The sequence below is a fragment of the Nomascus leucogenys genome, chromosome 3 (genome assembly GCF_006542625.1).
Source record: "Nomascus leucogenys isolate Asia chromosome 3, Asia_NLE_v1, whole genome shotgun sequence".
Lineage (NCBI taxonomy): Eukaryota > Metazoa > Chordata > Mammalia > Primates > Hylobatidae > Nomascus > Nomascus leucogenys.
The window spans coordinates 103,060,901-103,129,602 of NC_044383.1; the positions used below are offsets into that span (position 1 = coordinate 103,060,901).

The 68,702-nt window shown below is 36.3% G+C and overlaps 1 protein-coding gene across 3 annotated transcripts; it reads left to right on the forward strand.

Moving 5' to 3' along the window:
* The first annotated feature begins 4,632 nt into the window (after positions 1-4,632).
* Positions 4,633-60,349, forward strand: KPNA5 (karyopherin subunit alpha 5). Of its 3 annotated transcripts, XM_030809609.1 has the most exons (15): positions 4,633-5,276; positions 5,385-5,490; positions 13,257-13,390; positions 16,014-16,115; positions 16,238-16,337; positions 22,677-22,771; positions 25,994-26,125; positions 29,056-29,144; positions 41,111-41,210; positions 46,914-47,077; positions 49,097-49,175; positions 50,572-50,697; positions 51,332-51,459; positions 54,357-54,535; positions 56,894-57,081. In XM_030809609.1, the coding sequence occupies exons 2-15, from the start codon at positions 5,418-5,420 to the stop codon at positions 57,079-57,081; spliced, it is 1,689 nt and encodes a 562-aa protein (XP_030665469.1). In that variant the 5' UTR covers positions 4,633-5,276; positions 5,385-5,417. The 3 variants fall into 3 exon arrangements, with proteins under 3 accessions (XP_030665469.1, XP_030665468.1, XP_030665470.1); XM_030809608.1 differs by having other exon boundaries at positions 4,633-5,490; positions 56,894-60,349; XM_030809610.1 differs by lacking the exon at positions 5,385-5,490.
* Positions 60,350-68,702: the final 8,353 nt, after the last annotated feature.

Sequence of the window (68,702 nt, forward strand, 5' to 3'; positions counted from 1 at the left end):
TTATAGGTTGCTTAGAGGAGGAAGACTAAATAAGGAGAATGAGAAAGAGGAGGCATGAAGCTGAAAGAAGGCCATTCACTTCTTTGTCTTTGGAAAACTGAAAACATATGTGTGGTGGGACCTTTGCTACACTGCCCAAATTCTTGTTCAGGACTAAAGGATTTTCTTGCCCCACTGATGAGGGCTCTAGGCCAAGTTCCACTTCAGAAACTGCACTCTGGTCAAAGGGAGCTGCTGCCTCACCCAAGATTAACCCTCCTCTCTGGATTTGATTCAGTGATATCCAAAGACTTCTTGATTCAGTGATAGAAACATGAGCCTCTAGCCTCAACAGTGACAATTCTGAAGGGCCACCCCAGCTTCTGCACTTCCTGTAAGATTGTCTGAAGTCTCTGTTGCTAATAATGCAGCATAATTTATCTCTCTGTAAAATCCTGCCTCCTCACTCCTGACTGTTATTATTCCCAAAGAGCACTCTGTAATAAATATCAGGTGGCAAATCTTGAATCTCAGTCTGTTTCCCTGTGTTCCGTGAAAGGGCTGTATATGCAAAGCAACCCCCAAATGCTGAAGGAGCCAAGAACCCAAAAAGGCAGAAAAATTGAGTTAATTGGTCTTGGGTGATTTATTAGGGGAACTTACAGACAGAAGCATGGTCTTGCGTGGCCACAAGACAGGTAGATCTCCATACCACTAAACCCAGGGCTAACCCTCTAAACCCAGGGCTTATATCTTAGGGAAAATATATGTACTCTGGAAGGAATGTTTGGGTGGCTACAGGTGTCACAGCCTGTGATTTCTGTAACAGCATCAAGGGTTGTTTTGGAGGAAATTTACGGTGAATAGGTGTTCCTACTTAAAGAGTAATACATCAACTAGACATTTTGGGAGCATTCCTGGACTTGGGGTTAGTCAGAAGTTACATGGCAGATTAGCATTTCAAATAAAGTCACTCTGTCCCCACACCCTGGATCAGACCTATCAATAGCAGCAAGGATACATGCTGTTGTGTGGAATGACTTGTGCTACAGAAGTGAGGGAAATTTAACAATAATTTACAACTTCAACAATTAGGATGGTCATGTGTCCCAGTTTGCCCAGGACGGTCATCCCAAAAAAGTTATTAACAGTATCCCATTCCGCTATCAAAAATGTCCTGGTTCACACAAATTATATGATCCTGCTACTAATAACTTTGAGTCTCAATCTAGTTCTCATTAAGATAAACTACTTAGGTACGAATCACAGCTACTTCTTACTAGCCCTGTGACAGTGGAAAGTTTACTTACACATTCATCTGTGCCTCAGTGTCCCCTATCTCATGTCATCATTGTAAAGTTAAGTATATCAAATTTTAATTTTGCAGTGATCAACAGGATCTCAGAAGTATGTTCTTACTTTGATAACTTACCTGCTTCCTTATTCCATTTGGGCTGCCATAACAAAAATACCAAAAATCGATTGACTTACAAACAGTAAACATTTACAGACAGTCCCCGACTTATGATGGTTTGACCTATGACATTCCAACTTTACAGTGGTGCAAAAGTGATACACATTAATAATAAACCATACTTCAAATTTTGAATTTTGATTTAAAAATTCTTTATATCTTTATTCTAACATAGGCTTTGTGTTACACGACTTTGCCCAATTGTAGGCTAAGTGTTATGACTATGTTTACGGTAGTCTAGGATAAGCTATAATGCTCAATAGGTTAGGTGTATTAAATGCATTTTTGACTTACAATATTTTCAACTTACTGATGGGTTTATTGGGAAATAACCCCATTGTAAGTTGAGGATCATCTGTATTCCTCACAGTTTTGCAGGCCAGAAGTCCAAGATCAAGGCTCAGACAGATTTAGTGTCTGATGATAGCCGGTTTCCTCATAGACAGTACCTCTACCCTCACATAGTGGATAGGCAAGGCATTTCCTTTGACCTTGTTTTACAAGAGCACTAATCCCATCATCAGAACTCCATCCCCATGATGTAATCACCTCCCAAAGGCCCCACTTCTTAGTGCCATCACTTTGAGGGTTGGGTTTCAACACATGAATTTGAGAGGGACAAACATATTCAGGCCATAGCATCAGCTTAAGTAAAAAGAAATCGTTGAGCCAATGGGTTAGAACCCTTTCTTTTCCATCATGGTTTGTGGAGGAGGTAAGCTAATAGGGCAATAAGCTGTCTACTGTTGAGGCAGCAGCTTTTGGGATAAAAGGACCACTGGGAATTGGATTTTATTTTGATAGACAGATTGGGAAAGATGCCATAGAAGGTCAGTTCTTGGTAGGAAGTTGCTGTGGTTGGCATTGCATACAACTAATGAAGTCAGCATCTTGATACCAATCCTGTTCCTCCAGTTCTTTCCTAGATATGAAAAGCTGGGACCTAGACCCTGCTGAGCAGTGGTCTAAAGGACACAATTACCATCTCTTCTGCCATATCTATCCAGAGGGAAGGCATGTCCAGATAGCAGGAATCTTCTTCAGGAGTATAGAAACAAGTGCAGACCATCTAAATGAGAACAAGCAAAGCCAAATTTATTTGGAGCTTACAATAGCAAGGGAGTCAGCCACCATCACTTGCATTTGTCAGAGACTCAACGGCAGGCAGAGGAGTGGGAAAGCTTTATAGTGGAAAAAAGGGAAAGTTTCAGGTATGCCAATTCAAGGCTGTTGGCATGGAGAAGCTGCAGGTGGGCTAATTAAAAGCAGGGCATCCTATGTAATTATTAAGGGGTGGGTAGATATTTGGCTCTCTGTAGCTGGCCTTGAGGTGGAAGCCCAGACAAAAATTAGAGAAGCTGTCAGTTATTAATCACGTCCTGGCCATTTGGGGTAGATTCCTGCAAGGGTTATTGCTTGGCTTCCTGGACTGGTTGCTACATATAGTAACCTGATTTCTTGGACTGGTTACTGGACATAGTAGGTTGCCTTCCTGGACTGGTTGTTGAAGGTTGTAGGTTAGTGTTCTATTTGTATATATTCTCTGGCCATTGTCTATTTGAATTCAGTCTCCCAGGACGGAGGAGTAGGGAGGAAATAAGAAAGGGATAGGGTGGCCAGGTGATTAAGGCAAATAAACTCCTATCAATACTCCAATAGTCCTATTGTCAGAGGCGTTTGAACCAGAGTGACTCCAACTTGAACAGGTGCTGGGTAAAATGAGGCTGTGACCTACTGAGCTGCATTCCCAGGAGGTTAGGCATTCTTAGTCACAGAAGATTGGAGGTCCACACAAGATACAAGTCACAAAGACCCTGCTGATAAACAGGATGTGGTAAAGAAGACAGGCAAAACCCACCAAAACCAAGATGAAGACAAAAGTGACCTCTGGTCATCCTCACTTCTCATTATACATGAATTATAATGCATTATCATGCTAAAAGACACTCCCACCAGCACCATGACAGTTTACAAATGCCATGGCAACATCCAGAAGTCATACAGTCTAAAAGAGGGTAGAACCCTAAGTTCCAAAAATTGCCTGCCCCCTTCCTTGAAAACTCATGAAAAATCCACCCCTTGTTTAACATATAATTAAGAAATAACTGGCCGGGAGCGGTGGCTCACGCCTGTAATCCCAGCACTTTGGGAGGCCAAGCCAGGAGGATCACGAGGTCAGTAGATCCAGACCATCCTGGCTAACACGGTGAAACCCTGCCTCTACTAAAAATACAAAAAATTTCCAGCTACCCGGGAGGCTGAGGCAGGAGAATGGCGTGAACCCGGGAGGCAGAGCTTGCTGTGAGCCGAGATCGCACCACTGCACTCCAGCCTGGGCGACAGAGTGAGACTCCGTTTCAAAAAAAAAAAAAAAACTATATACTCAGTTCAGCAGCCCAAGCCACTGCTCTGCCTATGGAGTGGCCATTCTTTTGTTTCTTTACTTCTCTAATAAACTTGTTTTCACTTCACTATATGGACTCATGATTGGCAACGCTTTCCGGTAACACTGCCCAGGTTTCCTTTGTCAAGCATGCCTTTCTCAGCCCTACATACCCACAGTTAAATAATCCCTTCTCTCCTGTTTATTTTTCAACTATTGAAAATAGCAAACATCTTAAAACAATTTGTCTTCATGTTTTTCCTCTTAAAAAATTGCAAACGTCTTCTGGGCAGGATTCATGTATTGTTTATCTTATTTATTCTCTTCCTAGCATTGCATCTGGAACACAGTCTGTTTTCAATACCGTTTGTTGAACTCCAGGGTAGATTACAGGGCTGTGTATTATAATCTACAGTACTTTAACTGAAGTTACTTGTTTATTGGTGATACATTGTTGTCAAAAATACACACATGTGGCTGGGTGTGGTGGCTCATGCCTGTAATCCCAACACTTTGGGAGGCCGAGGCAGGTGGATCAGGAGGTCAAGAGATCAAGACCATCCTGGCCAACACGGTGACACCTGGTCTGTACTAAAAATACAAAAATTAGCTGGGCATGGTGGCGCATGCCTGTAGTCCCAGCTACTTGGGAGGCTGAGGCAGGAGAATCGCTTGAACCTGGGAGGCGGAGGTTGCAGTGAGCCGAGATCGCGTCACTGCACTCCAGCTTGGTGACAGCGCGAGACTCCGTTTCAAAAGAAAAAACAAAAAAAACAAAACAAAAAACCTCAAAAAACCACAGATGTTATAGAATATAAAATTATAAATCACAAATTACAAAGCTTGAAATACAACGAGCAGAGCATATAAAAGAAAATGAAGCTGAAGAAAACGTGAGCTTCTCTGTACACTCAAGAAGGCTGCGATTTTTACCATCTTTTTTGCACTGTTGTAGCCCCAGTAATGTATCTAAAATGGTACTTGACACAGTTTATATCATTAAGAATGTATGCATGCACGCACGCACGCGTGAAGAATGAATGAAAGGAGGTCGTCCCTTTGCACACTCGGAGGTCTACGGGCCGCAGAGTACCTACAGCATGGCCACCGCAAGCGCAACTAAAATCCAGGGGTTGTCGCAGGCACAGGCTCCTCCTTCGGTGGGTGGGGCGGAGGCGCGCACTTTCTCTACGCCCCACTGCTAGGATGTGCGGCCACCACTCCTCCTCCTCCGCCGCCGCCGCCGCGTCGAGTGCAAGGGCTTCTGGGAGCCGAGCCTCGGGGTCTCGGAGAAGGGGCGCAGGTGGCCGCCATCTTGGATTGAGAACTGGGTCGCTACGCTTCACGCCAGGGGCGGAGTGGCGGCCCTTCTGTTACCCGCCACACACGTCGCCGCTGGGGACTGGGAAATCAGGGCATCGGAGAGTGCCACATTAATGGGTAAGTTGGAGTGAACACGGGCTAGGTTGGGGGAGCCTCGGGTTTGGTCCCTTTGGGAACTACTAGTTCCGGGGGCCACGGTTTTTATTTACCCCTTACTTTGCGAAGGTCTCTGGAAGCTGGCGGTGCCGGGTGTTTCTCATGTTTTCCCCAGGGCGACAGCGGTCGCGGGGGCGTGGCAGCCGGACCTTTCCCTTGCGGACGCGAAGGCGTGGTGAGTTCAGATTCTTTCAGCAGGTCCTCAGAAGGAGTGGTGGGCAGCTGGTCTCATCTTCGCCGCCCCGCCTCACCGTTTTCCGGTAGTTCTTTTCAGTTAATGGAATTGCTAAACGTTGCCACTCACACCTGGTAGCCAGCAGCTGTGTCCAGCAGCTTATGGAAATTCCACAGTGTCCAAAGAAGAGACAGGTACCATCCCGAGGGCCTTCTAGCCTCGCCCTCTCCATCTGCCAGCCGCCCCTCCTCCACCTGCGTGCAGGTGCCTCTAGTGCTCATTCCCGACGACAAGGCAAGCCTGGGTTCCACGCTTCTAATAGTCGGGCAGCTCCGTTCTAAGATGAAAACTTAGGTTTTCATCGATAGTGCATAGGAGATGGAAGTATTTGAAAGCTGTGAAATGACAGTGATACGTCTAAAGAATATGACATTGGCGGCGGGCGCGGTGGCTCACTCCTGTAATCTCAGCACTTTGGGAGGCCGACGCGGGTGGATCACGAGGTCAGGAGATCGAGACCATCCTGGCTAACACGGTGAAACCTCGTCTCTACCAAAAATACAAAAAATACAAAAAAAATACAAAATAATAAATAAAAAAAATACCAAAAATACAAAAAAAAATTAGCCTGGCATAGTCGTGGGCGCCTGTGGTCCCAGCTACTCGGGAGGCTGAAGCAGGAGAATGGTGTGAACCCGGGCGGCGGAGCTTGCAGTGAGCCGAGAGCGCGCCATTGCACTCCAGCCTGGGCGACAGAGGGAGACTCTGTCTCAAAAAACAAAAAACAAACAAACAAAAGAATATGACACTGGCATTTACTTTTGAGCTTTTTAGACACGTTTTTTAAAAAAGACAAAAACACTAATGATTTATCTCACAATTACAACACCCAATAATGACTCATATTCTGTAGGAAAGTGGCTTTCTTGGTAGGTCAGGAACAACTCTGTCCCTCCAACCTAAGTACTGCTTGTTTGGTTGTGAGGGCTCTCTAGTTGGCACTTCCCCCGCTTTGTGCAGTCTTTTACTTTCACTAATGAGGCGCCCAGCCCCATGGAAATGAAGGCTTTACTGGCATAAGAAATAATGTCGATTGATATTAAAGAAAATCATAAGTTCAGATTCTAGTTATTTGCCCAACTTAAAAGTGGTTTTTCTAAGAGCCGTTGAAAGCTTATGAATGAAAAAAAATTCCTCTATTCTGTAACTTTAAAGTGCCGTAATAACATTTCTTATATTTAATTTTTATGAGACCTCAGCCTTTGAAGTGCAGCCTTTAAGTTTATTTTTCAGTGAACGAAACAATCCCATTGGATGGGGCCCCTTTAGAGATAATTTCCCTTGGTTTATTGTCCCCTTTAAAGCAACTGCAGTGAGGATGGATGCAGGTGTTAAATCTGAAGCCGGAAGTCAGTAGTATTGAAGAAAAAGGAACAAGTGATATATGAGTTGTTGGGGCTATATTTTATTTGGCTAAAATTTATGCTGAACAGATACAATGTGGTTGCTTGGATTAATGGTCTCATAAGTAGCGCCTTTGTGTGTGTGTTTGGTGGAGCACAAGGTGATCCAGTCAGATGTGGTAAGAAAATAATAGAACTTCTATTTGTTTACCTTTTAAAACTTTCATTCTTAAAAATTTCTGTTTTTTGTGAATTTTATGCTAGAGTAGTATATTAGAATAGTAATGCATGTATAGAAATAAATATATTGAGGATGAATGCACAAATACATTTTACGTATGTAGAATGTGTGATTGAAAACGTTTAGAGCCAGTGGCCCAGAATATGCTACATGTATAGGTGATAAATATTTTAAGAGTTTTAGTTCCATGAGCATTTTATTTTACTTAAATATTTTATACATACTGAGTATAATTCAACAACTAAACAACTAATACTGTGGTCAGTTTGCTCTGTAATGAACTCTGATCTCTATTTTTTTCCTTTCAAGAGTCTGGCTTTTTATAGATACAAAATAGAGAATAATACCAAACATTGTTATTAGTAAAGTTGTGTTGAGCAGTTTCCCTCTTTTTTTTTTTTTTTTTTTTTTTTTTTAGATGGAGTCTCACTCTGTGGCCCAGGCTGGAGTGCAGTGGTATGATCTCCGCTCACTGCAAGTTCCGCCTCCCGGGGTTCATGCCAGCAGTCTCCCTCTCGGGGTCTCTTGCCTCAGCCTCCTGAGTAGCTGGGATTACAGGTGCCTGCCACCATGCCAGGCTAATTTTTTGTATTTTTAATGGAGATGGGGTTTCACCGTGTTAGCCAGAATGGTCTCGATCTCCTGACCCCGTGATCCACCCGCCTCGGCCTCCCAAAGTGCTGGGATGACAGGTGTGAGCCACCGGGCCGGGCCTTTTTTTTTTTTTTTTTTTTTTTTTTGACAGAGTCTTGCTCTGTCTCCCAGGCTGGAGTCCAGGCTGGAGCAATCTTGGCTCACTGCAACCTCTGCCTCCTGAGTTCAAGCGATTCTCCTGCCTCAGCCTCTGGAGTAGCTGGGATTACAGGCTCCTACCAGCATGCCGAGCTGATTTTTGTATTTTCAGTAGAGATGGGGTTTCACTATATTGGCCAGGCTGGTCTTGAACTCCTGACCTCAAGTGATCGACTCTCCTTGGCCTCCTAAAGTGCTAGGATTACAGGCGTGAGCTACCCCGCCCGGCCATATTGAGCAGTTTCTAATGGTATCTGTTTGTAGGTGCACATAGTATTGTTGAATCTATTAAATATTTTAAAGGAGGAATTTTGGTAAAATAATCATGCATTTCTTTTCAGTCATTCTCAAGTCCTCAGCCCCTCCCTTCTACCTTGAGCTCCACCAGTAGTGAGATTTGTCTCGCTATCTTTACCAGTGACATAATTACCAAATCTGATGCCTGATATGGTACTTGGATTATTACAGGCACTTTTATTTTCTAGATGAATCAATGAATGAATAAACCGAGTGGCCTGTTTTCAGTGGTACTACAACTTAAATATTCCTTTATCTTTTGAACTCCTTTCCTTTGCAGGACTCTTATTTTCTTCCTTATTCTTCTACTTCTCTGACCTACTTCTTTTTGGTTTCTTTTGCTCTTGCCTTTTTCCACTAAAATATGATTGTCCGCAAGATTTCTCCTTTGGTCATCATTCTTCTGTAGCTCTACATGATACCAAATGATCACTCCAGATCCCTGTCCTGAGTTCTGATCCATATTTTCAACCATCTATAGATCAAAGCCTCCTACATGTGCACCAAGTACTATACATTTAACATGTTTAAAACCAGAGGCACTATACACTTATTAGAATGGCTATGACTAACAACAGCAACAACAAAACCCCTTACATTATCAAGTAGAGACAGGATGCAAAGCAACTGGAACTCTCATACATTGCTGATGGGAATGCAAGATGGAGTACTCACTTTGGAAAGAAGTTTGGCAGTTTCTTATAAAGTGAAACATAGACTTGCTGTATTATCCATCAGTTCTACTCCTAGATATTTACTGAGTGAAATGAAAACTGATGTTTACACAAACACCTTTACATGAATGTATGTAGCACATTTATTCATAACCTCCAAAAACTGGAAACCACCCAGATGTTCTTTAACTGGAAAACTGATAAACCGTGATATGTCCCTACAGTGGAATAACAGCAATAAGAAAGGAGAGTTGATAGATGCCAACAACGTGGATGACTCAAATACCGTGCTAAATGAAAGAAGCCAGATTTATTTTGTTGGTTTTGTTGTTGTTGTTTATTTTACCTTTAGGCTTGGGGCACATGTAGCAAGTTTATTGTATAGGTAAACTCATGTCATGGGTGTTGTACAGATTATTTTGTCACCCAGGTACTAAGCCTAGTACCCAATAGTTATTTTTTCTGCCTCTCTCCCTCCTCCTACACTCCACCCTCCGGTAGGCCCCTAGTGTCTGTTGTTCCCTTCTTTGTGTCCATGTTTTCTCATCATTTAGCTCCCACTTGTAAGTAAGAACATGTGGTATTTGTTTTTCTGTTCCTGCATTAGTTTGCTAAGGTTAATGTCCTCCAGCTCCATTCATGTTCCCACAGAAGACATGATCACATTCTTTTTTTGTGGCTGTATAGTATTTCATGGTGTTTATGTACCACATTTTCTTTATCCAGTCTGTTATTGATGGGCATTTAGGTTGATTCCATGTCTTTCCTATTGTAAAAAGGGCTGCACTGAACATTCGTGTGCACGTGTCTTTATGGTAGAATGATTTATATCCCTTCGGATATACACCCAGTAATGGGATTGCTGGGCCAAATGGTAGTTCTATTTTTAGCTCTTTGAGGAATTGCCACACTGCTTTCCACAGTGATTGAACTAATTTACATTTGTTTTTTGACTTTTTTTCTTTTCTTTTTTGAGACATGGTCTCACTATTGCCCAGGCTGCAGTGCGGTGGTGTGATCATGGCCACTGTAGCCTTGACCTTTGGGCTCAAGTGATTCTTCCACCTCAGCCTTCCGAGTAGCTGAGACTATAGTCACGTGCCACCATGCCTGGGTAATGTTTTGATATTTTGTTGAGACAGGGTCTCACTGTGTGGCCCAGGCTGGTCTCGAACTCCTGAGCTCAAGCGATCCTCCTGCCTCTACCTCCTGAAGTGCTGGGATTACAGGCGTGAGCCACCATACCTGGCTCTTTTTGACCTTTTAATAATAGCCATTCTGACTGGTGTGCGATGGTATTTTATTCTGGTTTTGATTTGCATTTCTCTAATGATAAGTGATGTTGACCTTTTTTTCATATGCTTCTTGGCTGCATGTATGTCCTTTGAGAAGTGTCTGTTCATGTCCTTTGCTCACTTTTTAATGGGGTTGTTTGTATTTTTCTTGTAAATTTGTTTAAGTTTCTTATAGATGCTGGATATTAGACCTTTATCAGATGCATAGTTTGCAATAATTTTCTCCCATTCTATAGGTTGTCTTTTACTCTGTTGATAGATTCTTTTGCTGTGCAGGAGCGCTTAAGTTTAATTAGATCCCGTTTGTCAATTTTTGCTTTTGTTGGAATAGCCCCTTTGTGATGAAATCTCTGACTATTCCTGTGTCCAGAATGGTATTGCCTAGGTTGTCTTCCAGAGTTTTTATAGTTTTGGGTTTTACATTTAAGTCTTTAATCCATCTCAAGTTGTTTTGTATATGGAAGGGGTCCAGTTTCAATCTTCTGCGTATAGCTAGCCAGTTATCCCAGCACCATTTATTGAATAGGGAGTCCTTTCCCAGTTGCTTCTTTTTGTCAGTTTTGTCAAAGATCAGATGGTTGTAGGTGTGTGGCCTTATTTATGGGCTATTTTGTTTCATTGGTCTATGTGTCTGTTTTTGTACCAGTACCCTGCTGTTTTGGTTACTGTAGCCCTGTAGTACAGATTGAAGTCAGGTAATATGATGCCTCCAACTTTGTTCTTTTTGCTTAGGTTTGCCTTGGCTATTCAGCCTCTTTTTTGGTTCCATATGAATTTTAAAATAGTTTTTTCTAGTTCCGTGAAGAATGTCATTGGCAATTTGATAGGAATAGCATTGAATCTGTAAATTGCTTTGGCCAGTATGGCCATTTCCACGATATTGATTCTTCCTATCCACAAGCATGGAATGTTTTTCCATTTGTTTGTGTCATCTCTGATTTCTTTTAGCAGCGTTTTGTAATTCTCACTCTAGAGGTCTTTCACCTCCCTGGCTGCTATATTCTGAGATATTTCATGCTTTTTCTGAGAAGCCAGATTTAAAAGACTACATGCTGTATGAATCCCTTTTTCTGAAATTCAGAAAAAGGCAGAACTGTAGGGGTGGAGAATTAACTTTTTACCAGATGTTAAGGGTCAGGGAGGGCTAATAGGAGCAGCTTGAGGGAGTTTTTGGGGGTGACAACTGTGCTGTGTCTTGATTGTGATAGTTACATGCCTGTACATTTGTTAAATGCATAGAAATGTATACCAAAAGAGTGATTTTTACTAAATATAAATTTAAAAATAAACTTAAAATAATGGAATTCATTATTTTTGTCTCAGAAACAAGCTGGTATGTAAACACAACAACCACTACTCTGATCCTCTGTCTGTATTCTCTGTCTTATGTTATCTTGCCATACTACTCAAATGGCTCAGTTAAAAACCATGGAGTCATCCTCAACTCCCTTTTCTTCCTCACCAGATATCTGTTACATTCATCTGGTCTCTAATTTTTACTGAATCAATTTCAGAAATATTTCTAGAATCCAACCTGTCTTCTATGTTTTCATTGTAGTAACTTGTTTAGTTCACGCCTTCAGCATCTTTCCTATTTCTCTCTCTCAACTGCGTAAAACCACCTTTTCCTTAATTTGTTTAATTCTATTCCTTAGGATCAAGTCCAGATTTCACAGCTGCATTATAGGAACCATATGTCCTCTAACCTACCTTTATAGCTTTATGTTCTGCCGTGCATCTTCATTTTGGACACACTTAGTCTCTTACTGTTCTTGGTTATGCAAGGCTTCTTCAAAAACTTTGCCTTTGCATATATTCCTTCTGCTTGAAATGCTTGATTCTCCCCATTTCTCTTTCCTGCTTTTCCTTTAAGATAGGGTACCCATGAAGCTTTCAGAAGTCCCTAAGGCACAATTAGTTGCCGTATCTTCACTGCTCTCACAAGACTTAAAGCATGTATTTTAGTGTACTGCTTACAATAAAATTTGCCAATTCATTAGTCTGTCTCTTCAATATCAGGGATGGCAGACAGATGCTAGCCTCTCCTTCTCTTGTGTTTACTTCATAAGCTAATTGGTCACAAGATTGTCTCTGGTTGGACATGGATAGGTCCTCTGAATTTAACAGAATAACATACTGGGTACTGACTAATTATCTAATGTTAAACTGAAGTTGGCACCCTGCTTTAGGCAGATTTTTTGTGTGTGTGATGTGTAAGTCCAGAATAGGTTATAATATCAGTATTTTAATATTCCTATAAGATAATATCAAGATGTCAATACTGTTACATTGTTAAAAAGTTTATAATTCACTTTCTAAAAGTAAAACTAGCACATATATTTCAAATCTGAAATATATTTGCATATATTTTATGTATTTATAAAATATGTATATAAATGTTAATGTTTTAAAACACATTTGCAATAAAACTACTTAAAAATAAAGTATACATGTATTTTAGTATTTCAAAAGAACTAATTATACTGGAGTACTAAAAACTGATATTGTAGTCATAATTCAAGTCCTGACCCTTGTGGCCATAGCTCTTAAGGCAATGCCTTCAGTAAGTGAAAGAAGCCAGACCCCAATAAATATTTGAGATGTGCTTACTGGAGCCTAATATCATATTTCATTAAAAATGAGATACTTCAAAGCTGGTTATTTCTTGATCTAACCAGAAACTGTAATTTAGAAGACTTTTTTTTTTAACCCAAATAATTCATGATTATTTCCTGACAGTAATTATGTTTCAGAAAGGTTAAAACACTGTGGGGGCTAGGGAGACAGGAAAGGTTGTTGCATCTTAGAATCAATAAGATAGGGTAAACTTTGTCTTTGTTTAGACCACAATTATTTGTTTAAGGTATTATTTCTAAAATATGTGGTCATTTTGCTCTAATCTTGATGTGGAATTAAGGGAATGTATTCTTTGTACATAATTTTCAGAATGGGTTTTGTTGACCTGTTAATCAGTGAGCCTGAATTTAGTTGCTAGATTAAGTGTCTCATGTTGTTTTGAGAGAGTGGGTTATCAGTGTCTGTTTTCTTTTCTCCTTCCTTTAAGATGCCATGGCTAGTCCAGGGAAAGATAACTATAGAATGAAAAGTTATAAGAATAAAGCCCTAAATCCTCAAGAGATGCGCAGACGAAGAGAAGAAGAAGGAATACAGCTTAGAAAACAAAAAAGGGAAGAACAGGTGGGTGTTTTTAGCTGTTTAATTTTGTGTTTTTTTTTTAAATTTTAATTGTTTGCTAATTATTGGATAATTTTAAATGGAAATGTTTTAAGAAATTGAATATAGCTAAATCTATTATTTATTAGACTCCAGGCATCATAATTGCAGATTTGTGAAACAGAACTCTGTGCTACTTTTAGTCACTGGGAGAAATGGATTTTCTGTTTTATCGATAAACCTGTTGTGTTAATTATATTTTTACCCTACTGCTAAGAAATTTTTCCTCTTGCATCTATTTAGATCACTTCCATTTGTCATTGTAAAATTTGCCACTTAAAGAAACATTAATTATATATTATTTGCTGCTTTGTAGTTTTCATAATTCTTGCCCGTAAGTAAATTATTGTCTTCTTCCCATGCTATTCATACTGTTCCCCCATTGTCTTATTAGCCAGATCTCTGTTTATACTTTGCATATGTGACATAAAGAATATAAAATCATTTAAGAGAGTACATCTCGACATTTTTTATTCCAAGATGTACTTAAATGTAGAAGTATTTATAAATAAGTAAAAGAATATGGTTCTCACACATGTGAATTAAAACTGATGTGTGAAAAGGACTAGCAGTGAAGAAAGTAGAAAAGGCCTATTCTGTTCTATTCTATTCTGTAAGTAGAGATGGGGTCCTGCTATGTTGCCCAGGCTGTTATTGAACTCGTCGCCTCAAGCAATATTCCTGCCTCTGCCTCTCAAAGTGCTAGGATTACAGGCATGTAATAGGCAAGGCCTATTTCAGAAATATGATAATGATTTCTCTTCTCCCTATCTACAGCATCTAACACAGTCCTTCATACATTATAGTAGGTACTAAAAAAACATGTTGAATAAATGATTAGAAGGAGGATTGTTTACATATTGAAGAAGAACAGGCCGGGAGTGCTGGCTCACCCCTTTGATCCCAGCACTTTGGGAGGCTGAGGCGGGCGGATCATGAGGTCAGGAGATCGAGACCATCCTGGCTAACACGGTGAAACCCCGTCTCTACTAAAAATACAAAAAAATTAGCCGTGTGTGGTGGCTGGCGCTGTAGTTCCAGCTACTCAGGAGGCTGAGGCAGGAGAATGGCATGAATTCGGGAGGCAGAGTTTGCAGTGAGCCGAGATGGCGCCACTGCACTCCAGCCTGGGCAACAGAGTGAGACTCCATCTCAAAAAAAAAAAAAAAAAAAAAAAGAAGAGCCATATTTATTTAGCTATCAAAAAGAGTATAACCAGATTTTGTTTTCCTCAAATTTTGATTTAGGAAATGTAGAGTCATCCCTTGGTTCCAGGATCCTCTGCGGATATCAAAATTTACTGATGCTCAGGTCCTTTATGTAAAATGGCGTGATATTTGCATATTACCTGCACACATCCTCTTGTATATTTTAAGTCATCTCCAGATTACTTATAATATCTAATACAGTGTAAATGCTATGTAGTTGAGTTGTTATACTGTGTTGTTTTAAAATATGTATTATTGTTGGGCTCAGTGGCTTATGCCTATAATCCCAGCACTTTGGGAGGCCTAGGTGGGCGGGTCATCTGAGGTCAGGAGTTGGAGACCAGCCTGACCAACATGGTGAAACCCCGTCTCTACTAAAAATAAAAAAATTAGCTAGGCATGGTGGCGCACGCCTGTAATCCCAGCTACCCAGGAGGTTTAGGCAGGAGGATCGCTTGAACCCAGGAGGTGGAGGTTGCAGTGAGCCAAGATCGTGCCACTGCACTCCGGCCTGGAGACAGAGCGAGACTCCGTCTCAAAAAATAAAATAAAATAAAATAAAAATAAATAAAATAAAATATGTATTATTTTTTATTTTTGTATTTTTTTTTTGTTGTTGTTGATTTTTAAGAGATGAGGTCTTGCTGTGTTGCCCAGGTTGCCCTCCAATTCCTGGGTGTGTGCAGCCCTCCCACCTCAGCTTCTCAAGTAGCTGAGACCAGAGGCACGTGCTGCCATGCTTGGCTTATTATTTTTTATTATTATTATTTTTGATCCAAGGTTGGTTGAATCTGTGAATGTGGAACTCACAGATATGGAGGGCCAACTGTACCTATAAATCTCCTTTAGTGAACTCACCATGTTTCTTTCTTCTTTTTTTCTGCTTCATTTTTATCTGCTCCTGAATTAATAAGCATAGGACTGTCATTCCTAAGAATTGTTTTCTATTCCTTGTTAATCAGATATACTAAATCTGTTAATGTATCAGATGTTATCTTTCCTATGTAACAGATGTGCTTTTTAAGTTTTCTTGCAAAAATTCTTAGATACCCCATAAACCAGTGTGGAAATATGTGCTTTTTTAAGTGCTATAAAATTACTATGTGTATTCCACTTACAGGCTTACCGTTGGTAAAAGATCTGAGATTCAAAGTGACGTGAAGTAGTCTGTGCAGTCAAAAGCTAGCCCAGAAATTTGACTTCTCATAAATACCTTAGATCTTCCTAGTATAATGATTGGGAAATACTCAAATATTCAGAATTTTAAGTTATAAAATTGATAGGGTTTTTTTGTCCACTCAAACGAAAACATGGAATTCTATGGCAATTTAATGTTTTACGGAAAGCTCAATGTGTAAACTGATTTCTCTTTATTACAGTTGTTCAAACGCAGAAATGTCTCTTTGCCCAGAAATGATGAATCTATGCTTGAAAGTCCTATACAGGATCCAGATATTAGTTCCACTGTACCCATTCCAGAGGTATACTTTACCAAAATATATTTCAAATTATACCTCAATAATTTTAGCAATAGTATGTCTAACAAATATTTATGCGTGTAAAATATGTAAATGTTAATTATATTTTTGTGTGTGTGTTTTAGGAAGAAGTTGTTACGACAGATATGGTTCAGATGATTTTTTCTAATAATGCTGATCAACAGTTAACAGCAACACAGAAATTTAGAAAGCTGCTTTCTAAAGGCAAGAATTATTTTCAGTATGCTTATTTGATATTACAGGATTTTGTAGTAGAGGTTTATTTTATTGTTTTTTTTTAATTTTAAAATACCTTTCTTTGCTAGACACAGGTGTTATATTCTCTGTAAAATACATTGTAAGGTAACATCCATTTTTGAACATGATGTTAGCAAAGTAACATATGTTGACTGTAGAAAAATTGTAAAAACATAAAAGCAGTTAAAGAGGCAAATATAAAAAGATTAATCCTGCTGCCAAGAAATAAGATTAGAGAGATATATTTTTTAATTCTTGTAGAAATATTTTTCAGACATGATTTTTTATTTTAATTTGTATTTTTTTATTTTTTATTTATTTTTAATTTTTTTGTTATACTTTAAGTTTTAGGGTACATGTGCACAATGTGCAGGTTTATTACATATGTGTACATGTGCCATGTTGGTGTGCTGCACCCATTAACTCTTCATTTAACATTAGGTATATCTCCTAATGCTATCCCTCCCCACTCCCCCAACCCCACAACAGGCCCCGGTGTTTGATGTTCCCCTTCCTGTGTCCATGTGTTCTCATTGTTCAGTTCCCACCTATGAGTGAGAACATGTGGTGTTTGGATTTTTGTCCTTGCGATAGTTTGCTGAGAATGATGGTTTCCAGCTTCATCCATGTCCCTACAAAGGACATGAACTCATCATTTTTTATGGCTGCATAGTATTCCATGGTATATATGTGCCACATTTTCTTAATCCAGTCTATCACTGTTGGACATTTGGGTTGATTCCAAGTCTTTGCTATTGTGAATAGTGCTGCAATAAACATATGTGTGCATGTGTCTTTATAGCAGCATGATTTATAATCCTTTGGGTATATACCAAGTAATGGGATGGCTGGGTCAAATGGTATTTCCAGTTCTAGATCCCTGAGGAATGGCCACGCTGACTTCCACAATGGTTGAACTAGTTTACAGTCCCACCAACAGTGTAAAAGTGTTCCTATTTCTCCACATTCTCTCCAGCACCTGTTGTTTCCTGACTTTTTAATGATGGCCATTCTAACTGGTGTGAGATGGTATCTCATTGTGGTTTTGATTTGCATTTCTCTGATGGCCAGTGATGATGAGCATTTTTTCATGTGTCTTTTGGCTGCATGAATATCTTCTTTTGAGAAGTGTCTGTTCATATCCTTCGCCCACTTTTTGATGGGGTTGTTTGTTTTTTTCTTGTAAATTTGAGTTCTTTGTAGACTCTGAATATTAGCCCTTTGTCAGATGTGCAGATTGCAAAAATTTTCTCCCATTCTGTAGGTTGCCTGTTCACTCTGATGGTAGTTTCTTTTGCTGTGCAGAAGCTCTTTAGTTTAATTAGATCCCATTTGTCAACTTTGGCTTTTGTTGCCATTGCTTTTGGTGTTTTAGACATGAAGTCCTTGCCCATGCCTATGTCCTGAATGGTATTGCCTAGGTTTTCTTCTAGGGTTTTTATGGTTTTAGGTCTAACATGTAAGTCTTTAATCCATCTTGAATTAATTTTTGTATGAGGTGTAAGGAAGGGATCCAGTTTCAGCTTTCTACATATGGCTAGCCAGTTTTCCCAGCACCATTTATTAAATAGGGAATCCTTTCTCCATTTCTTGTTTTTGTCAGGTTTGTCAAAGATCAGATAGTTGTAGATATGTGGCATTATTTCTGAGGGCTCTGTTCTGTTCCATTGGTCTATATCTCTGTTGTGGTACCAGTACCATGCTGTTTTGGTTACTGTAACCTTGTAGTATAGTTTGAAATCAGGTAGTGTGATGGCTCCAGTTTTGTTCTTTTTGCTTAGGATTATCTTGGCAATGTGGGCTCTTTTTTGGTTCCATATGAACTTTAAAGTAGTTTTTTCCAATTCTGTGAAGAAAGTCATTGGTAGCTTGGTGGGGATGGCATTGAATCTGTAAATTACCTTGGGCAGTATGGCCATTTTCACGATATTGATTCTTCCAACCCATGAGCATGGCATGTTCTTCCATTTGTTTGTATCCTCTTTTATTTCATTGAGCAGTGGTTTGTAGTTCTCCTTGAAGAGGTCCTTCACATCCCTTGTAAGTTGGGTTCCTAGGTATTTTATTCTCTTTGAAGCAATTGTGAATGGGAGTTCACTCATGATTTGGCTCTCTGTTTGTCTGTTATTGGTGTATAAGAATGCTTGTGATTTTTGCACATTGATTTTGTATCCTGAGACTTTGCTGAAGTTGCTTATCAGCTTAAGGAGATTTTGGGCTGAGACGATGGGGTTTTCTGGATATACAATCAGACATGATTTTTTAAATGGTATCATAACATAGAGTGTGAACATAAAATAATGTAATCAGGCATTTAAATCACAAAATAATGTAATCAGGCATTTAAATTTTTCTCAATTTTAGATTACCATAAAAATGCTACAATAATTGTTAAGTAATATAAATTTCCTTAATATACATTCATAAAAGTGAAGTACGTGGTCAAAGGGAATACACTGTATTAATTTACAATCCCATCTTCAGTTTGTACAAGCATTCATTTTACTATTTTTACCAACATTCACAATTCTCTTTTTCTTTTTTTTGGAGACAACATCTCACTCCTGTCGCCCAGCCTGGAGTGCAGTAGCAGAATCACAGCTCACTATAGCCTCTGCTTTCCAGGCTCAGGTGATTCTCCTACTTCAGCTTCCTGAGTAGCTGGGACGACAGGTATGCATCACCAAACCCAGCTAATTTTTTGTACTTTTACTGGAGTCAGGGTTTTGTCATATTGCCCAGGCTGGTCTCAAACTCTCCTCCCACCTTTGCCTGCCAAAGTTCTGTGATTACAGGTGTGAGCCACCATGCTTGGCCTCATAATTATCTTTAAGAAAAAAATAAGTGCTTATATAATAGTAATTCATTATTTGGCTTTTTTTTTTTGTAATTAGGTTGAATATTTTGCCTTATTTATTGGTTCTTTTTAATACATAATTGCCTATTTATGTTATTTGACCAATTTTATATTGAGTTAGTAAGAATTCATTTAAATAAAAATTTAAATCTTCTACTTATGTTTCATATATGGAATTTATTGAACTAGTAATTCTAATTTTATGGGATTGTATATATGAATGGGTAAGGTTTTGAAAATGCCCTTAGCTCAACTGCCTTATTGTCCTAAGGGAGACAGAGTTTAGTGACACTTGAAGAATGAAAGAAATCTTGTGATCAGGTCAGCATAGATTACAAGGCTTTCACTTTTTCTTTCTTACTCTAATTTATGTTCATAAATAAATTTAACTTTCATTTTCTGTCCCTCACATACCTTAGCAATGTCAGGAAACCCTTATGCAATCAAGAATGGCTTCTGTCTTCCTCACAATACTTCACAGTTTTGGTTTTTATAATTGGGATTATTTTCTGAGTCAGATTAATATTTTTAAATTGTTTTTTAAGTATATTCCTTCAAGATTTTATTTTGACATACATGTCATACTGATAACAGAATTTCTTTAGATTTAAGAGTTTCAGAGTTTGTCACCAGTGTTTTTGTACCATTTCCTCATTATTGAATTCTTTATCTTGATTAATTTTTTATTAGAGCATTGCTTGAAGGATTTTCTACCACTTTCTTACCCCCATTCTAGGAAAATTGCATTGGTACAATTTTTTTAAGCGTTTATATGTCTAAATACTATATTTCTGATGTCTTTGAGCAAGTTGTCTGGGTATCGAATTCTTTGATCAGAAGATTTGGTCCTCATTTAGTCTAATTCCTCAAGGTATTCTGTTTCCCATAAACTGTACTATCTTTCACAGAGACAATTGTGTTCTCTGTTTTTTCTTTGTAATGGAATTATGCTTGCCCAGTTGGACATACAGCAAGGAGTTAATAGACGTTTTCTTTCACTGATTGATGTGAGTTCCTGCCACATCAGGCCTAGAAAAATAATAGATTTACTGTATTTTTATTTGATGCTGTCAAAGTAGGAAATATGGGAAAGCAAGCATCTAGAGCCCAGAACTGGAAGCAGAAAGAACAGGAAACTTTGCCTCTTTTGCAGGCATTTCTTTATTGTAATTAGTGTTCTTACTGTAGACACTAGGAAGATATGAATATGCCCTGGGTACTGCACAGCCTATCTTAGCTCCAGCTTTTATTCCTCTGACTTAAGTCTGCGACGGTGACCTTTTGTTACATCTTCTATGTATTTCCTTGTCGTGGCCACTCTTGTGGATGTAAATCACAAACCATCCTTTTCTTCAATCCCAGTTTTGTAGAAAGTTCTCCAAAGCTTTTTTCTTTTGCCTGACTCTTGCTTACTTTTCACTGCTGAAGGAGATATTCCCGCTATACTACTTATTGCCATAATGACTAAAAGTCTTCTTGGTAGCAGTTTATCACCATTATAAGATTATATAGGCTATCATCCTGTCAATATAATACTAATAGTAGTTCATGATACCTGTTAGATAAGCTGACAATCCAAGTGCACTTTAATTGCTTTCTTTTAGATGAAGATAAATATAAACTTGTTGCTTTTAATTCACCAGGAAGAAACTATATTTGGGTTCTTATATATGTGTGTGTGTGTGTGTGTGGGTATATATCATATCATATCTATATTTACTTTTATATATATAGCTGACATTCTCAATGCCCACCTCGCCCTACCTACCAACCACAAAACCCTATATTTTCTTCCTTCTCTCTCTCATCTCTTTCTCTCATAAAGAGCAAGACAAAATTTCTGTCCATTAAATTTAAAACAAAATAGTATAATATATTTATGATTTTCTTTGGAAATAAAGGAAAAACAAGAAAGTGAAGGTGATAATTGCAACCCTATAATTTTGTTTTGATTTTTTTAAGATGGAAGGTAAAATGATTAAGAATACTTATTGTCTTATCCTGTTGATGTTTTACAACAGTATAAGTTAGGGTCTGGAATTCAGTTTTCCATCTTGAAGAATTGGGGCTTTTCATTTAAAACACCCAAACAAAACTTGATGGGTATAACTTTACTAACTTTGCAGAAATTTTCTAAATTTTGCCCAAGTTAGAAGAATAGCAAATTTGTAGAAAAATGAAAAGGAAGAAGGAAGTCTGTTTCTAAGTAAATCTTTCTTAACAATTGAGAACAAGGTTTCTAGGATTTGAGCTGACTTAAAACTTAATGAAAACATTTTTCTATATCAAAAAGAATGATTCGTACAGATGTTTTATGTCCACCATTTGCTTATTCATCCTACTCATTAAACACAGTATGTTAACATTAATATATGAGTTCCTTATGATCAGTAACACAGTCAAATAGAGGAAGAAGAAAAGGAAGAATCAGAAGTGGAAATGAGTATTCTCTTCTGCATGACTACATGAATAGATAACTCAGTAATACACAATTTAGGTGGTGGATGCAGGGCAAGGGAAGGAATAACCATGATGATATAATGAGTTTGATTTTGGGTATGCTGCATTTTGAAAGAAGTGTGAAAATGCATTTTAAAAGGTGCGAAAATAAAAATACATCCTTATAGTCACTTAGGAATATGGTCTGAAATCTAGGAAAGGAGAATTCAGTTAAGGTTGTAAGGTTTGTGAGTTATCACAAATAGTAATAATATCTGGTACTTGAATTAACAAAAATAGGTAAATTTTCTAAGATGAGAATAAACAGGAATAAGACTGTCCCAAAGGAACACCAATAGGGAAGTTACTGAAGAACCGTAGAGGGTACGTTTTGCTGAAGCCAAGGTAGAAGAAAGAGTTCTTTATACTTAGATGACCAGTACCTGAAATGTCTTTGTCTGGATTTTATATAAGCTTCCTAGATATTATATGATTCTCAGAAGCTGTCTGCATTTCATGAAAATTTATCAATAATTGTAGACAGTCCATTAACATTTCTGTAAAAAATAATTCCCGGACAAAAAAGAATCTTGTTTGACAGACATTAGGTAAATTGTGGTTGATAATGAAGGAGATATGCTTAGAAATTGAGGGTAGTACTATAAAGGATTAGTGGAAACTTAGTTCCTCAGTTGGTATTTTGAGTTTTAGACAGAAATCAGTGTTTTAAAGGTGTGCTGAATAGCCTTCGATTTATGAAATTTAGATGTTTATATAGGAAATATTTTTAAAATTTCTTCCAGTGAATGAGAAAGCAGAATTTGCAAAATGTACAAAAAACATTGTAATCTGGAGAAAATTTGACTTCAGTTACATCTAGCTAAGGGTTTTAATCTTGGGTCAGGGAAACCTAGGAAAGGGTTATTTTATGTGCCCTGTTAACGGACACAGGGACTAGATTGTTTTCTTTTTGTGTCTTTGTAATAACTTAAGTCTTTTTAAATTTTTAGAACCTAATCCACCAATAGATCAAGTTATACAGAAACCAGGAGTTGTACAGAGATTTGTGAAATTTCTTGAAAGAAATGAAAATTGCACTTTACAAGTGAGTCTAAAGTTTTCTTTCTTAATTTTTCTCTAGAAATGACATGTTAAAGTTTCTAGTGAAAGCAACTTCTGCAGTATTGACTCTATTGTAAGCATTAAGTAAATACTTGGTAATTAAAAGAAAAGGTATTGCTGCCTGTCTTGTCTTGGACATGGTTTCAGTGCTAGTTTTTTTCTAGGAATTGTTATTTTATTAAGCAATTTTGGAAAAAGTATATAAAATCATTACTAATGTTAATAAACAATTTATAGTTGTTAACCTTTAATAACTTTTTTGTTTTAGAAAACTTCGGACTAAAATGTTGTTAAATTTATTTTGATTCTTAGCTAGCCAGGGTTCTAACTTTTACCTTTTAAAACACTGTTAGCTGACTGATTAGTTCTTTTTTTCAAAACAGAATAAATTAGTATTTAGTATTATCTAGTAGAAATGTGACCAGAGTTAAGTTTGTCATAAAGAACATTGGTTCTCAACCATGATATAGTTAAAATTTTAAGATGTCTTCCAAATAATTTGCTACTAATGGTAATTTACTGAAGTTTATAAATATTTTAATGTTAAAAAAAGATTGGTTTTCCCTACATTCATTGCTATGCATATTCTTAAGTCAGAGTAGAGGTTGGAATTTTATCTATGTATCAGGAATTGCACAAGACATACACCTAACTTATAAAAGCTATTGTCAATAATGGAGGACTGTTACTTCAGTAACAGTTGTTGAGTTTGTAACTTAAGAGTAGTGGTCTACTTAGCTGAATAATTTGAGAAAGATCCTCATGTTTTAGGTATAAGCAAAGGAATGTATTGCATGTGTGAATGTGAAAAATTGGTGAGAATGTTTACAATAAGGGTCTCTAAGGGGCTACTTTAGTCATGTTACAGTTCTGTTGTCAATTATTTTGAACTAGAGATCACGAAATCTGGTTCCATTGCTTTATATAAGCCCTAAGTCCAGACTAAAACCCAGACTTCTTGATACCTATTATTTGGCTTTTTAATTCCATTTGAATGAAAGAAGAAATGATTGAATGTAAATAAATAAAATTATTGAGAGCTAGTTTGAGCCAAGCGTCATGTAAGATATTGTAGTTCCAAAATTCAGATGTTGTCCTGTTTAGAGATATTCCACACTTTCTCCTGGGAAAGACAGACATAAAAAAGATCTGTGGTGACATCGTATCCTTAGTGCTCTAACAGAGCTATAAACAAAGTACTCTGGGGACACAGAACATAGCAACTTACTCTGTTTAGGGGAAGTTTAAGACTTCACAAAGGTAGTGTTGCAAGACTAGTCTTGAGGATGAAGGAGCCTTTGGCAGACTGAAAAGAGGAAAATTAATACTAGGTTTAGAGGATAGCGTGTGTAGACAGCACAGTGTGGGAAGATTTGCTGGGCGTGGTGGCTCACACCTGTAATCCCAGCACTTTGGGAAGCTGAAGAGGGAGGACCTCTTGAACCCAGGAGTTTGAGACCAGCCTGGGAAAATAGTGAAACCTCATCTCTACAAAAAAAAAAAAAAAAAAAAATTAGCTGAGTGTGGTGGCATGCACCTGTAGTCTCATCTACTTGGGAGGTTGAAGTGAGAGTATAACTTGAGCCCAGACATTTGAGGTTATAGTGAGCCGTGATCATACCACTGCACTCCAGCCTGGGCCCTGTCTCTAAAATAAATAAAGAAACACACACACACACTGAGAAGTTTAGCATTTATTAATCACTGTAATTAAAAACTATAGAAATTCAACAGTATGGTCTTGGGACAGCTACATGTTGTGCCATGTTACCCAAGTGCGTGTGAAATATGTTAGTTAATATGATTGGTCCATCTAACAGGCCTTAAATTGGGGGCCTACAAACAAGTTTTGTTGGCCTGCTCATGTTTTAAAGCGTGAATTAGATATTAAATCTTAAAAGATGGGGGGATTTCAAATGAATATCCAGGTTTTTGTCTCCTTTTAACAAATCAGAGGTGTTGGCATTGTTGTCAGATAGTTAAAATGAAAGGAGGTTGAATAGGCATTCTGTCTCTATTTTCTTTTTTCAACTGGAAAGTTTACCTTTTTTTAAAAATTGTAGCCACACACTCTAGGTTTTCACAGTTGTCACTTGCTTATCACTCGTTTTATGTTTAATTGGTTGCTGGTAGGCTTCTGACTTTACCAGTCTTCACTAAGGCTTTCTCCTAGGGATACTAGGGACAAGTTTGTAGAGTAACCTTTCAGTTGTCCACTAGCTTATTTCATTATCTACAATTGGTTGGAACTACGGTCTCCATTATTTTTAAATATAAATTCCCTTTAAAATTTTTTCTTAGTCCTACACATAAAAGTAACTGTACTTTTTAGTATTTCAATAATGCTTTTGGGTACATTTTTTGTTACTTATAATGACGTGTACGTTTATATGAAAAGTTATTTATGTGAAATATTTAAAAAGTTTTTTTATGGTTAATTTTATATGTCAAATATGTGAAATATTTTTTAAACTATAGTCACTGCTTAGTTTGCCTGTGGATTTGTAGGTTGCTTTCAGTAATTCACTAGTTCATTGTTTTGGAGCCATGGTTGAATTTTCTCAGTTGCTTTTATTTTAAATCCATAATGTGTATGTATATTCAAATTTTAATTGAGTTGATATGAGTAACTTCTCAGAGACTCTGCAGCTTAAAAAAAATACCAGAAGTCCCAGCACTGGCTCTGTTAATAATGAAAGCTTGATGTTGAACAAATACCTAAATCTCTCAACTTCTGATTTTTTCGTTTCTTAAATAAGTAGGTTGAGGTTGCATGATCTGTAGAGAAATAAGTACCTCTTATGATTCTAAGTGTCCTAAATATACTGTTGTTATAAGTAGTGTCTCTTACTTATTTTTAAACTGCTTGCTTTAGAATGCTTGCCTCTGTAATAATAAAAAGGAGTTTTATAAATTATAAATTCAAAGGTGTTTATATATTGTTGATTTTATATATTTTCATTATATTTTTCTCAGTTCTTATTTTTCCATATTAAAGAATACTTTTCTGTAATCCGTGATCTTTGATGACAATTACTTTTTTTCTATGAGTTTTTATCCTTAAATCTGACTTCACAATGAATCTTATTAATATAAGTCAGTCTTTCACACTTGTCCTGGCAGGTCTTTACTCCCTCTCTTTCCTTCTTTGCCTTTCTGACATTTCTTTGGTTCTTTCATTTATTTTACCTTTTTTTCTTCTTAGTTTGAAGCTGCATGGGCATTAACTAATATAGCATCTGGAACTTTTCTGCATACCAAGGTAGTGATTGAAACTGGGGCTGTTCCAATTTTTATCAAGCTTCTTAATTCTGAACATGAAGATGTTCAAGAACAGGTATGTCTCTAATTTGTGTTGTTATATGTACTAGAATTCAGTTTTCTCTTGAAAGTACCATTTGTAATTACGATGTGTAATTCATTTTTGTTTCTAATTGCTGTATATTGCGTTAAATTATAGTAGTGTTTTTGGTGTTAGAAGGGAGGAAGAATGAACAGTTCCAGACATAATCCTGGGTTCTCTATAAGTGTGATCACAGCTAGCATAGGAATTACTATTCCTGTTTATAAAAGTGCATACTGAGGCTGGGCATGGTGGCTCATGCCTGTATTCTCAGCACTTGGGAAAGCTGAGGCGAGCAGATCACTTGAGGCCGGGAGTTTGAGACCAGTCTGGCCAACATGTCAAAATCCCAGCTCTGCTAAAAATACAAAAATTAGGCAGGCGTGATGCCACAGCTCCTCAGGAAGCTGAGGCACAAGAATTCCTTGAGCCTGGGAGGCAGAGGTTGCAGAGAGCCAAGATCACGCCACTGTACTCCAGCCTGGGCGACAGAGCGAGATTTGTCTCAAAAAAAAAGCGCATACTGAGACTCAAAAGTTAGTAACTTACCTAAAGTCACAATGAATGGCAGAGCCGGGTTTTAAAGATGGACTGGTTTGACTTTTTGTTCTCTGCATATATGTAGATTATTTTGTTGTTTGTTTTAAGAATATCACATTACTTTGAATAGAACCATTTTTTAATGAACTTAATGAAGTTTTGTTGTAAGAGGTAAAATTTAATTACATATAATTGTACCATCTAAATAAAATCAAGTCATTTGACCTTTTTTGCATCATTTTTATGTACATAAATCTGTTGATCTCTCTCCCATTTTATTCATCATTTCATTTTATATATATCTTTTTCAGTTAACACTAATATTGGGAGCCTTTTTTTATGGCAGTAATTATTCTTCCATGGAAATTTTACTGATTACTCAATATCTGCTCAGATATGTACCATAATTTGTTATCTGTTCCTCAATTGTTGTACATTTGGATTATTTCTAGCTTATTGGTGTTGTTAATAATATTGTGATGAATATCATTATATGTCATCACTCTTTATGTACCTTTTGATTATTTTACTAGGAAAAGTGACTACCCTGTCAAAAGATAAATTTTTTTTTTTTTTTTTTTTTTTTTTTGAGATGAAATCTTGCTCTTGTCCCCCAGGCTGGAGTGCAATGGCGCGATCTCGGCTCACTGCAACCTCCACCTCCCAGGTTCGGGCGATTCTCCTGCCTCAGTCTCCCGAGTAGCTGGGATTACAGGTGCCTGCCACCACGCCCGGCTAGTTTTTGTGTTCTAGTAGAGACGGTGTTTCACCATGTTGGCCAGGCTGGTCTCAAACTCCTGACTTCAGGTGATCCGCCCGCCTAGGCCTCCCAAAGTCCTGGGATTACAGGTGTAAGCCACCGTGCCCAGCCAAAAGATAAATTTTTTAAAGCTCTTACTATGTATTTCAAAGTCAGACTCCAAGAATATTATACCAATTAAGCTCTCCACCAACAGAATATTATATTCCACAAGGTAGAAAATGTCTTTAGTTTAAAGGTTTTTCTTAAAAACAAACAAATCTTAGGTCTAGAGTAGATGTTAAAAATACTAACTTATGTTTTAAACATTAAAATAAAACTTTCCCAATTGAAAAGTAACATGTCTACTTTTGTACTAACATGAAAAGTTTATGGTGAAAATAAAATAAAATGATAATTTGCATTTGTATAATTTCTTACCTAATTGAAATTTAATAAATGAATATGTGTTCTCAGAAATACATTTTCATCATTGTGCAAATTCCATGGAGTCTATTTACACAAACCTAGATGGTTTATAGTATGGCCTTTTGCATCCAGTCTACAAACCTATACAGCATGTTACTGTACTAAATGCTGTAGGCAATTTTTTTTTTTTTTTTTTTTTTTGAGACAGAGTCTTGCTGTGTCACTCAGGCGGCAGTGCAGTGACATGATCTCGGCTCACTGCAACCACCACCTCCTGGGTTTCAAGCAATTCTTATGCTTCAACCTCCTGAGTAGCTGGGATTACAGGCACCTGCAATCACACCCAGCTAGGTTTTGTATTTTTAGTAGAGATGGGGTTTCACCATGTTGGCCAGGCTGGTCGCATACTCCTGACCTCAAGTGATCTGCCCACCTCACCTCCCAAAGTGCTGGAATTACAGGCATGAGCCACTGCACCCAACCTACTATAGACAATTGTATATACAGTGGTAAGTATTTGTGTATCTACACATAAAAAAGGTACAGTAAAGATAATGGTGTCATAATATTATGAGACTACCATCTTATATGCAGTCTGTCATTGACTAAAATGTTATGCAGTGCATGATTATAATTGGAAAATTTGCTAAATAGATATATTTTGTCTCTCCATGTAAATTCATAGTAAACTATGCTCTTTGTTGAACAGTATAGATATTTCACTAATATGCCAGGAAAACTTTTTTTTTGGAGACAGAGTTTTGCTCTGTTGCCCAAGGTGGAGCAAGGCTCATTGCAATCTCTGCCTCCTGGGCTCAAGTGATCCTGCCACCTTAGCCTCCCAAGTAGCTGAGATGACAGGTGCGTGCCACCAAACCCAGCTAATTTTTGTCATTTTTTCAGTAGAGACAGGGTTTTACCACGTTGCCCAGGCTGGTTTTGAACTCCTAGACTCAAGTGATCTGCCCATCTCAGCTTCCCAAAGTGCTGGGATTACACACGTGAGCCACCTTGTTCAGCTGGAAAAATTTTTAAATGTCCTATCTTTCAATTTGAATAAAAATATTAAATTGAATTTTAAAAGTTTTTCTTCTCTACTTTTTTTTTCACATATCGCAAACTGTTGCTTTGTTCATTCTGTACTAAAATCTCATTCCTAAAGGAAAGCCTCTAATTTAAAATATTGTCTTAAGAGAATTTTTTTTTTTTTCCTAAGGCTGTTTGGGCACTTGGTAATATTGCTGGTGACAATGCAGAATGCAGAGATTTTGTTTTGAATTGTGAAATACTTCCACCTCTTTTAGAGTAAGTACTTTATCACAATTAAGTATGTATCAAAAACTATATACTCCACTATATTCTACATACATAATTAAGTTCTTCAGTCATGCTTTTAAATTTGTCTTATGGTTATCAAGCCTGCAGTAGCTTGACAGTAGGTAGAAGCAAGAGAAATTTTCAAATTGTTATCTGTGTCTTTTATGTTCCCTTAAACCACACTTAACAGTGGTCATTGCTTACTTGATGCTTACTGATCTAAAATAATTATTCTGCAAAAACAAGGATATATAGTAGTTTATAATACAGTAAAATTTACATATTGCTATAGTAGGGAATCCTTAATACTTGAACAGACAGTATATTTAGGATGTCAGTATGTTTTAAATTTTATTAAAAGAACCAAGATTTTAAGATAGAGATTTTTCTTTCAGGATTAGAATTTTACTTCAAATGATTTATCTAGTAGTTTCTTCTACTACTTTATGTATTTTTTTAAAAAAGAAATTACCCTATAATGTAAGGTCCTTTATATAAATGACATAAAATTTTTTGAAAGACAGGCTTATACATATTGTTTATGATTAAGAGGATCTTTATGTAGGATAAATGCCAATGGCAGGTAGTGAAGAAAAAGACTAATCGAGGAGATGGTTAGAAGTAAATATTTTACTCTTCATTTCTGCATGGAGGTGCATTCTCCATGCTCTCCAGCTGAGGAATTGAATAGGAAGAATAAATTTCTAGACAATAGTTTTCAAAAAACATTTTACTCTAGCTTTCTGTGGACAGAAGTTACTTCTTGGCATGGTTTCACTTAACTAATATTAATTGAAGATCTGTGTGCAAACCACTGAACTCACTATAATTTCATTTATTATGGGCTTAAAGTTAATGGTCCATAGTATTTGAGAATTTAGCTGAGCTATAAAAGAAAGTACTGATTTAGAGTTCAATATGAATCATTTTGAAGTCGATACTATTAAAAACATCTCTTAAAGTTTCAGTTTGAGACTTGTCTCACCTGATTTATGTGGTATATAAATTAACTGAGCACTTTTTGTTTTTGTTGTTCTGTCTCTATGTCATTTTATTATTTGTTAATATCTCAAGTAGGTAGTGGTTTATGAAGTAGTAAACATTTCTTAGGTCTAATCTCTTTAAATGTCCTAAGGAGTCTTTTAACCATGACTGAAGAAACCAAACTAAAAAATAAAACAAATGAAGAATAACCAGTACCCAGCTATGTAGTAATAGTTATAAAAACAATTTCAGGCTGGGTGTGGTGGCTCACGCCTGTAATCCCTGCACTCTGGGAGGCCAAGGCAGGTGGATCCCCTGAGGTCAGGAGTTCGAGACCAGCCTGACCAACATGGAGAAACCCTGTTTCTACTGAAAATACAAAATTAGCTGGGTGTGGTGGTGCATGCTTGTAATCCCAGCTACTCGAGAGGCTGAGGCAGTAGAATTGCTTGAACCCGGGAGGTGGAGGTTGTGGTGAGCTGAGATCATGCCATCGTACTCCAGCCTGGGCAACAAGAGCAAAATTCCATTTCAGATAATAATAATAATTTCCAAAAAGGGTATTAAAAAGTTGGAAAGTTTCAGAGTTTCACTATAAAACTTCATCTTAGAAAGTTTCAAAGTATTTAAAAAAATAAGAAAGGTAATTAAAAGGAAGTTAAGTTAGATACTCTCTCTGGAGTTGGGCAAAAGGAAAAATTTTTGGCTTAAAAAATGATTATGCAGGCCGGGCGCAGTGGCTCACGCCTGTAATCCCAGCACTTTGGGAGGCCGAGTCGGGTAGATCACGAGGTCAGGAGATCAAGACCATCCTGGCTAACATGGTGAAATCTGGTCTCTACTAAAAATACAAAAAAATAGCCAGGAGTGGTGGCGGGTGCCTGTAAGTCCCAGCTACTCAAGAGGCTGAGGCAGGAGGATGGCATGTACCTGGGAGGTGGAGCTTGCAGTGAGCCAAGATCGCGCCACTGCACTCCAACTTGGGCGACAGAGCGAGACTCCGTCTCAAAAAAAAAAAACATGATTATGCATTATTTGTTGTTCACATTGTAATTCACATTTAGTAATGCTTAAGTAAATGTAAAACTTATTAATGTATCATTTTATCTGTTTGAGTGATATTTTATTTTATTAGTATTCATTTAATTCTCAGTAAATGTAAATCTTTTACTACTATAAACTATCCTGATACAATTTTGCTGTAATTTAACTCAACTTTAATTTATAATGTAGCATATTTGTACTTTCTCATAATAACCCCATTAATACAAAAAAAGAACAATAGTATACAACAGGGGTTGGCCAGCTTTATCTCTCAGGCCAAATCTGGCTCGCTTCACATTTTTGTAAATTAAGTTTTATCGAAACACAGTCACGCCTATTTACTCACTTAATGTCTCTGGTTGCTTTCATGCTACATCAGCATAGGTGAGTAATAGAAACGAGAAGGAGGGCCTGCAAACCCTAAAATATTTACTGAAGAAAATTGTCAACTCTTAGCTTACAAAATCAGTATAACTATTTTATTTCTAAATCTGTTGTATTTTGGGGAAATCTAACATCCATTTTTAGGAAAGCCTTTAGAACAGAAACTTTTTTTAGTGTAGTAGAATACATGTAACCAGTTTAACCATTTTAAAGTGTACAATTTAGTGGCAGTAAGTAGATTTGCAACATTGTACAACTATCACTACTATCTAGTTCCAGAATTTTTTTACCACCTTAAACAGAAACTCAGTACCCATTAAACAGTCACATCCCATTTTGCCATCACCTTGTGCGTTGGAAACTACAAATCTGTTTTCTCTCTCTGTGGATTTGCTTATACTGTATATATCACATAAGTGGAATCATACAATATATTACCTTTGTGTCTGGCTTCTTTTAGCTTACTGTTTTCAAGGTTCATCTATATTATAGTGAATGTATCAGTACTTCGTTCTTTTTATGGCTGAATTATATTCCATTTTATGCATGTGCCACATTTTGTTCATTCATTAATAGATGGACACTTCGGTGTGTCCACCTTTTGACTACTGTAAATAGTGCTTCTATAAACATTCATGTACAAGGTTTTGTTTCAGTACTGGTTTTTCATTCTTGTGGGTATATAAACACGTAGGAGTGGAATTTGCCAGGTAATATGGTAATTCTATCTTTAATTTTTTAGGGACTACCAAACTTTTTCACAGCAGCTGTACCATTTTACATTCTCCTAGCAATGTATGAGTGTTCTAGTTTCTCTGTATCATCACCAACACATATTATCTGTTCTGATTTAGATCATCTTAGTGGGTGTAAGTTGATTTTTTCATTTCTATGAAAAGGTCATTGTCATTTTGATAGAGGTTTCATTTACTCTGTAGATCACTTTGAGCAGTATTGCCATCTTAATAATATTAAGGCTTCCAATTCGTAAACCTGAGAAATCTTTTAATTAATTAAGGTGTTTAATTTTAACAATATTTTGTAGATTTTAGTAAACAGGTCTTATACCTCTTTGGTTAAATGTATTCCAAAGTATTTTATTCGTTTTTATTCAAATGTAAATGAAATTGTTTTCTTAATTTCTTTTTTGACTTGTTCTTGGTAGTGTATAGAAATACAACTGATTTTTGTGTGTTGATTATTTATTTATTTATTTATTTATTTTGAGGCAGGGTCTTGCTCTGTCACCTAGGCTGGAGTGCAGTGGCGTAATCTTGGCTTACTGCCGTCTGTGCCTCCCAGGTTCAAGCGATTCTCGTGCCTCAGCCTCCCAAGTAGCTGGGATTACAGTTGTGTACAACCATACCTGGCTAATTTTTGTATTTTTAGTAGAGACGGAGTTTCACCATGTTGGCCAGGCTGGTCTTGAACTCCTGGCATCAAGTGATCCATCCCCCCCTTGACCTCCCAAAGCTCTGGGATTACACGTGTGAGCCACCACACCTGGCCTGTGTGTTGATCTTGCATCCTGCAACTTTGTTGAATTGATTAGCACCAATAGTTTTTTTGTGGATTGTTGTGGATTTCCGTATATTAGATCATGTCATCTGTCAATAATGATAGTTTCATTGCTGAGCATAATGGCACGTGCCGGTAGTCTCAGATACTTGGGAGGCTGAATAGGGAGGGTCATTTGAGGTCAGGAGCTTCCCGGGTTCAAGCGGTTCTCATGCCTCAACTCTCCCAAGTAGCTGGGAATACAGGCGTGTACCACCATGCCTGGCTGATTTTTGTATTTTTGGTAGAGACGAAGTTTCACCATGTTGGCCAGGCTGGTCTTGAACTCAAATTTGAGGTCAAGATCATTTGAGGCTGTAGTGCACTATGATAATGCTTGTGAATAGTCACTGCACTCTAGCCTGTGCAACTTAGCAAGACTCCATCTCTAAATTTTTTTTTTTAAAGATAGTTTCATTTCTTGCTTTCCAAGTTGGCTGTGTGAATTCTTTTTGTTGCACAGTTGCTTTGGATAGAGCTTCCATTACAATGTTACCTAGAAGTGGCAAAAATGAGTGTCTTTGTTTTCTTTCTTACCTCAGAGTAAAAACTAACTCTTTCACCATTCAGTGTGATGTTTGCTATGGTTTTCGATAAATGCCCTTTATTCCGTTGAGGTAGTTTCCTTCTATTTCTTTTTTTTTTCTTTTTTTTTGAGACAGAGTCATGCTCTGTCACCAGGCTTGAGTACAGTGGCACGATGTTAGCTCACTGCAACCTCTGCCTCCTGGGTTCGATTTTCCTGCCTCAGCCTCCCAGGTAGCTGGGACTACAAGCGTGCACCACCATGCCCAGCTAATTTTTGTATTTTTAGTAGAGACGGTTTCACCATGTTGGCCAGGATGGTCTCGATCTCCTGACCTCATGATTCACCCGCCTCGACCTCCCAAAGTGCTGGGATTACAGGAATGAGTCACTGTGCCTGACCTGTGTAGTGTTTTTATCATAAAAGGATGTTGAGCTCTTTTAAATACTTTTTGCATCCAATGAGATAACTTGTTTTTTTAATTTATTATATTAATATGGTTTATCATTTTGATTGATATTTGTATCTTGAACCTTCCTTGCATTCCTTGGTTAAATGCCATGTGGTCATAGTATAAGCTGCTAGATTCAGTTTCCTAGAATTCTGTTGAGGATTTTTGTATGTATATTCCGAAGAAATATTTTTTCTTTTGTAACTTTTGTTTTGATATCTTTGGCTTTGGTATCAGGGTAATGCTATCCTCACAGAATTGATGAGGAAGGGTTCTCTTATTTTTTTAAAAAAAATTTTGCGGCTACGTAGTAGATATGTATATTTATGGGGTACACGAGATGTTTTGATACAGGCATGCAATGTGAAATAAGCACACCATGGAGTGGGCATAAGCATGCCCTCAAGCTTTTATCCTTTGAGTCACAAATAATCCAGTTACATTCTTTTCATTATTTTAAGTGTTCTCTTATTTTTTGAAAGGGTTTGAGAATTATTCATTAATGTTTGGTAGAATTCACCAGTGAAGCCATCTGATGCTGGACATTTCCTTTTTGGGAAGTGTTTGATTAGAATTCTATATCTTGTTATAGTTCTATTTAGATTTTCTATTCTTAAGTCAGTTTGGTAGTTTCTGTGTTTCTAAATGGTTTTTCATTTCTTCTAGCTTATCTTTCTTAGCTTTTGATGATAATATTCTCATATAATTCTTTTTTTTGTTGAAGTGCTGATAGTAATGTCTCTACTTTGATTCTTAATTGTAGTAATATCATATATATATATATATATTTTTTGAGATGGAGTCTTGCTCTGTTGCACAGGCTGGAGTGCAATGGCATAATCTCGACTCACTGCACACTGTGCCTCCCGGGTTCAAGCGATTCTTCCACCTCAGCCCCCCAAGTAGCTGGGATTACAGGTGCATGCCACCACGCCCAGCTAATTTTTATATTTTTGTAGAGACATGGTTTCACCATGTTGGCCAGGCTGGTCTTGAACTCCTGACCTCAGGTGATCTGCTTGCCTCAGCCTCCTGAAGTGCTGGGATTATAGGTGTGAGCCACTGCACCCAGCCAAATTGTAGTAATATGAATCTTTTTCCTTTTGTCCATCTAGATAAAGGCTTGTTTTTGTTGATTTTTTTTTTTTTTTGTCAAAGAACTACCTTTTTGTTTAGTTGATTTTCTGTAGTGTTTTTCCTTTTTTTGAGACGGAGTCTTTCTCTGTCCCCCAGGCTGGAGTGCAGTGGCGTGATCTCGGCTCACCGCAACCTCCACCTCCTGGGTTCACGCCATTCTCCTGCCTCAGCCTCCCGAGTAGCTGGGACTACAGGCACCCGCCAACACACCCGGCTAATTTTTTGTATTTTTAGTAGAGACGGGGTTTCACTGTGTTAGCCAGGATGGTCTCGATCTCCTGACCTCGTGATCCGCCCGCCTCGGCCTCTGAAAGTGCTGGGATTACAGGCTTGAGCCACCGCGCCCGGCCCCTGTAGTGTTTTTCTATTCTGTATTTTATCTCTGGTCTTAACTTTATTTTCTTCCTCCTGCTAGCTATGAGTTTTGTTTACTCTAATTTTTCTAATTTCTGAAGGTGGAAGGTTATCTTTTTTCATATGGGTGTTAAGAACTATAAATTTTTTTCTGAGTATTAATTTCACTACATCCCTTAAGTTTTGGTGTGTTTTTATTTTTTATTTATCTCAAAGTATTTTCTGCGTGTGTGTGTGTGTGTGTTTTAACTCACTAGTTATTTAAGAGTATGTTACTCTACTCATAGTTCTGAATTTTTTAGTTTTCTGTCTGTATTTTTAGTTTCATTCCATTGTTGTCAGAGAAGATACTTTTTATGATTTCACTTCAAAAATTTATCAGAGCTCAATTGATCCACCTGCCTTGGTCTCACAAAGCCTACTGAGTAGCTGGGATTACCGGCATGCACCACCAAGCCCAGCTAATTTTTGTATTTTTAGCAGAAATGAGGTTTCACTATGTTGGCCTGGCTGGTCTCAAATCCCTGCCTCAAGTGATCCACCTGCCTTGGTCTCCCAAAGTGTTGGGATTACAGGCGTGAGCCACTGCACCCGGCCTAGACCATGTAATTTTTTAAGTGATACTTCTTTTTTTTTTGAGACAGAATCTTGCTCTGTTGCCCAGGCTGGAGTGCAGTGGTGCAGCCTCGGCTCACTGAACCTCTGCCACCAGGTTTAAGCAATTCTCCTGCCTCAGCCTCCTGAATAGCAGGGACCACAGGCACGTGTCACCATGCCCAGCTAATTTTTGTATCTTTAGTAGAGATGGGTCTCACCATGTTGGTCAGACTGGTCTCGAACTTTTGGCCTCAGGCGATCTACCCACCTTGGCCTCCCAAAGTGCTGGGATTACAAGCAAGAGCCACCACATCTGACCCATGTGTTTCTTCTTCCTGATAGATTGACTTTTTATCAACATATGGTGTTCTTCTTTGTCTCTGAAAACAGTTTTTGACTTACGGTCTAGTTTGTCTCATTAGTGTAACTATTCTGGATCTCTGTTATTATTTGCATGGAAAATCACTTCTTGGCCTTTTGGCTAAGATAAGCGTATTATTTGCATGGAAAATCTTTTTCTATTTCACTTTCTTTTTTTTTTTTTTTTTTTTTTTTTTTTTTGAGATGGAGTCTCGCTCTGTCGCCCAGGCTGGAGTGCAGTGGCGCAATCTCGGCTCACTGCAAGCTCCGCCTCCCGGGTTCACGCCATTCTCCTGCCTCAGCCTCTCTGAGTAGCTGGGACTACAGGCGCCCGCCACCACGCCCGGCTAATTTTTTGTATTTTTTAGTAGAGGCAGAGTTTCACCGTGGTCTCGATCTCCTGACCTCGTGATCCGCCCGCCTCAGCCTCCCAAAGTGCTGGGATTACAAGCGTGAGCCACCGTGCCCAGCCTCTCTTTCACTTTCAACCTATTTATGTCTTTGATTCTAAAATGAGTCATTTGTAGACAGCATCGTAGACTTACTATGGGTTTTGTTTTGTTTAATGTATTCTGCCAGTTACTACTTTTGAGAGTTTAATTCATTTACATTTAGTATAACTACTGATAAATTGGGACTTACTTTTGCCATTTTATTATTATTTAAGCTTTTGTAGAGACAGAGTCTCGTTATGTTGCCTAGGCTGGTCTTAAACTCCTGGCCTCAAGTGATCCTCCTGCATTGGCCTCCCAAGGCACTGGGATTATAGGTGTGAGCCATAGCACCTGGCCATTGTTATTTGTTTTCCAAATGTCACTTATTTTAAAAAATAATTTACAGCATTGATTCCTTTCTTGTTTCGTTTCCTATTTTTTTTTAAAGTTTTTTTTTTTTAATGGTTACCCTAAGGAATATAACTAACACTTTAAACTTGTAACCACCTTGATTGAATTACTCGCAGTTTACCTTCAAAATTATACAAAAACACTACTATACATTTCTTTTTTTTTTTTTTTCTTTTTTTGAGACGGAGTCTTGCTCTGTCGCCCAGGCTGGAGTGCAGTGGCGCAATCTCGGCTCACTGCAAGCTCCGCCTCGCGGGTTCACGCCATTCTCCTACCTCAGCCTCTCCGAGTAGCTGGGACTACAGGCACCCACCACGATGCCCGGCTAATTTTTTGTATTTTTAGTAGAGACGGGGTTTCACCGTGGTCTCGATCTCCTGACCTCGTGATTCACCCGCCTCGGCCTCCCAAAGTGCTGGGATTACAAGCTTGAGCCACCGCGCCCGGCCCTACTATACATTTCTGTCTCACTCTTCTTAAGTTGTTATTGCCACAAATTACATTATTATACATTGTGTGCCCATTACCCTAGATTTATAATGATTATTTTTTGCATTTTACTTTTAAGTCATGTAGGGAAAAAAAGAGGAATTACAAACCCAAAATTCCATAATACTAGCTCTTAGAGTTACCTATGTAGCTATCTTTAGCAGTATTCTTTATTTCTTTGTATGGTTTTGAGGTATTGTTTATGGCCCTTTCATTTCAGCATAAAGGATTCCCTTTAGCTATTCTTGTAAAGCCAGTCTGCTAGTGATGCCTTTCCTCAGCTTTTGCTCATGTGGGAATCTCACTTTCTCCTTCTGTTTGGAAGGATTGTTTTGCTGGATATTGAAGTCTTGGTTGAGAGTTTCTTTCAGCACTTTAAATATGTCATCCCGTTGCCTCTGTCCTTCATGGTTTTCGATGAGAAATCAGCTATTGATCTTTATGAGGAATCTTTGTACACTGTGGGTCACTTCTCTTTTTGCTTTCAAGATTCTGTCTTTGTCTTTTGATTACTTGTGTCTTGGTATGTATCTCTTTGAGTTTATCCTTAGAGTTTATTTAGCTTCTTGGATGTGTAGATTCATTTCTTTTATAAAGTTTGAAAAGTTTTCAGTAATTATTTCTTCAGATATTCTTTTTTCTCCTTTTCTTCTTAGATTTCCATTATGCATATATTGGTATGCTTGATGGTATTTTACAGCTTTCTTAGGCTGTGTTCATTTCTTGTCATTCTTTTTCTTTCTGCTTCTCAGTTTGAATAATTTCAGTTAACCTATCTTAGGGTTGTGGATTCTTTCTTCTTCCTGCTCAATCTGCTGTCAAACCCCTCCAGTGAAATTTTAATTTCAGTTTTATGCTTACAGCTTCATAATTCCTATTTAGTTCCTTTTTATAATGTCTGTTTCCATAGTGATGATTCTCTATTTGTTGAGACATTGTTTTTCTAGTTTTCTTTAGTTTTTTTTGTGCATAGATCCTTTAGCTCTTTTGAACATATTAGACAATGAATTTAAAATCTTTGCATAGTAAATCCAGTGTCTGTGATTTCTCAGGGAAAATTTCTTTTAATTTATATATTTCACTGTTAATGGACCACACTTTTAAAATTTCTTGGCATGCCTCATAATTTCTTGTTGAAAAGCTGGACTGATCATTGTAACTGTGGTAACTATGGAAATCAGATTCTCCTCTCCTTCCAGGTTTTTGTTTTGCTGCTTGTTGTAGTCATTTATGTGGGGACTTTTAAAATTAATTTTATAAAGCCTGTATTCCTTGTCATGCGTGGTCTCTGAAATCTCTTTTCCCTTAACTCAGTGGGTAGCTAGTGGTTTGACAGCAGAGAGTGCTTTAAATATCTGGAGCCAAAGATAAACAAAAAGTCTCCAGGTTTTTACAGATTGGCTCTGCATTGAGCCACCTCTTCAATTCTTAGTCAGGCTGATTACAGCTATGACTTAGCACTACTTTACTCCCTGCTCGTGCTAAGCCTAAAGGAAAACTATAAGTAAAAGCTTAGGTCTCTTCATGTTTTTTCTGATTGTGGACTCTGCCCTGGACATGTGCATGGGCCTTCAGATTGTCTGATATATGTGGGAGCTTTTCACATCCCTCATAGCCCAAGTATCTTACTCCCCACCTTTCCAGCCAGGTTTTCAATGTGTCTCGTTTGCCTCAACTGTATCTTTTGCTCAGATTTCAACATCTCATTCATTTGCCTTTTAATGTTTTTGAGGACCATTCCTTGTTTACAAAGCTACTTTTCCACCCTGAGAGAATTCCCAGTTATGCAAAACAAAGGCAAGCCCTTTGCATCAGTTTTTCAGGGAGCCTCCAAACAGGTCAGAACAGGCAAACACAATTCCTTGAAACAAATTCTGCTCTACTCCTTCCAGAACCAGGAACCCACAGTGAGAACTCAGGCTGCTGTCTTAAAGGTTGCTGCCAGGCTGGGGAGGGAGTTGGGTAAGAGTAGGTTAAAATGCCAGAAAGCTTTCCTACCACATTTCAGCCCTTTCCTGGTTAAAAGTTATCTTAGTTGTCATAAACCTTTGACTATCTTCAGAGTTCTAATAAACTTGATTCTGACAGTGTTTGCAAGTTTCTTGGTGTTCCTGGGAGGGACAAGCACCTGGAGTTCCATTCTGTACCATTTTTGCATATGTCACTCTAAAACAGGGATTTTTTTAACCTAGGTTCTTTGTACTTCTAGCAGGTTTGTGGAGGTCCTTAGGAGGTTAACAAACTCCTGAAATTGCATGCCAAATTTTGATGTATGTGCTTTTTTTCTAAGGTAAGGATCCGTTATGGTCTCAAGGGGGTCCACAACTCTAAAATTTCAAGTACTACTATTTTAGGGGATCTCCTATTTAAATATAAATAACTAAAACATAAAGTTATGCTTTAAAAAAAAAAAACCTATAAGTAGTAACTCCTTAGGAGCTGAGAAGAAAAATTCTCATTTTAGATACTCAGTAGATACCAAGGTTCATTGCAAAGCAGGTAAAAAAATACTAGACATACTCTGTTAAAAACACAACAAAAGAACTTCTCTTGTCAATAGGTAATCTTTATATAATTTAAAACTGTATTCCTTGCTTTCTGAATTCATATAATGTATTATTTTCATGATTAAAGAAATTAATCTGGCTGGGAATGGTGGTTCACCCCTGTAATCCCAGCACTTTGGGAGGCTGAGGCAGGTGGATCACGAGGTCGGGAGTTCAAGACCAGCCTGGCCAAGATAGTGAAACCTTATCTCTACTAAAAATACAAAAATTGGCGGGGTTGGTGTCAGGCGCCTATAAATCCCAGCTACACAGGAGGCTGCGGCAGGAGAATCGCATGAACCCAGGGGCAGAGGTTGCAGTGAGCGGAGATTGTGCCACTGCACTCCAGCGTGGGTGACAGAGTGAGACTCTGTCTCAAAAAAAAAAAAGAAAAATTAATCTAGTATTCTTTTTAATATATATAGAAATAAGTAAATTTCCCATGACATCCTCTTAAGAATTCTTTTAAGAATTCAGATTGTAGATTCAAACTTTAGAAAATAGAACTGTAATATGCTTATTTTGCTTCTGAAAACATAATGAATTTTAGATACTTTTTCCCTATTTTACTACTTTGAATATCTTATAAAATATATTGGAGAGAAATTTTATGTTACGATAGCTAAAGAGGAAAAATGAATGTAAGGTGATAATTCTTTTTTTTTCCTTTTTCTTGGCAGGTTATTAACAAATTCAAACAGACTCACAACAACAAGAAATGCTGTGTGGGCCCTCTCAAATTTATGTAGAGGCAAAAACCCTCCTCCAAACTTTAGTAAGGTATGAGTAAAATACACAAATTAAAAAATTTGTTTCTATAAACCTAAGTTTCTATATAGTAGTTTTTTGATGTTTAAGGAACTCCACTTTTTGTTTAGTAGTTTTCTTTATTGGCCAGACAATGTTTGCACATACACAGTATTCAAAAGCTTTACAATATAAAGGAAGTGTCCCTTGTACTTTTCCTCACACACCTTAAATTCCTATGCCCAGAGGCAGTCACTGCAACCACATGTATCAAGTAATTGATTTCAGAAATCTTCTAATCTAGTTCTCTCGTTTATAGGAAAATAAGTCCTGCAAAAGATTAAATAATTCCTTTAGGTTCACCGTTTGTACTTTTTCATTGTAACTTTTATCTCTTTGGTTAACTGTTTCCCTATCTACTGATATTTTGCTTCTAGAAATACAGATGATTAATTAATTCCCAGTTTAGTTTTATTGTTTAAGATGCTGTTAGGAAGGTAGAAAGGGGGTAAATTTTTAGAATACCATTCTACTTCTTCTGAATTTAGTATCTAAAATGGCACAATGACTCTAGCACTAAGATAAGTTTAAACTTTGGTAAAGATCTAGTGATAAAGTTTCTGGGGATAAAAAATAATACATTTCTAATTCACAAAGGTAATGCATGAACTAGTATGCCTTCTCATTTTTACTTTTCATTTCATTTCCTAAGATATTCAAAAGACACAAACTCAAGAGTTGAGATTTAATAAAAGTAGTAATTTTTACTGCCTATTCACGTTAACTCTTAAATAAAACTGGCGCTTCCCCACCCACTGCCCTTTTAACTGGAGGTGAAGAATACAAAGATATGCAGTACATTTTGATACTACTGCTGTGATTTGTGCTAACATGCCAACAGTTTTACCTGCCAGTGTTTTTGTACCTTTAGTGCAAATGTCAACAAAATGAGAAAGATGAATGATGTCTTAGTATTAGTTTGGAAATAGTTTTCACATCACATATACCCCCAAAAGGGTTTAAGAATCCCCCAGGGGTCCATGGACCACACTTTGACAACCACTGTCTTTCAACAGTCTCCTTGTAGGTAGCTACTTGACTGATTCCCTCATCTTTGTTTGCTTAGAAGTCACATTTTTTATGAGCTCTACTGTTACCACTATTTTTAATAATGTAATCTGTCACTGTGCTACCGGTGGAAGGTGCCCAAGTTACTGGCGGCAAATCCATATGGGTCTGCAGCAACCTCAATTCTTGCCTCCTCAGAAGAAAGAATTCAACTGAGAGCATTAGGTAGAAAAAGAGACCAAGGCAAGTTTCAGAGCAGGAGCGGAAGTTTATTTAAAAGGCTTTAGAACAGGAAAGAAAGGAAAGTACACTTGGAAGGGACCCAAGCAGGCACTGAGGTCAAGTACCGTGTTTAAATTAACCTTGATCCTAGGACTTTATAGACTGTCCCCTTTCCCATGATTCTTCCCTTAAGGGTGCGCTGCCTCCATGCCCAGTGCCCTCCTTACCCTTGGGAGGTGAGCATGAGCAGTGTGTTTAGGAAGTTGTATGCATGCCCATCTGAGGTTTTCTTCCCTTTTCCAGTAGCGTGCCCCCCCATCCCCGAAAAGTTATACTCCGTCATTTTGTCTCTTAATGCACATGCCTGAGAAGTTGCATCTCCCTGGTGCCTGCATTCAGTTAATACTTTAGTGCAACAGGTGAGGATCATCAGGAAATGGCTTCTTCCTGGCACCGGCTGCCAATTTATCACTTTTAAAGATGCAATGTGATAATTGCCAAACCATCACCTGACATTCCTAGTGGGTGGGGGAGCAGCCCTCTCATGCCCCACTCAAGCCTGTCTACCTACTGTAACAACTGCCCTCAGCGCATGAGTATACCTGACCTTCTTCGTTTTTACTCTGTTTCTTTCAAATCACCTTTTAACATAATATATGTGTTTTTCTTATTTATGTATTTTAATTTTTTTCTTTTTATTTTTGAGATGGAGTCTCGCTCTGTCGCCCAGGCTGGAGTGCAGTGGCGTGATCTCAGCTCACTTCAACCTCTGCCTCCCAGGTTCAAGCTATTCTCCTGTCTCAGCCTCTCGAGTAGCTGGGATTACAGGCACACGCTACCTCGCCCAGCTAATTTTTGTATTTTTAGTAGAGACGGGGTTTCACCATGTTGGTCAGGCTGGTCTCGAACTCCTGACCTCAGGCAATTTGCCTGCCTCAGCCTCCCAAAGTGCTGGCATTACAGGTGTGAGCCACCACGCCTGGCCCTTATTTATATATTTTAATTTTTAAAAATCTTCCACTAAAATGTGAACTCCTAAGGGAAACTTTGGTTACTTACGTATTCCAAACTTATGAAATAATATCACATTTTGGGGCTTAAGACTTGTTTGTTAAGTACATTTTCTTTAATTTTATATGAGAGATTTGTTTTTTAATCATTCACTTTTTTTGAAATTTTCTTTTTTTTCCTTCTTTTTTTGAGATGGAGTTTCACTCTGTCGCCCAGGCTCGAGTGCAGTGGTGCGATCTCAGCTCACTGCAACCTCTTTCTCCCAGGTTCAAGCGATTCTCCTGCCTCAGCCCCCCAAGTAGCTGGGATTACAGACACCTGCCACCACGCCTGGCTAATTTTTATATTTTATTAGAGACGGAGTTTCACCGTGTTGGCCAGGCTGGTCTTGAGCTCCTGACCAGATGATCTGCCCATCTCAGCCTCCCAAAGTGCTGGGATTACAGGCTTGAGCCACCATGCCAAGCCGGAAATTTTCATTTCTACAATCATATTTTATCTTTTCAATAATTAGTTTTCTTACTCTCTGGTTGCTCATCTTTATGTAGAATTCTGTTCTTTTATGGACCCAGTAAATTGTCATATCTAAGGATTTATTGTGTTTTTTGTTTGTTTGTTTGTTTTTTGGTGTCTCTGTTTGTGCTTTTTTTGTTTTGTTTGTGGTTTGTTTGTCTTAATCACTTTAATGTTGGAGGCTATCTTTGTTTATCTGGTGATCTTTGAACAAATTTCAGAAGAGACTAAAAACTGATTGGAAGATGAGTGTATAAATGGACTTCATTGTAGGATAATTGGGCAGCAAAACCATATTTTCTTTGAGGAACACTAGATTTCAGTTTCTTTTGTGAGACTTCAGTTTTTTCAGAGACAGATTTTCCATTCTCTTGCTGGAAGATGGGTAGATTGGGTTGAGGTATAGAGTAGGTAACATACCTGGCTATTAAATATCCCGCAGCTGGGCACCGTGTCTCATGCTGTAATCCCAGCACTTTGGGAGGCTGAGGTGAGAGGATCGTTTGAGCCCAGGGGTTCGAGGCCAGCTTGGGCAACATTGTAAGAGCCTGTCTCTACAAAAAAATTAAAAAAATTAGCCGAGTGTGGTAGCACATGCCTGTACTCCCAGCCACTCAGGAGGCTGAGATGGGAGGATTGCTTGAGCCTGGGAGGTTGAGACAGCAGTGAGCTGTGATCATGCCACTGCACCTCGAGCTTGGGCAACAGAGCAAGACCCTGTCTCAAAAATGAAAAATACAAATAATAAACATCTGGGAACTGAGTATTGGAAGAGAGCTAGAGGTTTTCACTAGTCAGTATGCAGACTTACACTTATCTCCTACTTTTAGTCTAGTGCTTCATTTCAACCTCCACTGTGCTTTATATCCCAAAGTTCTGTTTCTGTGATTCACATTTTGTTGTCCAGTTTCTCCTTCAAATAAACTTCCAGTCTTTGGTAGCACTGAGAATGCTAGTCATCTACCTTTGTAGTAGGGACCCAAAGTCTAACCTGCTTCTTATCAGATTTTTAATCTCTTCCTCTATTTTAGCACCGTTTCCCCTGCCGTCTGTGATACCTGGTGCCTCTGATTTCTAAGCATTTGGAGGTGATGGTGGGGAGATAAATTAGCTTTCCTCTTATTGGTAGTTCCCTCTCCTGGCATTAAGGTTCCACTTTTCTCTCCTCTTCTAAGTCGGTTACTGTTTCTTTATTCACTTTTGTCTTTATATATTGTGGACAGGATTATTAATGTCTACTGGCCTTTTCAAAGTTGGAATTTGTATTTCTGTTCCTTTTTTTTTTTCCTGAGAAGATACTGGGGCAGAAATGTTTTTACTTTGATCACTTACTACTGGAAATATGTATTAGTTCATTGTTTTTTAACTCAGTGAAAAGGTATATGTCAGCTATATTAACTTTTTTTAAACTACTTTATATTTGCTTTAAAACCCTGATATTTGGCTGGGCGTGACGGCTCATGCCTGTTATCCTAGCACTTTGGGAGGTTGAGATGGGCGGATTGTTTTGAGTACAGGAGTTCTAGACCAGCCTAGCCAACATGGTCTGTACAAAATTAGCTGGGCATGGTGGCTCATGCCTATAATCCCAGCTACTCAGGAGGCTGAGGCTGGAGGATTGCTTGAGCCCAGGAAGCAGAGGTTGCACTCCAGCCTGGGCAACAGAGTAAGACCCTGTCTCAAAAACAAAACAAAACAAAGAAAAAAACAAACCCTGATTTCTCTGTTCAAGGAAGAGGTGGTTGGCAAGGGTGGAAGCTTGATTGTTGGAGAAGGATCCAGTTGTGCTGATTTTATTTGCCCACTAACAGATGGACATACCTATTTTGTAAGCTAACTGATTTGTGTACATGAGTCCTAGGGTCATCTTTAGAGGACAGGCCCAGCAGAGACGGTAACTACTTTCAGAAGATGATAGTTTATATACTGATAATCTTGTAAATCATCTTTAGAGGACAGGCCCAGCAGAGATGGTAACTGCTTTCAGAAGAGGATAGTTTATATACTGATATTCTGTAAAATAGGGGTAAAGAGAAAAGTCATCTAAAATATTAGAACATGTAAGAAAAATGTCATCACTTTTTATTTGTGAGATACATAACATATAACATAGTTCTTTTTTTTTTTTTTTAGTAGCGATGGGGTTTCTCCATGTTGGTCAGGCTGGTCTCAAACTCCTGACCTCAGGTTATCTACCCGCCTCAGCCTCCCAAAGTGCTGAGATTACAGGCGTGAGCCACCATACCCAGCTTAACATAGTTCTTAACTGAGGAGAAAGACAAAGGGATATGTTAGGTTGCTGATTTTAAGAAAACAACTTTAAGGAACATAGCATCAATAGTGATCATGGGAATTAAAAAAAGCCAACATTTGAGTGCCTACTCCATGTCAGGCACTGTTCTTAGGTGCTACATGCCTTCTTATCAGTGTAATAGTTTATTAATGACTTACACTTGAGTACCCTTCACAAATATATTTATTTTTGTACTTTCTGTACCTTAGTTCCTCAAATGATTATTAGATTTATTTCCAGTTAAGTACATGTAATGAGTAAAGTGAGGCTCATTAAAGTTAGATTATATTCTGTGATCATCATAACAAACACTTAACTGGAACATTTGAACTTCTCAGTTTTGGTATGCTTTTTTTGTGGAGATGTGTATGATTTAGACACAGACAAGATCTCAAATATTTTACTGTTTTTTAAAACAAATTTTACTACATATCTTATTCAGTATAACGTTAATAGTAGTCATAATCAGCTTCATATTCATATATCTGATTATAATTTTAAAACAATATAAATTTTCTGGTATTTTTGTAACATTAAATTTTTGTTTTAAAATGAATTTCTATATTTTTCTAAGGAAACTTGGTTTTAAGTAGAGAAAAAATTTAAATATGCTCTTTCTTCCCTTACAGGTTTCACCTTGCTTAAATGTCCTGTCACGACTGTTGTTTAGCAGTGACCCAGATGTGTTAGCAGACGTGTGTTGGGCCCTTTCTTATCTCTCTGATGGACCCAATGATAAAATTCAAGCAGTCATTGATTCAGGAGTCTGTCGAAGATTGGTGGAACTTTTGATGTAACTATAAATAATTTATGTTTAATAATTGTATGATTGGGATTAAAATTAGCAATTCAAGTAATAGCTTTGTAAATATCTGAAGAGTCACTGTCTTCAGGGAAAATTAAAAAGCTACTGACCCTACACTTAACATAATAGCCATAATCCTAGAAAGTTGACCCTAAAATTTGGAACTTATGTCCTATAGTTGGGACTAATTATTTTGTAAATGAATTTCCTTAGTTTAATGTGATCTCTTTATGAATTAGATAAACTTTATTTAATAAGTATTTATGGAATGCCTGTTATCTGCTAAGGTGTTGTGTGAGACATTGTTAATGAAGTATAGAACACAGTTTCTCCTCTCACAGAGTGAATAATAGATTCTAGTTTATTATTCATTGTAATAATTAGTTTGAGTAAAAGTCCATGTAGTGAAAATCATTTAGTATTTCACCTCTATTAAAGATAACATGTTTCTCTTTGCTGGGCTGTTATAACTATTTTCCTTAAAAAGAACAGCTTTTCTATACAAAGAAGTTAAAAACGTTTAAGAAAACTTGTTTTAAAAAGATATTGTAAGTTCATAACTTCATCTTCTTACCTTCCTTGTATTATCTTCCTTCCTTTCTTCTTTTGTCAAGAAGCCATTGTAGGCCCAAACAAGGTAGATGGCACAAAGATAGGTCTGATAAGGAGTTGGGGGTCCCAGCATGAGGATAGCATCAGAGGAGGGTGGGCATGCAGGTTCAGCAGGGGGGATCAGGGCCCAAACTTGATAATGACACACACTGGGGTGAGCAGATAAGCAGGCTGGAACAGGGCTTGGAGCCAGCACATCATGGGGTACCAGTCTAGCTGAGGTAAAAGATTGGCTGATATAGGGAGGTTAGGAAAATAGAAGCTATTTCCTGTTATCAGAGAATAGAGATAAAAATATAGAAGAGGAGAAAGCCTGAATAGTTTAATGATTTTAGATTAGAACTAGAAATATGAGTTTGAACTCATGGCTCTTAACATAGCTAGGTATAGAAATAAATATATACATGTGTGTAAGTGCATGTGTGCATCCTCTTGAAGGGCCTGGGAGTAGTAACACTTCTACATTAATAAGCTGAGGAAACTGAAGTTCAAATCGAAGTTTCTAAACACTACTCTCCATTGAAAGGAAGCAAGATTCTTGGAGAAATGACTGGTTTCAGGGCTGGGACTGAGAAAATGTAAGATGAAAGCAGGAAGTAATGAGTGCTCAAGTAATGGACAGATGTCAGAAGGACACAGAAGCCTGTTTGAAGGGGTTCTCACTATCCAAACCTGGGACAGTTTGTGCTTTGAAATAAATTACATTAATGTGTATTTTATTGAATAAAATATGAAACCCATAAGTTCACACTAAAGCATGTAGTTGGAATGATAGTATTAGAAATACATCACTGGTAATAATACTAATAATTACCAATACTTCAAATAATAAGCATCCAGAGATGCTAAAACCTAGTGATAAAGTAGGTTAAGGAGTGGGATTTTGCATTATCTCAAAGTATTTTGTTGCAAAATATTAATTATATTAATTATAAATGGGAAAACAATAATGGTAAAGTGGAAAAGTCTGGCAGACATCATCGTAATTAGTGACCAGAATTCAGTACCAATATAATGGGAAAAAACAGATCGGGATATAATGAAAATATTATAGCATTTATGATATCCCCTAGCCAAAGTATGTAACCTGGGTCTTAATCATGAAAAACATTGGATAAACCCAAATAATGGACTTATGATCTTCAAAAATGGCAAAATCATGAAAATCAAGGGAAGACTGAGAAACCATTCTGGAGAGACTGGAGAGATATGAAAACTGGCTGTAATGAATGATCCTGGATTAGATCCTTTGTTATAAAGATTATCAGAATAAATAGTAAAACTTCAGTGGGCTCTTTGGCTGAACACCCTGCAGGAGTTTGTAGTATTTTTGTAACTTTTGTGTAAATTTTAAATTCTTACTAGTATTTAGGTTCATGTTTTTATTATTTTTAGGCACAATGATTATAAAGTTGTATCACCTGCATTAAGGGCAGTTGGTAATATTGTGACTGGTGATGATATTCAAACACAGGTGAGTTCAAACTTGAGTATCATAAATTGTTAACATAAAGGACTTTAAAAAATTTATGTTTCATACAACTTGATTACATATTAATCAAGATTTTAGCATCACCGTAATTGTGTGTGTGTCTCTATCTGTATCTTGGAGGATGGTGAGATGTCAAAGAAGATGTGCTGTCAAGATTGACTCCAGCCATATTTGGGTTACAATCTTTTTATTTATTTATTTATTTAGTTAGTTAGTTAGTTAGTTTAGTTAGAGATAGGACATTGCTCTTTCCCCTAGGCTGGGGTGCAGTGGTACAATCATGGCTCACTGCAGCCTTTACCTCCCTGGCTTAAGCAGTCCTCCTGGCTCAAGCGGTCCTCCCGCCTCAGCCTTCCAAGTAGTTGGGACCACAGGTGGGCACCACCACACCTGGCTTTATTTATTTATTTATTTAGGGAAAGGGTCTTGCTCTGTTGCCCAGGTTGGTCTCAAATTCCTGAGCTCAAGTGATCCTCTTGCTTTGGCCTCTCAAAGTGTTAGACTTACAGGCATGAGCCACTATGCCCAGCACAATCTTTCTCGAAGATAGAAACTTAAATTATTTAACACGTTAGATTCTCCTTTGTTTACTGCCTTACAGTGTATTTTTTATTCTAACCTACATATTTTCTTTCAATTTTATCCTTTTAAAGGCCTATTTGGATGCTAATCAAAGTTATTAAACAGTTGCTCTTTAGTAATTGACAGTTACTCATTTAATATAGCTCTTTAAATGAAAATGCCATTCTAGACATATACTGTAATTTTCAGTTGGATTTCCAGTACACTGCTCCACACTTCTTCACCAGATGAATTTAATGTAAATCATTAGAGTATTTTGAATATAGGAACATAATTAATCTTGCAATGGAATAAAGAATGTAAAGGGACAATGCAGAATATACTTGTTTACAGAAGAAGAGTAAGATAGTAAAAATTTTTATGAAGCCAATTGACTCTACCTGCTAATGTTTTTAATGGTTGTAGAATTGGATTTTCTCAGACTGTATGATGTAGATATATATTTTTTTTTTTCACCAATTCATTTGGCAAAACTAGAGGTTGGATCCTGACCTCAGTCACCAAATCTTTTTTCAGTTTTATCAGTTGAACTCTGAGAACATTTGTAAATATGAAGGATACACCTCTGATTTTCATTTTATTGGGTTGAGAACAGGGCACTTCCTTATAGTGGCACGAGACTAGGTTTATCAATAGCGGAAGTGTAGAAGACAGCAAGTTTTACTTTGGGAGGAATTTCTCCTTTCTTAATTTCATTTTCTAGAATGGTTTTTGTACAGCTAAATAATTCATTAGTAGGTTTTCATATAGGTTATTTACTATAAAACTTTTTGTTTCCATCTCTAACTTGTTTTAGGTAATTTTGAATTGTTCTGCATTACCCTGTCTCTTACATTTATTGAGTAGCCCAAAGGAGTCAATTAGGAAAGAAGCCTGCTGGACTGTTTCTAACATCACTGCTGGAAATAGAGCTCAGATTCAGGTAACTACCCTTCAGATCTGAGAGTAGAACAGCAAGGTCCAAGAAGCCAGTTTGGACAAAAGTTAACACTTTTACCAAAAAAGATTCCTTTTTAAAAAGATACCAAAAAAGTATTTTAAAGAACATGGCCTTTCCTCCTCTAAAATAATAACATTTACTTGTAGTATTCTAGTGAAGAACAGCAAGTGTGTGTGTGTGTGTGTGTGTGTGTGTGTGTGTGTGTGTGTCTAGCACAGTGCCTGACACATAATGGTTTGTCTTTAGAAAGATATTTTTTTGCATTCGTTTTAAATAAGTTATGCAATAATCTTCCTCTCAAAGCTTTTAATGATTTATTAGAGTTCTATCAAGCTTCTTGTGTCAGTGATTACTTATTCATTTTGATCAGTCACATGACTTGTGCTTTATCATCTCTAAAATTTATATTTTGCTGTTCTCCAGTCTTTAAAAAGCTAATTTCCTATGTAAAAAGAAAAATATTTGAAAAGTTTGCCGACAGAATAGAAATTAAAAATTCTTGGAAAGGTATTTCCAAAACCTTGACATTTTGAAGCCATTGAGTTTCAAGATTTTTTTTGCTGGTAATATTTTAGAAACAGTATTTGTACTGATTGTATATTTTTTCCCCTCTCAGGCTGTTATAGATGCAAATATTTTTCCTGTTTTGATTGAGATTCTTCAGAAAGCAGAGTTTCGTACCAGAAAAGAAGCAGCTTGGGCTATAACTAATGCAACATCAGGAGGTACTCCAGAGCAAATAAGGTATGATATAAACTTTTACATTGTTTTTTAAATGTAAATGGGACAAAATTTGAAATAAAACATTTTTATTTACTGATGGAACTAAAATATTATTTCTAAGTCAGTTTGATAATATGAAATGACAGCATGTATTATATCAGTTACTCATTCACAATGTTTTTTTTTTTTTTCCATTTAACGTATAATTAACATCATTCTCCTTGATAGGCCGCTTAAGAAAAATCAGAGATTAAAAATCCAAACGGGAACAGTCTATGTTAATTTGCGGAGTATACTATCATGGGCATTAAATATTTTTTAATCACAAAAATACAGCTTTATTGTATAGAAATGGCTAATAAATTTGAATAGCCACTTTAAATAAAATTGAAATAGACATTGTTTATATGGTGATGTTCTGCTCCTCATTGATTGTTAGCCTTGCCTATGGATAGTATCTTACTTTTATTTTTCTATACTAGTTACCTTTTTTTTATATTAGCTTTTTGAGTCTAGGCTTTTAAAATTTATTTATTCTGCTGACAACATAAATAATAGGTGCATGGGCTTTTAAGTGAGCCTGATTTCAAATCCTGCTCGTTCAGTAAAAGTTGTGTGGTCTTGACAAAGTCATTTAACCCCTCTAATCTAGTTTCTTCATTTTAAAAAATGAGTTCCAGTAATGAATAGTAATGATAGTATAGTCAGCCTTCCATATCCTTGGGTTTTGCATCTGTGGATTCAACCACCTGCAGGTCAAAAATATTAAAAAAAGAAAAAAACTAAAAAATACCAATACAACGCTACAAAATAATGCAAATTTAAAAACACAATACAACAATTAGTAACATAGCAATTACATTGTTTTAGGTATTATAAGTAATCTAAAGATAATTTCAAATACATGGAAAGATATGCATAGGTTGTATGCAAATACTATGCCGTTTTATATAAAGGAATTGAGCATCTATGGATTTTGGTATGGAGAGGAAGGGTGTCCTGGAACCAATCTGCGATGAAACTGAGGGACTGTATCTTGATAGTTAAGTGAAATTTATGTCTTTGAAGTGTCAGCACAGTGCCTAAACATATTATTATTAACTAATAGATAATTAAGAATAGCTACTGTTATTATTTGTAATCATCATAATTTTTATTATCAGTATTGATTCCTGAATCTCTTTTTATCATGTACTTTCACTCTTTTTTTTATCTCCCATTGCAAAGTTTCACTTACACCTCTATTAAAAGCTTCTACAGAATCATCTTGTTCGGAGGATCCCTCCATGAAACTAGACTTCTTAGAAAATATTTTCTAATGCATATTTGATTTATTTTTCAATTTATAAAACAAGTCAAATTGCAGTGCTATTTTATAAATCACATAATTTTGAAATCTACCTATTGTGAAATTGTCATCTTTTATTGCCTTCATTTGTAGTATTATCTTGCTGTCTCAAATTTGTATCCCTGTATATTGGTAGCATCTGTCTCTGCCTTTTATTTTCTATTCTATCTCTTTGCTTTCATCAGTATTTCCACTTTGTGTCATGGATACAAGCAGTAATAAATCAAGACCCTTCCTTTGTTCTATTTTATATTTTTTTAATGCTGATGTTATTTTTATTTTATTTGGGCTGCAAGTTTGTTCACCTGCAAATAGTTGTATTTTTTCAATTAATTTTCGTGGTTATATCTACTCTGTATATTATTCCTTTAATTTATTAGTATGGATTAAGTATCCAAACTGAGATAATTATTTTTCTAACCACTTTTATCATTTCATTAAGTCTGCATATATGGGAAAAGACCTCGATCACAGATTAAGTTATGCATCCATACCACTAGTTGAGTGCCTACTATTGCCGGTTATTGTGCTAAGTAAGTCATTTCAGTTATTGAGCACCAGCAATGTATCAGGTACTTTCATGTATTTTATCTCCTGTAATCTCTTAACTATGAGGCAGTTATTCATTCAACAGATATTTTTGATCAATTACAGTACAGTATAGGGCAAATGAGTGCTCCGGTGAAGATATATACATCTTTTTTTTCAAGAGGGACAGAAACTTTTATTAAATGTCTATTGTGTTCTTACAACAACTCTGAAGTTGGTACTATTATTATTCCCATTTTTAAGATGGGGAAACTGAGACAGAGTAATTGCTCAAGGTCACACAACTAATAAGGAGTGGAATTGGTACTTGAAGGCACACAGCCTGGCTTCATAGTATGTTTTTAACCTTTGTACTTAACATGGACTTTTTGCCAAGTGAACAAATCAGTTACTTCATTTACATTATAGAGTACAGAAAACCAGCCAATAACTAGAAAAGGACACACATTCAGAAATTAAAGAATTTTTTTGTGAATATTATTTATGAAAATTATTCACAAGAGAGCCTGTTTTGTTCCTACAGGCCTTCTATGCTTCTGAAACACAGCATATGTTTCAGAACATTAGCTGTGATTGTTTTTATGGGAAATTTTCTCAAGTTTAATGTAGATGTCTCTTCTGTCTTTCCATTTCTGTCTACCCCCATATGACCTCCGTGTGTGTATGTATAGGCTTGCCTTTAAAAAAAAAAAAAAAAAACTTTTCAAACCTATGTTTAGTGCTCAGATGAGCACCATGAAAAACAGGCCCAAGTACCAGTTTGTGTGTGTATTTTATAGTCTTTGCAAGACCATTTGTTGCTAATTATGTTAAATTAGAGAATAGGTGAGTAAAGAAAATTTTAAGTTTCCTATGTGAGAATTTAAATGTGTGTAATGTTTGCATTTGTATAGGAATACTTTTTCTTAATTGCTTATGTAACATTTCACTATGAAAAATATTTCTGTGTCATTGTTACAAACAGTACTTAAGTCTTTTTAAATCTTTTTTTCCGTTTCTTCTCTTTTAAATTAATCTGAAGGTATTTGGTAGCCTTAGGCTGCATTAAACCACTTTGTGATCTTTTGACTGTTATGGACTCCAAAATAGTCCAAGTGGCTTTAAATGGACTTGAAAATATTTTACGTCTTGGAGAACAAGAATCTAAGCAGAATGGAATAGGCATTAATCCATACTGTGCTCTCATTGAAGAAGCATATGGTAAGCAATCAGTTAAAAATTTGCAATTATAGTCAGTTCTTAACTATCCGTCATAGATACTTTCCCCTTCTAGTTCCCTACAATTTTTTTGTTGTAAAAGCAGTATATATTTTTTAAGTTTTAAAATGTCACCCGTAATTTTATTACCCTAACAATTTATTTTTATTATTTACCTTTTTCTTTAACATTGTCTTTATGCACAAATGCCTTACATTGACTTAATTGTATAGTTTTATGCTCTACTTTTTAACATTTTGGAGAAATTTTACGTTTCTACATAATTTTTATTATAATGGCCACATAATGTTATGTATATACTATATATAAATATGTAATTTTTTTTTTTTTTGGAGACACAGTTTTACTCCATCTCCCAGACTGGAGTGCGGTGGTGTGATCTTGGCTCACTGAAACCTCCACCTCCCATGTTCAAGCAATTCATGTGCCTCAGCCTCCCGAGTAGCTGGGATTACAGGTGCATGCCACCATGCCCGGCTGATTTTTGTATTTTTAGTAGAGACGGGGTCTCTCCATGTTGGCTAGACTGGTCTCGAGCTCCTGGCCTCAAGTGATCCGCCCACCTCAACCTCCCAAAGTGCTGGAACTACAGATATGAGCCACCATTGTCTGGCCATAATGCTACATATTGAGTCAGGTTTTAGCCATTTGAATGGAAGTTTAACCATAACCTGTTGTTGACCATTAGTTTGTTCCCAGTTTATCACTTTATGTCTACCAAAATAAGCATCTTTCTGTGTATATGCTTATTTCTTTTATGGAATTAATATCCGGGGATAAATTTTCAGGAATACAGTTGCTGAGTCTTAGGGCACTGACTTCTTTTTAAGCTTTTGATATGTCTTCTCATTTTGCCTTCCAAAGGCCTGTTGCTGACAGTGTCACTGGCATTGTATGAATCTGTTCTACAACCTCATACTTGTTTTGTTTATTTTGCTAACTCAGCAGATGTAAAATAGTACACCAAGTTGCTTTTATGTACATTTTTGGTTTATTTCCTATAGATAATAATATGTATTTTTCATGAGTTAGTCTATGTCCTTATCCAAATTGCATATTTATTGTACTTTGTCTGGTTATCTATTTGACTTTTTTTTTTTTTGGTAAAAATTTGAATTTTATTTTATAGTAGTTTATTTTGATATGGCTTTTTCCTCGGTCTATTTTTCAGATCATCCATTGAATACATTCTTTTATTTTAATAAAACATACCATGTTCATTTATGTTTAATGTAAATAACTCAGTCTGGTTTTTTATTCTTTCAAACTTTACAAAGTCATTGCCTCCACAGAGATTTGATGAAAATTAATTTTTTTATTTGCCAAGTTTTAAAAATTAGGTTCTTAAAACATTTAACTTAATCATATGGAATTCATTTTAGATAAGGCATGAATCTAAACTGATTTTCTTTTATTTGCATTAAATATTCACTTTTCTTTATTAAGTCCTCTTACATCGTATGGCTGATTCAGACTTTTATTTTTGATTCTTAAAGCCCATGATATCACTTTGTCTTTCTTTCAAATTATATAACATCACTGGATAAGACATTACATGAATACAAGATATTAGTCACTGATTTAAGAATATTATCTTACTACAGTCATTATTTTGACCCCAAGTTAGACTAAGGTTTAAGCTATTCTGTGATTGTGTATAGATATGACTGCTTTGCTGCTTTTTTATTCTATGATAATCTGATTGAAGTCGTTTATCTGTAATTAAATGAAATGTATTTTCAGCACTACCCAGACTTACGTGTAGAGCTTTTTCTGATAAGCAGTAAAATCGATTTCTATAGATTCTTCTTACCTTTTCAAAATGAGGCCTTTCAGTTTCAATTGTAATTCTTTTAAATCGCACAGCAGCCATATGTTTTTTATTGTATGGGTTTGCAAATTTTACACGTTTATTTCGTAGTGATATTCCCTGGCTCAGCGTGTTTTAGTTTCTTCATTTAATTTGTTTCATTGCTTTCCCTTTTTGGGCTTTGTTAATTACTCTAGAAAGGACCTGTGGAGTTAATCTAAAACTGCCATTTTATAGTTGAGAAACAGAAGAACTGAACTCACCTGGCCAAGATCACACACCTAGCAGGGTGGTGTCTTTGATCTTACTCCCAGGCCTACGGTCCTTCTTCATATCACACTGCTACATACTCTCATTCTTGAAGTATAAATCATAAGTGATGGCTATCGATATGTGCAACAATTAGATTAAAATAGCAGCCCCATTGCCAGTGAGGTGATAGATGATGTTCATTTATTATTTTGATTTAAACATATACTGAAATTGTAGTAACAGTTTGTTTTTATATATATATATACTTTATATAACAGGTCTGGATAAAATTGAGTTTTTGCAAAGCCATGAAAATCAGGAAATTTACCAGAAGGCATTTGATTTGATTGAACATTACTTTGGTGTAGAAGAAGATGACCCCAGCATTGTACCTCAGGTGGATGAAAACCAACAACAGTTTATATTTCAGCAGCAGGAAGCACCAATGGATGGATTTCAGCTTTAACTTACAGGTGGAAAAAAAATTTATAGCTAAAAAGGGTAGCTTCAGGTAACTCCTCTTTGTTGCCAATGTCAGTAAGAATGTTTGTTTTTTTACATAGAACAGTAAAGAGAATTTGATGCACTTTTAGAAAGCAAAATGAAACAAAAATTTCCATTCAGATGCAACCTTTCATTGTAGTTTGTTGTTGTTTTAGTTTTGTTATGCCTGTATTTATATCTTCTATTGTTTGGATTTTTGTATCTATTTGTGAATAATTGAATATGCAATTATTTAGTAATTTAAGCTTGAAAAGGAGAACTTTGGTGAAGTATTACTTAGTAATTTTGAATTTTTTCAAGCATTTTGGAAACTGCACATTAGCAGTAAACCTATTGATAATTGCATTTTGGCAGTAAGTCTTACACACCCAATCTCTACTAAATCTACCTCTATCTTGAAGCAGAAATAAAAACAAAAAAGCTTCAGAAGCATGAAATAATGCAAATGCTAAATTAGAATGTGAAAATATTTATTACCTTAAATTATACATATCACTGTGCTGTAGGTTATACTTTGCAAAAAATTGCAGCAGAAAACCTATAAAATTTATTTATAAAACAGAAGAAATATTGTACTGATAATCCATTAAAATGTGGCAATTGTGAAGGGAGAAGCTGTTTTTCATGTTGAACACATTAAAAAGATTACTTTACAAAATGTTTAAATATTTCTGTTTTTAACATATAAGTGCTATGTATATTAGGATATTTTGTATTTCAGCCAAATATGCTACCATTTTTGAAATAGTGTTTTATTGTTTTTCACTCATTGTTTTAAAGAGCATCATGACAGAGATGTCATCATGAATCTAAAGTAGTGCTGCATATCTAAAATAATAACTAATTATTTCTCTGATTTTTCAGAGCAGTAATTGAAAAGTTTCATTTTCTATATAATAGTAAGTTTAGGTACTTGAATGACAAAATTATCCTGAAGAAATAACCTTATTATGTGTTAAATTTTATTAAATGCATTTAACATTTGGATGCTAAATGATAATGAAAATTGCTAAAGATTCTTTAGTATGGTTCAAATCTATAATAGACTTTTTTCTTTTAGTAATACTCAGAGGGTCATACTGCTGCTTGTTATGAATCATAGATTACATTCATGTCAGATTGGTCCATATGTATGTTTTGTGATTTAACAGCAAAAACCTTCAAACAAAGTTTAAAAGAAAGGTTTCAATAGAAAAATTATATATATATTTATTTATACAAATATATGTGTGTGTGTTACAGCTCAACTACTGTTGAACTCAATCTTTTAATTTATAGTTATACGTAGGCTATTTACGTGTCCAATTATATACCTAGAATACTTACTTAAAACTTAGTTTACAACTCTTTTTAAGATGAGAAGGCAATTTTGATATGATTCATGGTCTATTCTTTAAAAAAAGATTTCATTTATGATAGTATTTGTAATGTTTCTGCTGGAAATCAGAGGCATGTTCCAAGAGGAAAATGTATATAGGAGTACTTTTAAAGAATATGTCACTTTGTAAATTACATATCATGAAACTAAGCTTTTGACAAGACACTTAAAACCTACAGCTGTAAAATACAGGTTTAAATGGTGTTCGTAATGCTGAGTGCATCTGCCAGCCCTTTTTTATTATTAAGTAGAAGATTGTATCTGTGCCCCTTTTTTCATAGTGGAAGGTATATAGTTGAGTATAAAATTGTTTTCCTTTGCATTATCTATATTCAAAAAACAGGGTAGTTATATTAAAGCTTACCAAATTGATGGTGAATTCATCAAATAAACATTTTTGTGGTGCAGATGGTTCTAAGTATCAGGTGACAGGGTATTCTACTCTTTCTAGTCAATTAAAATTGATAATGCAGCATGATTCATTAACCAGCTGTGCCTCCTTTTATTTTGAGGACCCTGTAGTCACTATAATAAATTTCTAAGCCAAATTTTTCAAACAAAATAGTTCTTATAGAAGGAAAAATAATATATATGTGTGTGTTCATGTATGCACACAGAATGACCTATGAAAGGAAACTTAAATTTTGCCGGTAGAACAAACATATCTCTACAGACTATGATTATACTTAATAAGCATTTAAATACGGTTATATTTATTTCCTTGAATATATTACTTGGGTAATTAATTTTAGATTTGATTGCAAAGAGCACTGTATAGCAGTTGGGACCAGCTCTTGGCTTGGCTTGGCTTATTGTTATGAGTTTATTGGATCAAGACTAACAAATAACTTTGTGCTGAAAATTCTTCAAAAATATAGCTACTCTTTTCAAGTATACCATTTAAAATATTTCATCAGGCAGAGCCCTGACCAGGAAAAAAAAAGAAAGAAAGATAAGAAAAAAAAACCAAAATGCTCCAAAAAGTGTTTTCAGTAGTCTTCACTAGCCCTTGTGGGGGGAAAAATACTTTTTTAACTTGCTTTTCTAAGATTTGTTATATTTAAATCCAAGAGAAACTATGCCAAAAAAAAGTATTATAAAGAGGAATGCATGTAGCATTAATGCAAATATCAAGAAAATACTTGAAAGAGTCCTTTTCATTTATTTAATTAAATTTGGTGTTTTATTTTGTCTGAATCTGAATTTCTTCTATTTAATCTATGCAATTATGCTTGTTTTATATTTATAAGCACTTGACTCACTGGTGTGGTCTTTTTACTGTGTTTTATTTCAAAACGTTGTTTTAAGTGATAGTGTCCTTAAATTTTAGTGTCATTTGGTCAACTTACTGGTAACACCAGAACAAGAAAGCAAAAAAGTAATAAATTCTGCTGGCACAGAACTAACATATCATTTGGTAACTGTAAAACCTATTTGCAGTCAAAGATTGATTTATTGGATAAAGGACTAAAAGAAGCATATATTACCTTTGCCTTTATATTTTTTCTTTTAAGAAGGAGCATTATGGAAAAATAAATATAAAAAAGTCTTAGTGAATTTTTTGTTGCGGTTCTCAATTCAGCAATCTACTGGCTGCTTGTGAAACTGTGAAATAAAATTGTTCTTAATCTTTATTCAGTTTAGTTTATAGCATTACTGTTTTATGAAATGTGACATTTTAGGAGCCAATATACTAGAGCTCTAAAAGGATAGTATATCTTTAAATTCTGACTGGGGAGTAAGAAGAGAAGATACTCTTACCCTACAAAATAAACCAACTCTTGAGCAGTATGCAATATTATGAAATGTTACAACACTATATTAAAAATAAAATATTTTAAAATTGCATTTATATAAATGTGTCCATTTCATTTTTTCTTAAGATTGTTGTTTCCTAACAGAACAAAGGCAGATGCTATTATTGGTTAAAAATCCATTTACGTTCTAAAACCAACAAAGGAGAAAAAATAGAATTATAAAAAATAGCTAATACAAAACTAGACAGAAAAAGAGAAAAAACAAATGAAGATGGAACAAATAGCAAGAAAGATCAAACTCAGTTATATCAGTAATCACAGTAATTACTAATGATTTAAGCATGCCAATTAAAGTGCAGAGTTTATCAGTTTTAATAAAAAAGTAAGGCCGTATTTTGCCTCTAAGAAAATGTTTTCAAGAAGCAAATTGGTGAAAAGTAAAAGGATGGAAAAAAGATACACCATGCTCTCACAAATCAAAAGTAAGTTGGAGTGGCCATATTAATATCAAAGTACATTTCAGAGCAAGGAATATTTATTGCTGGAGATAAAGAAGGTCATTTGATAAAGGGATCAATTCATGATAGTCAAAATGTAGAAACAAATGTTCATCAGCCAATGGATAAATAAAATGTTATATTCATAAAATGGGATATTACTCAATAATAAAATGAAATATGGATATATGGAACAACATGGGTGAACACTGAAAACATTAGGCTAAGTGAAAGAAACCAGATTCTATTTATATGAAATGTTCAGAATAGACAAATCTATAGAAACAGAAATAAATTAGTATCTAGGACTGGGGAAAGTTGGAAATGGGAGGTGACTGGGTACAAAGTTTCTTCTTTGGGCAATAAAAATAGGATTTTCTAATAAATTCATAGAGATGTGTTGCCATCACCATAAGCAAAAGTTTACTTTTTTACTGGCACTAGCCATATTTCAAGTGTTCAGTAGGGAGTGCAGGGCTACAGTATGTTTTTTAAATCACATGAGAGTAACACAAAAGTTTTAAATGCATATTTTACACCCCAAAGCAACCAATTCTTGTTCTTGGAGTTAGCTGAGCTTCCTAGGATCCATGGATTTATAGTTTTGATCAAATTTGGAAACACAGCAATTATTTAAACATTTTTTCATTTCCAATTCCACTTATATTAGTCTGCCTGAAATACACAGCTTATTAATGCTTTGCTCATTTTTGGTTATTTTTCTTTTTCTATAGTTTTCATTGCTTCGTCTTCAAGTTCACTAATCTTGTCTTCTGTTGTGTCTAATCTCTTAATTCCATTAGTGTATTTTTTGTATCAGACATTGTGTATTTTATCTTTAAAAATCCAATTTGGATCTGTTTTATATCTTCCATTTTTTATCATACTCAAGCTTTTCTTCTGCCTCTACCTTGTGAACTCTAGTTTTGTCCTCCCTGGCTTCCTAACTCTTTCTCCCCAAATCAGAGACTTCGTGGCTATACCTGGATTTCCCTTCCTTGCCCTGCAATCGTGAAACTCTAGGCAGTAAGAGACAGAGCAGTCATAGGGCTCAGCTAATTTGCTTCCTCTGTTTCATAGATCACAGTTCCTCATTATCTGATGTCTAATGTCTGGAAACTGTTGTTTCATGTTTTTGTCCTGGTCCCTATTACTCTAGTTTGGCTTAAAGCAGAAGTTAGTGTACCAATCCATGTTCTTTTTAAAATCTCTGTTTAATGTGGGCTTTGATCATTTTTCATATTGTTTTCTTTGTGCCTTTTTGTCTCAATCACTCTCGCTGAATTCAGTTATAGTGATTATAGTCTTTTTACTTATTTCCTTAGTTTTTGCTCTTAATTTTAGGATTTTCAATCTTTTATTCTCTTTGGATTTATTCTTAAGTCTTTCCCTAATTTCTTAAGGTTGTTAAATGTTTAATTTGAGAAGGCTAAAAATTTACCTTGAAGTACCATTTCAGCTGCATTCCACAAGTTATTCAGCTATAAGTATTTTAAAGTTTATATTATGATTTATTCGTGACCTATGAATCATTTAGAAATGTACTTTTAAATTTCAGACCTTAAAAATATTATGTCACTAACTTCTAAGTTGTAATGTGATTACATGAGTTTGAAATTCATTGATATTTGCTTTATGATCTGGTATGTGTTGGTTTTAGTGAAATGGCCCATGTGTGTAAGAAAAGAATGTGTTTTGTTAATTGATTCATGTCTTTTACATACTAGTCTGCTTAATTCATTAGTTTCTAATTCACCAGTTTCTAAGAGAGGTGTGTTAAAATCTCCCAAGATGATTGGTGGATTTTGAATTTTCCGTATAGTTCTGACAATTTTTTTATGTTTTATATGTTTTTTACATTATTTTGTGCATAGAAATTTAGAATTATGTCTTTTTAAGGTTCAGATGAGAATTTGTACATTTATGTGCTAAAAGTACAGAACAATAGTTGACATTTTCAGAGTACTTGATAAGTGAACTGTAACAAAATAGTTGAAACTTACTTGAAAATATTTTCACTTTGGTCTTTGTGGTGGAAATGACAGACTTTTTCATTGAAGGATGATGACACAGCAGCCATATTATACCAAGATGAAAAATATCATGATCATACTGAAAGGTCAAGCATGGGCTTCCATGGTGAAGTCTTCTGTGTCAGTGCACCAGAGAATGCCTACCATCCAAAAAAGCAGTCAGTTGATGGAAAAGAAGATTATTAAACCTTTGTTCTGGGATTTACTGTTAACAAACAAACAAAAAACAACAAAAAAGCGGTGACAGGAAACAGTTAAGGAAATGATTTAACTGAAGGGGGAAGCAAGATTTTTTTTAAAGCATTGTTCTTAATCCCCATGACTGTCCTTCGGTCACAATTCCAGAATAAAAGTATCTACTTTGTGTATTAATGTTTTATGCTTTTTATGAAACAGTCAAGTCTTTTATTTTCCCCCTTCTTGAACCACAGGAGTAACTATCTTTTCACCCAGTACAAGTGCTGGTCATAAATACACAAAAAACTTGTGTTTATCATGCAAACCACTAGCACCAAGAAATTTTATTTGTTGCAATTTAATGTCAACAGTACTGGGTAAATAATTTTTATATACACATACTAAAACACAAATGCAGATTTGTGGGTCAGATGACAGTTACTCTTTTTCCTGTGCATGTGGTAATTCATTAACATTGCCTCAGAAATATATTAGAATACATGTGTGTATAGAATATACATTCATACATACATAAACACATGTGATATGCGTAGTTTTTAACAAATACACTGGCCATTACCCATTCCACTTGAAAATATATGTATGAACTACCTCATGAAATGTAAACAGGAGTATAAAGAACCACAAGTTTCTACCAATAATAGACATTTAAAAGTCTTGACTAAGGAGAGAGAGTTCTTTTTTAAATAAACATATTTAACTCAAAGTAGAAGTCATTTTTGGAAATCCCTCTATTAGATAACACAATTCTCCTTCATTTGATGCTGATTTCTGTTGTACTAACCACAGGCTATTTTTTATATACTCCTAACAATAAGACACACAAAAATAAGAGTTAAATATTGATGTGTTTTAAAACTCTCACATTTTTGAAAGCACTACTTGAACTTACCTACTTTATTTTATTTCTGACTGTGCCCTAAGACACCATGAAGAGAAGACACCAATTTAAAAAGTTCAACAAATAGGAAAATGCAATTAGTATAAAATTTTAAAATATTGGCTTTCTAGCTCAGTAATTTGTCACAGCTTGCTGTATTTAAGTGGACATCTATACATCTATTCCTGCTTGCATCTTAGAGTGGGATTTAAAATTTTTCAAAGGATAATCCTTCAATATTGTATTTTGAAGCATATACATTAAGGAAAATTTCTTTTAAAGCTATCACAACACTTTTTCTGTGTGAAAGTTGAGGACAACTTATATGAATAATATTCTGTTATGTAAGAAGGGGTATTCCAGTTGTACCCATGAAACTGACAAATCTGTCCTAGTGTTGGGGATTTGCCATTAAGTTTTTTGTTGGGATGGGAATTATACTTTAAAAGGGGGGAAATCCTTTTTTTTTTTTAAATGAACAATCAAAACTTTTATTGTTCTCCCTAGAATCTATGTTTTGAAAGATGTCAAACTCTTCCAATTTTAAATAATCAGCTGTACAAATGCGTTTTTAAAGTATAATAAGCAACATTTCAAAAATTAAAAAGATTTTAATCTTATTTAATCATGATATTGTAGTTAGCTCAGTGACTATAGATTCAGAAATAACTAGTTTAATGTTAACATGGTAATTGTTTTAAATTTTTTTGTTTTTCCATTTGTTTAGACTTTTTTTCTTTCATGAATGTATTTTTTATTTTAAATTGAGAAATAATGGTATATATTTATGGAGTATATTGTGTTTTTTAAATATTTGCATCATGAAATGATAAAAATCAAGCTAATTAACATATCTGTCACCTTACTTACCCTTTTTTATGATGAGAACATTTAAAATCTACTCTTTTTTTTCCCCTCCTCAAGATAGAGTCTCACTCCATCACCCAGGCTGGAGTGCAGTGGCATGATCTCGGCTCACTGCAACCTCCATCTCCCAGGTTCAAGCAATTCTCATGCCTCAGCCTCCCAAGTAGCTGGGATGACAGGCATGCATCACCATGCTTGGCTAGTTTTTTGTATTTTTAGTAGAGATGGAGTTTCGCCATATTTCCCAGGCTGGTCTAGAACTCCTGGCCTCAAACGACCTGCCCACCCCACCTCAGTCTCCCAAAGTGCTGAGATTACAGGCGTGAGCCACCACGCCTGGCTAAAATCTCTTTTAGCAATTTTGAAATATACAATACATGGTTACTAACTATAGTCAGCATGCTGTGCAATGGATCTTTAAAACCTATTCCATATGTTTTACTGACAACTTTGTACCCTTTGACTGTCTCCCCATTCCGCATCCCCTCCATATCCCCCAGTCTGGTAACCATCATTCTACCCTCTACTTCTATGAGTTTGAGTTGTTTAGATTCTACATATAAGTGAGATCACACAGGTTTTGTCTTTTTGTTCCTGGCTTATTTCACCCAGCATAATGTCCTCCAGATTCATTCATGTTGTAAATGGCAGAATTTCCTCTTTTTGTCTGGATGAATAGTATTACATTTTACCACATTTTCTTTATTCATTCCTCCTTGATGGGCAATTAGGTTGCTTTCATATCATGGCCATTGTGAATAATGCTGCAGTGAACATGCAGGTGCAGATATCTCTTTGACATACTGATTTCAAGTCCTTAGAATATATACCCAGAAGTGGGATTGCTGGATTATATGGTAATTCTATTTGAAATTTTTGGACAAATATCTGTACTTTTTTCTATAATAGCTATATTTGCATTCTACCAACAGTGTACAAAATGTGCCTTTTCTCCGCATCCTCACCAATACTTATCTTTCATCTTTTTGGTAATAGCCATTCTGACAGATGTGAGGTAATATATCATTATAATTTTAACTTGTATTTCCCTATGATTAGTGATTTTAAGCATTTCTTTTATATATCTGTTGGCTCTTTGTATGTCTTCTTTGGATAAGTGTCTTCTCAGGTCCTTTGTCCATTTTTTAATTGGGTAATTTATTTTCCTGCTATTGAGTTTCTAATATATTTTGGATAGAAGTTCTTTATCACATATATAGTTTGTACATATTTTCTCCTAATCCATGGGCTTTCTCTTCACTCTATTGATTGTTTTCTTTGCTATGATAAATTTTTTTTAGTTTGAAGTGAAATGGCCTTGTTGCCTGGGGTGGCATCTGAAGTTCTTGGTCTCATGGCTGAGTAAATCAAGGATGCACACACACCAAGGGTGAGGTCAGAGCAGAAGTAGACGTTTAATAGACGAAAGAGAACAACTGTTTGTTGCAGAGAGGGGTCTCAAAAGGGTTGCCGTTCAGCAGTGAAATGCAAGGGTTTTATAAGTGAGTTAGTGGGGAGGCAGTGTCTTATAGGGCACGAAAAACTGGTTAGGACTAGGTGTGCTATCTGCATAGAATGTGAATCTCTGGCATCCCCCACCCCAACCTTTTATTATGCTGTGGGTCCTTTGCCTAAGTGACTCCACATTGCTTTCCTACTGTGCACGTACTAAAAAAAAAAGGTAGAGGTGGAGCCCCCATGATGGACATGCCTGGCCCCAGGTACCCCTTTCTATTGGTGCAGTTGCAGACATCCCCCCCATGCAAGCTTCCAGCTTCCTTATCACTGTTTGCAGCCTGATCTTCCCGGCTGCTCTTTGTTAGAAAAAAAAAGTGATTTCTTTGGCTGCTTTTTGTTACAAGGGAAGTTCTGCCAAGAACTTTTTGCCTTAACTATCTGCCTAGCTAGTCTCTTTTTATCTCGTCTCTCAGAAGTAATCATATTTGTCTTTTTTCTTTTGTTGCTTGTGCTTTGGAGTTCTTATCCAAAAAATCATTGCCCATACCAATGTCATAGAGCTTTTCTCTGTTTTATTCTACTAGTTTTACAGTTTCAGGTCTTATGTTTAAGTTTTTAATCTATTTCAAGTTGATTTTTCTACATAGTGTGAGATGAAGGTCTTATTTCATTCTTTTGCATGTGGATGTCCAGTTGTTTCCAACACCATTTACTGAAAGACTCTCTCCATTGGGTGTTCTTGACACCTTTATCAAAAATCAATTGACCATATAGATATGTGGGTTTATTTCTGGGCTCTCTATTCTTTTCCACTGCTTGGTGTGTCTGTTTTGATGCCAGTACCATGCTATTTTGATTACTATAGCTTTGTAATATATTTTGAAATCAGATATTGCGATTCCTCCAGCATTGTTCTTTTTAAACAATATTGCTTTGGCTATCTGGAGTCTTCTGTGGTTCCATACCAATTTTAGAATTTCTTTTTCTATTTCTGTGGAAAATGTCATTAGACTTTTGATAGGGATTGCATTGAATCTGTAGATAATTTTGGATAATTATGGACATTTTAACAATATTCTTCCAATCCATGAACACAGGATATCTTTCTATTTATTTATGTCTTCTTCAATTTCATTTCTCAATGTTTTATTTATAGTTTTTGGCATGTAGATCTTTTACCTCTCTGGTTGATTTATCTTTAAGTATTTTTTGGTGCTATTGTACATGGAGTTGTTTCTTAATTTCTCCCTTGAATAATTTGTAGTTAGTTTATAGAAATGCTGCTGGTTTTGTATCCTGCAACTTTACTGAATTTCTTTATCAGTTTTAATAGCTTTTTTTGAAGAGGCTTTAGGGCTTTCTATGTATAACATCACATCATCAGCAACAGAGACAATTTCAGTTCTTCCTTTCCTTTAACTGTTTTCAAAATAATGTGATTCCCCGGCCTTCTCTAACAGTGACCTGATTTCTTGTTTTTGTTTTATTGTTTTGAACTCACAGATTTAAATCTGTTTGAAGAGGTTCAACCTTTTCCAGTTACTATTCTTGCTGATGTTCCTATTTTTGGCTGGTGGAACTGTTGTCAGGTTGGTTCTAGAGGTCTTTGGGCATAGCCTCAAAGCTTTATTAGCTTCCTTATTTTCTGTATGGCCAGATGTTCCAGGACCATCCTGTGTATTTCATGTACCAGACCTGGAATAAGCCAACTGAGGAGGGAGCCCTGGGTTTCTTTTCAGGAGGCTGAGGCAGGAGAAATAGTATTTAGAAACCAAGATCTGGGTGCTAGGACTGCATATTACTGCTATGTTGTCCATTGCTATCAATGGACAGAACTAGGAAAAATGTGTTTTTTTTTTTTTTTTTTTTTTTGAGATGGAGTTTCACTCTTGTTGCCCAGACTAGAGTGCAATGGCCTGATCTCGGCTCACCACAACCTCCGCCTCCCAGGTTCCAGCGATTCTAACTGCCTCACCCTCCCGAGTAGCTGGGATTACAAGCATGCACCACCACGCCCGGCTAATTTTGTAGTTTTAGTAGAGACTGGGTTGCTCCATATTGGTCAGGCTGGTCTCAAACTCCCGACCTCAGGTAATCTGCTCATCTCGGCCTCCCTTATTGCCCAGGCTGGAGTGCAGTGGCACAATCTCGGCTCACTGCATCCTCCGCCTCCCTGGTTCAAGCAATTCTCCTGCCTCAGCCTCCTGAGTAGCTGGGATTACAGGCATGTGTCACCATGCCCAGCTAATATTTTGTATTTTTAGTAGAGATGGGGTTTCCCCATGTTGGCCAGGCTGGTCTCGAACTCCTGATCTCAGGTGATCCGCCCGTCTTGGCCCCTCAGAGTGCTGGGATTACAGGCGTGAGTCACTGTGTCTGGCTCAAAAAATGTATATGTGTTTTTTTCTTTTAACTTACTTGCTGTATCATTTTATATATGTAATACATATTTGTATGGTTGTCATATTAACAATACCAATATTATCATTAATAGTATGTGTATTAGGATTCTCCA

What these genes read in the sequence shown, in the direction of transcription:
- KPNA5 (XM_030809608.1), top strand. Translation starts at nt 5,418, where the DNA reads ATGTTTTCCCCAGGGCGACAGCGGTCGCGGGGGCGTGGCAGCCGGACC. An exon ending in CTTGCGGACGCGAAGGCGTG is followed by an intron (nt 5,491 to 13,256) that starts GTGAGTTCAGAT and finishes CCTTCCTTTAAG; the next exon opens with ATGCCATGGCTAGTCCAGGG. An exon ending in ATACTTCCACCTCTTTTAGA is followed by an intron (nt 29,145 to 41,110) that starts GTAAGTACTTTA and finishes TTTTCTTGGCAG; the next exon opens with GTTATTAACAAATTCAAACA.